This window comes from Hyperolius riggenbachi, chromosome 2 (genome assembly GCF_040937935.1).
Source record: "Hyperolius riggenbachi isolate aHypRig1 chromosome 2, aHypRig1.pri, whole genome shotgun sequence".
In the NCBI taxonomy this organism is placed as follows: domain Eukaryota; kingdom Metazoa; phylum Chordata; class Amphibia; order Anura; family Hyperoliidae; genus Hyperolius; species Hyperolius riggenbachi.
In genome coordinates this window covers 425371473-425443561 of record NC_090647.1, presented here as the reverse complement: position 1 = coordinate 425443561, position 72089 = coordinate 425371473, and positions in this window count along the sequence as shown.

The window sequence follows — 72089 nt, the reverse complement described above, 5'->3', positions numbered from 1 at the left end:
AATTATTTAAAAAAAAAATTGTACCCTCCTTCCTTTTTTTTGGTTTATAAATTGGTGCTAGCATTTTTTACTTCTTTTAGCTTTTGAGTTATGAGCTTTTTTCAGTGTTTTGTTTCTAGACAGTGTTATTTTCAAACTATCTTTAAGTATTTTTTCCTGTAACTATGTGTCACGTACCAGGTGAGCAAGAATCCTCTGTGTGGCCAGATGGCACAGCCCTGGAGACTAGATGGGTGCATCCAGGGGCGACCGCTGACTGCAGTTGGATAATTTGATTTAAGGTACAGGTACAACAGACAAAACGTCAGGGATAAGCCAGATGTTCGCTATTAGGAAATCATTATTAGTCAGGCAAGGTACAGGAACAAAGAACAAACAGATGACCAGCGTAATGACAAGATCAAAATCAGGACATCAGTTCATAAAGGTTTAAGTCTCTCTGGAAACAAAATAAGCATGTTGCTCAGGCAGTGAGCAACAGCAAGTGAAGCACTTTTAAAAAAAATAATCCAGGAAGTGACCTCACTGGTGCAAAGAGGGATGCATAACACATTCAGAACACTAGATTGCAAGGGAACATCTAAAGATCCTAAAAAGGAAAACTGTAGGAAAAGTCCTGGGCTGGTGGGTTGCTGTGGGCATGACACTATGTGTCACTAGTAAGGAAAAAGCTCCTTACCTTTTAAACTGTTCTCAAGTGTTTTATATTTTTTGGAGTGCCTCTTCCCTCCTTAGTGCTTTTATAACCTCCTTAGTGGGTATTTCTATTTTGGCTAGTTTCTGACTCCTCTTTAACCACTTCCCCTCCCCTGGGACGAGTATTTACATCCCTGCAAAACACCACTTTACCTTGCAGGGTCATAGATACTTCTCCCTTGCGGCCACGCACCTCCACGTGCGCTCCCCATGCTCGTTCTTGCCACCTATAATTAGAGGGGAGATGAATGAATGGGAACACACTTAATAATGGCAGTATTTGTATAGCGCCTTTCTCCTGTCGGACTCAAAGCGCTTGCGAGGCAGCCACTAGAGCGCACTCAGTAGGCAGTAGCAGTGTTAGGGAGTCTTGCCCAATGAACTCCTTACTGAATTACTGGCTTACTGAACAGGCAGAGCCGAGATTCGAACCCAGGTCTCCCATGTCAGAGGCAGAGCCCTTAACCAGTACACCATCCAGCCACTTCCCATTAATTAATCTACGTTCCCGTGTCAATGATCACTGGCATCAATGACATGCCTGCGTTCGTTGTAACTATTGAAGTAACACAGCCACACATTACTTCCTATTTGGGTACTTTTAGTATGCCAATAGGAAATAATGCACGAGGACATCTTTCTGCCAAATAGTAAAATTACACCTACATACATTTATTTTAATAGAAAGACCCACACTTACATTTAAAATTAACTCTTCCCTCCCGCACTCTTTTGTAGCACCCAAATAATTGTTTTTGCTTAAAAAAAATGACAATGAAAAAAATATATAAATAGTTATCCTAGGTACTGAACTTTAATATGTATGTCAAAAGGGTATAGTACTATCATATTTTTTTAAACTTATGGGCTTGTAATTAGTGATGGAAACAAAACTGAAAAAGCACCTTTATTTCCAAATAAAATATTGCCATCATACATTGTACTAGGTAAGTATTTTAAATGTTGCAATAACCTGGACAAATGTGCAAAATAAATGTGTGGATTTTACCCATAGTAGAATGTTTTATTTTAAAACTATTATGGATGAAAACTGAGAAGAAATAATAATAATTATTATTATTAATCATTTTTTTCTTATTATTCACATTAAAATGCAATTAGAATAAAATAATTCTTAGCAAAAAGTACCACCCAAAGAAAGCCTAACTGGAGGAGATAAAACCTGATATAGATTGTTTTGTTGTGATAAGTAGTAATAAAGTTATAGGCAAGTGAATAGAAGGAGCACTGAAAGGTAAAAATTGCTCTGGTTTTTAAAGATAAAGCCCCTTGGAGGTGAAGTGAAATTAAAGGGAACCTCCTCGTCCTCACTATTTGTTGGTGAGTGACCAAGCCAGTAGGAGATTCCCATACTTCATAGGATGGCTGGGTCCGCTGCACCCAAAGCCTGTCTGCTGTTCCACAACCCGGATTTGTGAGTACCATATTAACTACTTTAGCCTTTTGGTTGTATCTGCAAAGTCCAAAAGGCTGCTGCCGCGCGCTCTTGCACATGACTGCGCATGCACCTGCGCACTCTCGCTGCCAGTTAGCCCGGAGATCAATGAATAGGAACGCAGTTCCCATTCATTGAACTAAGTCCCATTAGAAAGACCGACGGCTTCTATTAGAAGCCGCAGTCTTTCTAAAGAAAGAAAAAGTTTCACGTCCTCCTTATGCTTCCTGGAAGCGAGAATGCTCGCTTACAGGAAGAAAAAAAAATTGACTGAGGCCATTTTGTGGCCAAATACAAAAACCAAATCTACATACATTTTTTTTTTTTTTTTAGATAAAATCCCCATCAGTTATATTTAAAATTAACTGTTGACCCCCCACACTACAAAAAAATACCCAAATAATATGTTTAGCTAAAAAAAAAAAAAAAATTACCATTAAAAAAAAAACAAAAACATAAATACCGGTAGTTACCGAAAGGTCTGAAAACTTTTTTTTAATATGCATGTCAAGAGGGTATACTACTAATATTTTTTTAAAATTATAAGCTTGTAAATAGTGATGGACGCAAAACTGACATAATACATCTTTATTTCCAAATAAAATATTGGCGCCACACATTGTGATAGGGACATAGTTGAAATGGTGTAATAACTGGGACAAATGGGCAAATATGGCAGCATGTATTATTTTAAAGCTATACTGGCCAAAAACTGAAAATTAATGAATTGTTTCCATTTTTTTCTTAATATTCCTGTTTAAAATGCATTTTGAACAAAATAATTCTTAGCAAAATGTAGCACCTAAAGAAAGCCTAATTGGTGGGGGAAAAAACAAGATATAGATCAATTCAATGCGATAAGTAGTGATAAAGTTATTGGCAAATGAATGGGAGGTGAAAATTGCTCGGATGTATAAGGTATAAAACGACTGATGGCTGAACTGGTTACTTATATTCATATTCACATTATACTGATAATACTACACCATAAAGGCCTGTTCTCTTCTGTGTTTATTTTCCCTAACCTGGAGGATCTGAGGGATTTCCAGACTCAAACATTCTAAAACCTGAGACTGGAATCGATGGAAAAGTATTATTATTATTGATATGTTGTAGAGTATTTTTGTATGGTAGAGCATTTCATTCTGCTCCTATCCAATGGCTGAAAGTAGGGGTATCAGAGCACTGTCACCATAGTAATCCTTTAAAAATGATTGATGTCACACAAACCTAATCTTAAAGGGAAGGTTCAGGGAGTAGCAAAAAAAATAAAAATCCAAATCCACTTACCTGGGGCTTCCTCCAGCCTGTGGCAGGCAGGACGTGCCTTCGGCGCCACTCCGTAGGCTCCCGGTGGTCTCCAGTGGCGCACCCGACCTGGCCAAGCCGGCTGCCAGGTCGGGCTTTTTCTGTGCTCCAATCTGCGTCTCACTGGTGCGCACTGACATCATCGGACGTCCTCCGGGCTGTATTGCGCAGGCTCAGTAGTTCTGAGCCGCGAGCAGTACAGCCCGGAGGACGTCCGATGACGTCAGTGCGCACCAGTGAGACGCAGATTGGAGCGCAGAAGAAGCCCGACCTGGAAGCCTGCCTGGCCAGGTCGGGCGCGCCCTCGGAGACCACCGGGAGCCTGGAGAAAGCCCCAGGTAAGTGGATTTGGATTTTTATTTTATTTTTTTGCTACTCCTTGAACCTTCCCTTTAAAGAAAACCCAAGGTGAAAATAAACCGATGTGGTAAACAATTGTATCTATCCTCCTACCACAGTCTTTCAGTGTCTCAAAAGCTAAAATATATGAACTTTTGACCATTTTTATCTCCACCCTGCACTTAGAAGCTATTCACTGCCAGGAAATGATTTTATGGCTTTAAATCCCTATCAGTGAGGATTAGCTATAGTCCAACTAGGTCACTACTGGAAAGATACTGTCACTACCTGATGTTTAACTCTTTCAGACAAAAAAAGAAGAAAAGGGACACCGCATAGTTATTTGTGAGCTTGGCACTCTACATACACATGTCTATCTCATCATGTACCCTTTAATGAGGAACTTAAAGGAGTTGTCAGGCAATTAATGTTGCACCCCCCCCCCCACACACTCCCTTGCAGCTGACACGTCCCATGCCGCAGCTCCGCTCCCAGCCCCCAGCTCGGGGTCCCTGCCAGTGCAGAGGCCGACCTCGAGAGCGCCCTCTACTGCGCCTGCGCGAGCGCCGCTATCAATCAAGTCCATGTTGCCCACAGTGTACTGCACAGGTGCAGAAGTACTGCCCCTGCAGACAACATGGACTTGATTGACAGCGGTGCCCGCGCATGCGAAGTAGAAGGGGTCGATATCTGCACCGACGGGAACCCCGGGCCGGTGGCTGCGAGCGAAGATGCTGCAAGGGACATGTTGGCTGCAAGGGGCTGGAGAAAGCCCTGGCTAAGTAGAGCGGGAGGAAACAGCTTTTGCCAACTGCTTAAAGGGGCACTATGGCGAAAAAATTGTGCAAAAATAAACAAAAAAAGAAGTACATTTTTTCCAAAGTAAAATGAGCCATAAATTACTTTTCTCCTATGTTGCTGTCACTTACAATAGGAAGTAGAAATCTGACAGAAGTGACAGGTTTTGGACTACTCAATCTCTTCATAGGGGATTCTCAGCAAGGCTTTTATCCTTTATAAAGATATTCCCTAAAAATGATTTAAAGAGACACTGTAACATCAAAAATATCCCCTGGGGGGTACTCACCTTGGGTGGGGGAAGCCTCAGGATCCTAATGAGGCTTCCCACGCCGTCCTCTGTCCCAGGGGGGTCTCACTGCAGCCCTCCAAACAGCCGCCGATAGACCTGACTTTCAATTCAATATTTACCTTCCCTGGCTCCAGCTGGGGCGCTGTGGCTGCTTTCGGCTCCAAAGTAGATGGAAAAACCCGATCTCAGTCGGGTCCGCTCTACTGCGCAGGCGCCGGAGACTTGTGCCTGCGCCGTAGAGCAAACCCGACGGCGATCGGGTATTTCCGCCTACTTCTGAGCCTAAAGCCGTCAAAGCGCCTGCGCAGGAGCCGGGAAGGTAAATATTGACGTCACCACTGTACGGAGGGCTGCAGCGAGACCCCCGAGGGACGGAGGATGGCATGGGAAGCCTCTTTAGGATCTTGAGGCTTCCCCCGCCCGAGGTGAGTATCCCCAGGGGACATTTTGATGTTACAGATTCTCTTTAAACAATGATGCTGGCCAGCTTCCCTGCTCGTTACACAGTTTTTTGGCAGTTGGACAGAGCAACTGCCATTCACTAAGTGCTTTTAAAAATAAATAAATCCCTGAGAATCCCCCCATGAAGAGACGGACTAGTCCAAAACCTGTCGCTTCTGTCAGATTTCTACTACCTACCATAAGTTACAGCAACATAGGAGAAAAGTGATTTATGGCTCATTTTACTCTGGGGAAAAAACGTACTTCTTATTTGCTTATGTTTGCACAATTTTACAATTTTTCACCATAGTGCCCCTTTAATAAGCAGTATATCTCCCTCTGCACACATCATAAACCTTTTAACCTGTCACATTGTTATAGATAAGGGCAGTTGGTGCAGTTCATGTTTTGTTGTTGTTTACATGCCTGCCAGAAGTAAAGATGCTGATCTGCAGGTTCATGGAGAATCAAACAATATGAACTAATTAAATAGCAAATATCAATTATTTATTGGGGTATCTTCTATTTTTTTTAATTTCACACTTGATGTGTTGATTCATTTTCCCCCCTACTACTATCTTTTGGTAAAGTTCCTTATTAAGGTTGTCTGACAATGATCTAATCCCATACCTTGATTCAATGATTTATGTGGGCAGTGATCAGGCTTTGCAGGATTCCATCACATGCACATTCATGGTTGCTGGTTATCATCAGAAAAACACTATTTTGTACATGCATTTCCCTTTTCTCGTTGACATGTTTGCTGTAAATAACTACTGAATACTGTATATTACTTTACATTTTTGCACATTGCTAGATTGATTTCTTAATTAATGAGTGATTCTAGATACAAGGGTTTAACCTCTTGAGGACCATAGGTTTATACCCCCTAGTGACCAGGCAATTTTTGACAATTGAGCACTTCTCCACTTTCATGATTTATTGCTCTTTCATACACCTTAGCACCCAAATGAATGATACCCTTCTTTTCTTGCCACTAATAGAGCTTTCTTTTGGTTGTCTCTGATTGTTGCTGCATTTTTTTTATTAATAAAAATTGATTATTTTTGTAATAAAAATCCCTATTTCTTTTAATTAACCCCCCTCCCCACAAATTGGCCCTAGACTGTTATCCATACACTATATTACACATACATAGGCATCAGCCTATGTAGGTGATGGGAGCTGTTGGGAGGGACAGTTAAGTGACTAGGCTGTCCCCTGTATGTTCGATTGCAGCGCTGTACAAATGTTAATTGCTTTTTTTTCCCTCTCTCTCTATTTCAGCTTGCCAGCTCTGATCGCGGCTGGCAGGCTGTTGACTGGTCCCCAATGTGTTTATCCGCGAGCGCAAGTTCCCTGCTAATCTCACTGACTGCACTTTAAAGAGTAACTGTCAGGCTGCAGAAGCTAATTTAAACCTCTATTCTCCTGTGTTAAACAGTTTAGAAGGAAGCCAAAAAGGCATTAGTGAAGATAAAAATCTCTCTTACCTTTGATGTGTGCTTATCAGCAAAGCTGTTAGACCCAAGCAGGTTGCAAGCCGCATACTATACTGCAAAGCATTCTGGGGCCCTCCCCTCGGCTGCTAATGAGACGTTACAGCAGCTTGTTATTAGTCCAGTGCGTAGCACTGATAAATCTCCGGGCAGAGTACACTGCAGGAGTCAGGGCTCTTTCACATCAGAGCTTGCGTTGGAGAACGCTCAAAGCATACGTTTTGTTGTATGCCTTTTACTGCGTTTTGATATGCGTTGCACTGCAGTGAGTGTGCGTTTTTAATCCGTTTTCAATGCGTTACTGCACATAGAAAAACGCAGGTAATTTTTTTTTCTTTTAGTTGTCAACTTTCTACAGTGTTCCTCTGTTGCATTCTGGGACTGATTGCCTGCGTTAACGGATTAAAAACGCGCATAGTGTGCGTTTTACATTGACTAACATTGTAACGCATAAAGCTAGCGTTGGCCAAAAAACTGCGCCTGGGTGCAGTGGAACGCAACGCACAAAAAGGCTGCGTTATATGTGAAAGCTAAAATGAAAGTCTATGGACTTTCATTTCACCTTGGGTAACGCAAACTTTATCCTTTGCGTTGAAACGCAGAAAATCTGCCCTAATGTGAAAGAGCCCTCAGCTATTGTTCCTAGCCACATGGCTAATTAATATTGACTGCACACTGTGTTATTCAGTACGAGCTTTTCTGTGATCAGGAAGCAGGCAGGACATGACGACACAATTGGCTTCATAGAAGACAGAAAAACATGGAACCTGCCATGAGCTGTCAGGAGCATCAATCTCTGCATATACTATATAAAAATTCTGTGAAGTACAAACGTGGACAGTGAAATGCATATGTAATGTAAGTACAGCCAATCTTTAGCTACTGATATATGTGTTTATTTTCTCTGAGACCTTATACCTAACAGCTCCTCTTTAATGCCAATTGTCGTTAGACAGTCCCCAGAGAGCCACGCTCCCACCACCGATCAGCATTAGGCGGTTGGGAGCTGGTTAAAGACTGCAAAATAGGCATATTAAAACAGCTCTGGGGACATTGCAGGTGATGCAGTTCTGGTGCTTCGGGTATCAACAAGTGGGTTCTACTAAGTGATTCATTTTATTGCTATGGTGCAAGGAGGAAGGGACAAGTGAGGAAGTGACATATACGGTAATCTTGAAAGAGGAAATCCAAATTGGTCCATCACTTTTTCATGGTAAAACTATGTGCAACTAAGACATCAGAGGTTACCTTCAAAGCCAGGTAGTTACCCAAATTATCCATAAATGATAAGATTTGGCAAGTATCCTCTGATATTTATAGCTATCATAAATGTCATAGGAGCCTCTAAAACACCAATGGAAGGTCAATGGATAATTTAGATGCTGGAAATTTCTTTAATTTAACAGTGTTTTAATTGAAAACAGGTTCATCAGGCTAGAATACAAATTATCACATCTTGGTCCCAATGCTACAGCAAAGCAGCAAGCCAAAAAATGGAACATTTTAATTAATCAACATACATATTTTACACATAATTTTTTGCTGTATTTATAGCACATGCATCATGATATCTTGTGTTATATCTTTATTTTGATTTTTTTTTTTACCCTTGATCTGAGCTCCACTCCAAGAAGAAAGTCTAAATCCTAATTAATTTCTGTTAATTTCTCCTCATTAGGCAACACAATAGAATTCAAGTAACTTTATCTAAAAGATTAAAATGAGATATTTTCCCTGAATATATTTTTATTTGCCTTGTTGAGTGGGAAAGTGTGAACAGCTGTAATTGTCATGTAAACACATAACGTGGGCTCGAGGCATTGTTAAATTAATAATCTAACATAATACAAAAAAGTTGCAGTTCCTTAACAAAATGCTTATGATAAGCTCAGCGTGGCATTTGTAAGTAAGAACAAGAGAATATGATTATATGGTTTAAAGAAGAAGACACCAATATGTAGATGTAGGTAATGGTCGCAATATTAATTAACTTGTTCTTCAGCGGTAGGAGGCCAGTTCAAACCACAACTAATTAATTTTGCATTATCATGTACGAAGAGTGTGGGGTTAGATGAAGGGACGACACATAAAATATATTTTTTTCAAGTAGATATATTATTGCATGAAGGCTAGAGCACTATGAATTTAATAATATAACAAAGGATTGCAATGGAGAGGATAGGTTTAAAGCTAAGAGAGAGGAAGTTGAACAGAATAATATGATATTACACTTATGTGTTAGGCAGGCAGGTGTGAAAAAATGCAGTAAAGTAACAGTTCTTTCACAAATATACATTTTAATTGTTTATTCTTATCAATTCACAAAAGTCTATATCAAAACAGTATTTGTTTAAATAAAGAAAAATGCGAACTGATGCCGCTATCAAAATGGGCAGAGGTGCAAAACTGGACAGGCCTGGGGGTAAAACTATCTACTACCTACATTAAATATTTGGGGATTAAGATTCCAAGAGACCCCACCCAACTCTATGCCCTAAACTACACCCCTCTTTTCGGCCAGATCATAGCTCAGTTAGACAGATGGAGCACACTGCCCTTGGGAATAGCAGGTAGAGTAACACTTATAAAAATGTCCACTATGGGGAGACTCTTGTACCCCCTGCAGACAATCCCACTCCTACTACGTCATAAAGACGTCAAACTTATTGAAACAGCGTTCACAAAATTCATTTGGAAAGGAAAAAAGCCCAGGATAGTACTAACAAAATTACAACTCCCTAAAGACATGGGAGGTCTGAACCTACCAAACCTGCGGAGGTATAACCTGTCAGCCTTATTGAGACACGTACAAGACTGGGTTAAGGGAACGAGTAGGTTCTCAAACACAGCGCTAGAGACAGAGATTGCCAAACCCTGGTCCCTACTCGGCCTATTGCATTCAAAGCAAGCTGAGCTACCCATGCGTTTAAAACAAAATGTAATTTTTCGTGATACAATGTTAACTTGGAAGAGTGTGCGTACATTATTAAGGCTCCCCTATCGCATATCCAAGTATATGCCAATTTGGGGAAACCCTCATTACCCAGCTAGTATCTCTCAAAAGCAATTTTCAGATTGGGATCAGAAAGCGGTGACCAAGTTAGGAAATTTACTAAACCTAGCCACCGGAAAATGGATTACATTCAATGAGCTCAGAGCTAAATATGGTATCACTAAAAGTGACTTTCTCCCATATGCAAATCAAATCCTTGGTCCGGTCTCATATAACAAATATAGAAAACATAGCCCTTCCAGATGCATTTGATAGTTTAATTAACCCAGGGGGTCCCATACGTTCTTTAACGGAGCTAAATATAGGTCTAAGTAGAAAAGACGAGAGCAGGGACATTAAAAACACTTACAAGGCATGGAGAAAAGATTTCAATGAAGATTCTATTGAGGAACATATTATCCAGGGGTTCAATACGTTCAGAAACTACATAAAAAACGAAATACACAGAACTTCGCAAGTATTGTTCCTACACAGAGCAAAATATGCTTTCAATATTAAATATCGTAATCCCCCTAGCTACTATGTTCCCGCCTGTCCAAAGTGCAACTTTCCAGATGCAGGTTTGATCCATTGTATGTGGGAGTGCTTTGCCATAGATCATTTCTGTAGACAACAAACAGCTGCGCAAACCCAATAGTACACAATTTCTTATAAAGTCCTTCTTTTCACTCAGCTTCTACCATATGCCAAAAAGTCACTTCCAGGGGGCTTATTAGAATCCCACTTTAGTCAACATGGATCATTTGCAAAATAATCAGAAGATGCACTCACCAGACGTGCTAACTCTTATTACAGGAGTCAGCAATGGCAATGAAGGGTCTCAGCCCCCCTCCTGGCTCTCCGATCTCACCACCTTCCTATGCGACCCAGCAGCTGAATCACTGTCCGCAGGCCCCCACTACAGAGGTTTAATCCTCTCATGTGTTATGATCATGTCTGCAGCGTTTACTGCTGGCTGCAGTGGTATTGTAACCCAAGCAGTTCTGATGTTATTACATGCATTTTCTTGCATAGTTTGGTTTGCACTTAAACTAGTTGCTGATTCCATCTGCAGTCACTCTGAAATTAATGACAGTTTAACATGCTCTTTTGTAAACAAACATTGTCTGCTGCAGTGGAGGGGCAGTCCCTTTCCTGCAGGCTGCATATCATTGTCTGCCTTTTCCTGCTATCAGCCTGTGATTAATTACCATTCACTTGTGTGGGAATCTGCAGGTCTGCTCCCATTGGATGACCTCAGTATAAAGAACTGCTTCCTGCAATGTCTCATGGGCTACCATAGTCTCAGATTCTATCTGTTACTCTGCTCGTGCCCCACCTCGTTCCTGGTCCGTGTGGACTGCGCTGACTCCTGCGAAGGGGTCAGCGAGTCCTCCTAGTTCTGCTCTTGTTCTAGAAGTTGTTACTTTGCTTGTCTTGTGTCATATATTGGTTCATCGCCAATATATACGCATACTTGCACGTTTATTATTTTCCTTGTATTCGTGTTACGTTGATACATCAGTGTCGCTGATATATACGTACACGAACTGTTTTTATCCTGTGTTCCGTTAGTCAGCGTTCCAGCACGCTGAGCTAGTTATCCTGTTCCTGGTCCTGTTTGTGGATTGCGTTCATCTCTGCGAAGAGATAGCGAATCCTTCTGAGTCCTGTTCCCTGTATTACTCCAGTCTTAGTCAGAGTTCCTGCTTATGTCATATATCGGTTCATTGCCGATATATACATATGTTAGTCAGACGTTACAAATAGTTTCATTGATAGCTGTAATTGTAATACGCTAGGAAGTCATACTTATTGTATATTTATCTGTGTTACGTTCATCTATCTTGATCCTGCTATTTTCTGACTATCCTGTCCTGTCTTTGTGAGGCACGCCATTGCTGCAAACGCATTGGCTGCCTCATTCCAGTCTGTGTTATTGTGGGCGCTTGCTGTCACTAAGTAGTGGCTAGTTTAGCAAGCGTTCATTCTGTTTACCTGTCCTGATCTCCTCAGTTCTGGTTTGTGCGCTCAGCGCTACTTTGCGCTGAGACGTTATAGCGAAAGCATTGTTTGTGGCTGTCAGATCTGCACCGGCTCTGTGCGCCACCATCTCCTGTTGGAGTCAGTCCTCCCCTCCACTAAACTGGGGATATCCTGATTCCTTGTGCTGGTGTGTGTACCTCCTTCACGTCAGCTTATGCATCACGAGCTGACCGTGGAGAATACACCTCCAAGCGTAACACATGCAAGCCCCCATTACAGAGGTTCTTGTCACTCAAACAAACTCTAGTCCTCACACGACAATGCACTTCTCCAAGCTCTTATCCTCAAAACACAAGCATATACAAATGTGCGTCAGTAATTCACAGCATCGAGTTTTTGGACGGGCTCTCCCCCGTGCGCCACTCCGGATTGGCGCAGTTGGCAGCCGGACCCTCCACGCTGGATTCCTAATACGCTCAGTAGTGTAGTTCCTTCCTGGCACACGCGACCCCGCCCTACGCGTTTCGAACGTCAGTTCTCATCAGGGGCGTGGGGACGCGTGTACGTAGTGCCAATATATACTCTGTAACAGAAAGCTCCTCCCGTCCTTCCTGCTTGCGTTCCACATACAACCACTTGGAGGATATACTCACCAGCACCATCTTGTGGCCTATTTGCTAACTACATGCATTAATGTAATTTAATTATTTCTCAGTTCCATAAACTGGTTAAAAGGTGATTAAAATCCATAGTAATATCCCACCTATATCTTTTTCTTTTCCAGCAGCCCAGGGGGAAAGCCACATCCTCACAAATAAAATACTTCAATATAAATACACCATCTTCAACCACATTATCACTACTAAAATTGTAATACTATATACAAAACTTCATTGTCATATCCATAATTTTCATATCAATACAGCATTTTAGTATGACATTATTTTAAGACCCTCAAATAAAATTAATATTCAGTCATCACTAATAAAGCAGTTAATATCAGTTTCAATATTCAGTCCTTTAGGGGCCAGGCAGTCCATTTTATACATCCATTCCATTTCTCTTTGCGACATCTGTCTCACCTTATTAACTCCTCTCCATGAATATTTCATTTTTTCAAGGATACAGAACCTAAGGTCCTTTGGATTTTTTCCATGCTTCTCCTTAAAATGGGCTGACACACTATGTCCCTCATATCCCCTTAATATTTTCCCTATATGTTCGGACAAGCGCTTTTGAAATTTCCTGCCTGTTCTTCCCACGTACTGCAGCCCGCACGTACACCATACCATATATATGACGTGCGGCGTGCAGCACGTGGCAAAGTCTTTCAACTTAAAACTCCTGCCATTGATAAATGAAATGACTTCTCTACACCGATTTGGAACAGCCTCATTACATCCCCTGCAACTCCTGCAGGGATAAAAACCTTCCAGTTGCCACAGGTTAGAAGGGTTCCTAGATGGAGGATCAACACAACTTGGTGCCAAAAGCTGTTTTAAATTTGGTGCCCTACTGTAAATGAATTTAGGGCATTGGGGCAGATGGGGACCTAATACAGTATCTTCCTGCAGTACTGGCCAATATTTCTGCATAATCTTCTGTACTCCCTTGTGTTGAACATTGAATTGTGTGAGAAAGGCAAATTGCATATGTGGATCTGCTCGTGCAGCCTCCTCCCTCCTCTCCCCCCAAAAGCTATTTCTATCCATATTTCCCACTACTTCAATAGTCTCGTTGATCTTAGTTCTATCATAGCCTTTTTCAAAGAAGCGCTCACCCACCATCTTAGCCTGTATCTGATAATCTTCCACTAAGGTGCAATTCCTTCTTAGTCGCATCATCTGGCCTTTTGGCACCGCCCCTATCCAGCTTGGGTGATGGCAACTTGTTACCGGTATAAACCCATTTCTGTCTGTTGTTTTAAAATATGTTTTAGTTTGTATGACATTATGAACCTTGTATATTTCTAAATCTAAAAAGTGTATACACTTCTCATCACTTTCAGCACTCAACTCGATATTCAACTGATTATGGTTCAGAAATTGAATGAAACTGCTAAAATCATCCTTATTTCCTCTCCAAAATATCAACAAGTCATCTATATACCTCCGCCACAGGATGACTCCAGCACTCTCATTCTGCCCCAATACCTGTTCTTCCCACCTTGACATGAACAGGTTTGCCAGACTGGGGGCAAACCCCGCCCCCATAGCACATCCCTTTACCTGGACATAATATTTCCCCTGATACCAAAAATAATTGCGTGTTATCGCAAACTCAAGCAATCTCATAATAAAATCGACTTGTTCATTACGTAAGGATCCATTCGCATTAAAATAGTACCTGACTGCATCCAGCCCCTCTTTATGTGGTATATTTGAGTAAAGTGCCGCTACATCAGCAGTTGCCATTAAGTATTCATCTTCTCTGTTAAAATTATTTAAAACCTCAATTGTATGCTTGGTATCTTTTAATAGGTAAGGCAATTCTCCCACTAACTTCTGTAGAAAAAAATCTAAATATTTGCCCACTCGGTGCGTAAGTGACCCAATTCCACTTATGATTGGTCTACCCGGGGGGGGGGCTTCTTTATCTTTATGTACCTTCGGTGTTTGGTAGATGATCGGTATACGTGGAGCCGATGGCACTAAAAATCTAAATTCCCTGTCACTAATGATTCCCACCTCAAGACCATCTTTCAAAATCCTTCCCAATTCTTTCGTATATATTTTGGTAGGGTCTTCTTTTAGTTGTCGATATGTGGACTCATCACTGACTATTCTCGACAATTCTCCATGATATTGCTCTTTGTTCAAAATTACCACCCCTCCCCCTTTGTCAGCAGGACGCACAACCAGCTTCTTTTCTTCCAAGATACTTCTAGCAATCTTATCAAATCTTGGAACCCTCTTAGGGGCTATATTTTGTACTTCATTCTGAACCAGTGCCCTGAAGGTTTCCACTGTATTAGTTCCATTATTAACCTGTGGGTTAAAAAGCGATCGATTTCTAAAATTAGAGTGCATATACTCGTTACTCGGATTTGCTCGTGTGGTTGGGCCCTCCTGGCTCAGGAAATATCTTTTCATATTTAGTTTCCTGGTATATTTATGCAGATCTATGTATGTCTGAAATTTATTAAGTGGCCGGGGTGGGGCAAATTTCAAGCCTTTATCTAAGGCTAGTAACTCATCCTGTTCTAAAGCTACACCACTGATGTTAAAAATCCCCTCCCCGATTACTTTCTTCTTCTTTTGTACTCTCCTTCCTCCTCGTCCTCCTCTTCTATGCCTCTTTTTCTTGCACCCATTGGAGATACCAATTCCTCCTCCCATTCTGCATAGGTCCTCCTGCTTCCTCCTCCCAGTTCCCCCACCCTGGGATGGACTAAAAAATCCGACCTATTTGGTGATTGTGGTGCATTAATCAATGGGTCATACCTGTTATAAAAAACTGGACGTGCAGGTGAGTACGGTCTCTTCGGTCTATCGTATCTTCTAGGGGATCGTGGACGGGGTCTGGGTCCTTTAGGTCCTTCACCCTCCCACCTTCGCGGTCGTGGTATATAGTGGGGAGACCTTGTCTGTGGTCTAAAAGGTCTTTCATCCCATCTTTGTCTAAATTGCCGTTTGGGTGTTCTAGGTTTCCTATAGTCCCCACGTGTTTCTCCTCCATAGTATCCTCCATTAACTATTATCTCCGGTCTATTACCTCTTGGATATATTTCATCATTGCGCTTTTTAACCTGCCACCTATAAGTGCTTTTTGAACGTTGTGTATAGACATCTCTGTTAAACCTCTTTCTTTTTTCCACAATGAGCTCTTTCTCATTGTTCTTTAGGAACCCACTGAGAGCCTTTGATTTATGCTTAAACTCATCATCATCTTTATATCTTTCCATCTGAGCTTTCAATGTTTGTATCTCCCCTTCTAATCGTATTAATCTTTTCTTCTTTCTTTTTATCATAATTTCAACTGCTGCTAGTCCACATTTATTTGCAAATTCCTCCCATTCCAGATCATTTTCAGGGCTATCCTCCCCATCATTTGGTGTTAATTCCCACCGTAATCTTTGCGGTACTACACCCTTTGTTTTATATCTTTCTAACGTGACCTTTTCCCACCATGTATTCTGCTCTTTGTGCATGGTAGTTTTTACATTCCTAAATAAATCATCTAAGGCATAGTTGGCTGGTTGTTCATCATCATCAAATATACCGTATATACTCGCAAGCAAGCCGAATTTTTGACCCCCCAAAAGTGGGCCAAAAGTTGGGGGGTCGGCTTGCTTGCGAGTCATGTGTGGGTGGGTGGGTGGATAGGTGCTGTCCCTCCCCGCTCCCCCCGCGGCCACCGCTGCTATTACCTTAGGCGGCGCCGCTGCCTCTATCCCCGTCCTCCTCCGGTAACTCATTCACAGCAGCGCGCCCCCCGCTGCTGTGATGACGCAGGAAACCATAGAGAGCGGTTCCCATAGTAACGGCATCACGCTACAGGAAGCCGCTCTCTATGGTTTCCTCGTCATCACAGCAGCGAGAGGCGCGCTGCTGTGAATGAGTTACTACCGGAGGAGGACGGGGATAGAGGAAGCGGCGCCGCCTGAGGTAATAGCAGCAGCGGCGGCCGCAGGGGGAGCGGGGAGGGACAGCACCTACCCACCCATACTGGGGCATTATGCTAGCTATATGGGGCACTATACTAGCTATAATGGGGCACTATACTAGCTATACTGGGGGCACTATACTAGCTATACTGGGGGCACTATACTAGCTATACTGGGGGCACTATACTAGCTATACTGGGGGCACTATACTAGCTATACTGGGGGCACTATACTAGCTATACTGGGGGCACTATACTAGCTATAATGGGGCACTATACTAGCTATACTGGTGGCACTATACTAGCTATACTGGGGGCACTATACTAGCTATACTGGGGGCACTATACTAGCTATACTGGGGGCACTATACTAACTATACTGAGCACTATACTAGCTAAACTGGGGCACTTCACTAGCTATACTGAGCACTATACTAGCTATACTGAGCACTATACTAGCTATACTGGGGCATTTTACTAGCTATACTGAGTACTACCTACCTATACTGAGCACTATACTAGCTAAACTGGGGCACTTCACTAGCTATAATGAGCACTATACTAGCTATACTGAGCACTATACTAGCTATAATGAGCACTATACTAGCTATACTGGGGCATTTTACTTGCTATACTGAGCACTACCTACCTATACTGGGCACTATACTAGCTATACTGGGACATACTGGGGGGGATCACGCGGCCAGCGTTTCCTACCCCCGGCTTACATGAGGGTCAATCATTTTTTCCTGTTTTTTGGGGTAAAAGTGGGGGGGTCGGCTTACATGCGGGTCGGCTTGCTTGCGAGTATATACGGTAGATTCAATATTGCTCCTATTAGCACTTCTTGTCTCAAAGACTTCCATTTCACCGGCTGCAATGTTGTTGTAGTGACTCACAATTAAATACAAAAAGAATAAAACACTGCGCCAGCTGATGTTCCAATCGACAAATAGGTGGGAATTAACACCAAATGATGGGGAGGATAGCCCTGAAAATGATCTGGAATGGGAGGAATTTGCAAATAAATGTGGACTAGCAGCAGTTGAAATTATGATAAAAAGAAAGAAGAAAAGATTAATACGATTAGAAGGGGAGATACAAACATTGAAAGCTCAGATGGAAAGATATAAGGATGATGATGAGTTTAAGCATAAATCAAAGGCTCTCAGTGGGTTCCTAAAGAACAATGAGAAAGAGCTCATTGTGGAAAAAAGAAAGAGGTTTAACAGAGATGTCTATACACAACGTTCAAAAAGCACTTATAGGTGGCAGGTTAAAAAGCGCAATGATGAAATATATCCAAGAGGTAATAGACCGGAGATAATAGTTAATGGAGGATACTATGGAGGAGAAACACGTGGGGACTATAGGAAACCTAGAACACCCAAACGGCAATTTAGACAAAGATGGGATGAAAGACCTTTTAGACCACAGACAAGGTCTCCCCACTATATACCACGGCCGTGAAGGTGGGAGGGTGAAGGACCTAAAGGACCCAGACCCCGTCCACGATCCCCTAGAAGATACGATAGACCGAAGAGACCGTACTCACCTGCACGTCCAGTTTTTTATAACAGGTATGACCCATTGATTAATGCACCACAATCACCAAATAGGTCAGATTTTTTAGTCCATCCCAGGGTGGGGGAACTGGGAGGAGGAAGCAGGAGGACCTATGCAGAATGGGAGGAGGAATTGGTATCTCCAATGGGTGCAAGAAAAAGAGGCATAGAAGAGGAGGACGAGGAGGAAGGAGAGTACAAAAGAAGAAGAAAGTAATCGGGGAGGGGATTTTTAACATCAGTGGTGTAGCTTTAGAACAGGATGAGTTACTAGCCTTAGATAAAGGCTTGAAATTTGCCCCACCCCGGCCACTTAATAAATTTCAGACATACATAGATCTGCATAAATATACCAGGAAACTAAATATGAAAAGATATTTCCTGAGCCAGGAGGGCCCAACCACACGAGCAAATCCGAGTAACGAGTATATGCACTCTAATTTTAGAAATCGATCGCTTTTTAACCCACAGGTTAATAATGGAACTAATACAGTGGAAACCTTCAGGGCACTGGTTCAGAATGAAGTACAAAATATAGCCCCTAAGAAGGTTACAAGATTTGATAGGATTGCTAGAAGTATCTTGGAAGAAAAGAAGCTGGTTGTGCGTCCTGCTGACAAAGGGGGAGGGGTGGTAATTTTGAACAAAGAGCAATATCATGGAGAATTGTCGAGAATAGTCAGTGATGAGTCCACATATCGACAACTAAAAGAAGACCCTACCAAAATATATACGAAAGAATTGGGAAGTATTTTGAAAGATGGTCTTGAGGTGGGAATCATTAGTGACAGGGAATTTAGATTTTTAGTGATATCGGCTCCACGTATACCGATCATCTACCAAACACCGAAGGTACATAAAGATAAAGAAGCCCCCCCGGGTAGACCAATCATAAGTGGAATTGGGTCACTTACGCACCGAGTGGGCAAATATTTAGATTTTTTTCTACAGAAGTTAGTGGGAGAATTGCCTTACCTATTAAAAGATACCAAGCATACAATTGAGGTTTTAAATAATTTTAACGGAGAAGATGAATACTTAATGGCAACTGCTGATGTAGCGGCACTTTACTCAAATATACCACATAAAGAGGGGCTGGATGCAGTCAGGTACTATTTTAATGCGAATGGATCCTTACGTAATGAACAAGTCGATTTTATTATGAGATTGCTTGAGTTTGCGATAACACGCAATTATTTTTGGTATCAGGGGAAATATTATGTCCAGGTAAAGGGATGTGCTATGGGGGCGGGGTTTGCCCCCAGTCTGGCAAACCTGTTCATGTCAAGGTGGGAAGAACAGGTATTGGGGCAGAATGAGAGTGCTGGAGTCATCCTGTGGCGGAGGTATATAGATGACTTGTTGATATTTTGGAGAGGAAATAAGGATGATTTTAGCAGTTTCATTCAATTTCTGAACCATAATCAGTTGAATATCGAGTTGAGTGCTGAAAGTGATGAGAAGTGTATACACTTTTTAGATTTAGAAATATACAAGGTTCATAATGTCATACAAACTAAAACATATTTTAAAACAACAGACAGAAATGGGTTTATACCGGTAACAAGTTGCCATCACCCAAGCTGGATAGGGGCGGTGCCAAAAAGCCAGATGATGCGACTAAGAAGGAATTGCACCTTAGTGGAAGATTATCAGATACAGGCTAAGATGGTGGGTGAGCGCTTCTTTGAAAAAGGCTATGATAGAACTAAGATCAACGAGACTATTGAAGTAGTGGGAAATATGGATAGAAATAGCTTTTGGGGGGAGAGGAGGGAGGAGGCTGCACGAGCAGATCCACATATGCAATTTGCCTTTCTCACACAATTCAATGTTCAACACAAGGGAGTACAGAAGATTATGCAGAAATATTGGCCAGTACTGCAGGAAGATACTGTATTAGGTCCCCATCTGCCCCAATGCCCTAAATTCATTTACAGTAGGGCACCAAATTTAAAACAGCTTTTGGCACCAAGTTGTGTTGATCCTCCATCTAGGAACCCTTCTAACCCGTGGCAACTGGAAGGTTTTTATCCCTGCAGGAGTTGCAGGGGATGTAATGAGGCTGTTCCAAATCGGTGTAGAGAAGTCATTTCATTTAGCAATGGCAGGAGTTTTAAGTTGAAAGACTTTGCCACGTGCTGCACGCCGCATGTCATATATATGGTATGGTGTACGTGCGGGCTGCAGTACGTGGGAAGAACAGGCAGGAAATTTCAAAAGCGCTTGTCCGAACATATAGGGAATATATTAAGGGGATATGAGGGACATAGTGTGTCAGCCCATTTTAAGGAGAAGCATGGAAAAAATCCAAAGGACCTTAGGTTCTGTATCCTTGAAAAAATGAAATATTCATGGAGAGGAGTTAATAAGGTGAGACAGATGTCGCAAAGAGAAATGGAATGGATGTATAAAATGGACTGCCTGGCCCCTAAAGGACTGAATATTGAAACTGATATTAACTGCTTTATTAGTGATGACTGAATATTAATTTTATTTGAGGGTCTTAAAATAATGTCATACTAAAATGCTGTATTGATATGAAAATTATGGATATGACAATGAAGTTTTGTATATAGTATTACAATTTTAGTAGTGATAATGTGGTTGAAGATGGTGTATTTATATTGAAGTATTTTATTTGTGAGGATGTGGCTTTCCCCCTGGGCTGCTGGAAAAGAAAAAGATATAGGTGGGATATTACTATGGATTTTATCACCTTTTAACCAGTTTATGGAACTGAGAAATAATTAAATTACATTAATGCATGTAGTTAGCAAATAGGCCACAAGATGGTGCTGGTGAGTATATCCTCCAAGTGGTTGTATGTGGAACGCAAGCAGGAAGGACGGGAGGAGCTTTCTGTTACAGAGTATATATTGGCACTACGTACACGCGTCCCCACGCCCCTGATGAGAACTGACGTTCGAAACGCGTAGGGCGGGGTCGCGTGTGCCAGGAAGGAACTACACTACTGAGCGTATTAGGAATCCAGCGTGGAGGGTCCGGCTGCCAACTGCGCCAATCCAGAGTGGCGCACGGGGGAGAGCCCGTCCAAAAACTCGATGCTGTGAATTACTGACGCACATTTGTATATGCTTGTGTTTTGAGGATAAGAGCTTGGAGAAGTGCATTGTCGTGTGAGGACTAGAGTTTGTTTGAGTGACAAGAACCTCTGTAATGGGGGCTTGCATGAGAGGATAAAACCTCTGTAGTGGGGGCCTGCGGACAGTGATTCAGCTGCTGGGTCGCATAGGAAGGTGGTGAGATCGGAGAGCCAGGAGGGGGGCTGAGACCCTTCATTGCCATTGCTGACTCCTGTAATAAGAGTTAGCACGTCTGGTGAGTGCATCTTCTGATTATTTTGCAAATGATCCATGTTGACTAAAGTGGGATTCTAATAAGCCCCCTGGAAGTGACTTTTTGGCATATGGTAGAAGCTGAGTGAAAAGAAGGACTTTATAAGAAATTGTGTACTATTGGGTTTGCGCAGCTGTTTGTTGTCTATAGGTTGTGGAGGGGATGTGGTGATCCTTTACAGCTGTCGCAACCCACAGGAAGATTGTAGTATATTGGTATAGTTCTACTGTATATCTCCTATTTGTCGATTGGAACATCAGCTGGCGCAGTGTTTTATTCTTTTTGTATTCATAGATCATTTCTGGACTAAAGTAATCTCATACGCGAATGGTATCTGCGATAAGACCATACTCAAGGAGGTAAAACTATGTCTGTTTAACTACCACAGCGGCGAAGGGGACAAAAACAACACCAAACCATCTGCATTGTACCATATTATCCTAGCAGCAGCTAGAAGGGTTATTTTCCAAGTTTGGATAACCCCACAACACCCCTCCATTTCACTACTAAAGAAGGTACTAGCACAACTTTTCCTGCTCAAAAAACTATACACGTTGCAAGCGGTGGATAAACGGACTAAGGGTTTTTTTAAAATCTGGAAAAGATATATCTTGGGAACTTTCACACAGCCTGAAATCAATCTGCTAATGGGATCTTTCATCTGGACCAAGTGGTATCTGTTGGAACAGATAGAAGGAACTTTAGGAAACCTGTAATATAGGTCAGGAGAGGAAAACCGCACCCCTTCGCTGCCAACATAAAAACTATTGAGCTAGCAAACCCGCATGGGACTCCTTTCTTCCCTCAACTCTGGAGAATCTGGAGAAATGGCAAAAGCTCACAGAACAGCCCAACACGCAGATCTTATGGTTTCCATGTAGACCCTTTCTTTCTTTCTTTATGTCCTATGAAGGTTATGAAAACACAGCAGCCTGAAAAATCACACTGAGAGAGAAGGAGATGGGGGGGATGGGGTGTTGGCTTATTGGGGTTTCGGGAAGGGGGGAGGGAGTGGGATAGTTCTTCTTTTCTATGTGTACTTATAACTGCAAATGGTCATACAGAAGTTGACTCTATGTATCCAAAATATGCTTATAAGTAGTTCTCTGTGTGGAGCTATTATTTCTTTGAGAGCCAATCTGCTGTAATTTATGTGAAAAGAAAAACGCTGAAATCTTTGAAATAAAATATGTTTGAAAAAAAAAAAAACAGTATTTGTTGTTTCTATACTTTGCCTACAAAACAGCAGTGCTTCTTATAGGTATACTTGCTCATAATCAGCAATTCTGCAGGAATATAAGGGTCTTACATATGGTGAGTAGAGCATAATTCATCATTAATGAGGTTTAACGCACATTATGCATGTGTAAATTAAGTGTAACAGGCACAAGCACAGGTATTAGAGACATAAGTTATGTTACAGTTTGTGTGTTAGTTATATGCATTATGTATTGCCACATGTTGTTAACTATGCATTCCATACCAGGGGATAATGACAAAAATAAGGATTTGAAGATTCTCTCACATCACTTCACCTGTGTCCTTTCCTCCCCTAACTTTCAAGTGACATTTAGTGACATTGGGCCATATTCAATGAATATCAGTAAAGTTGGGAGCACACATATTACCCTAGAAGCGGTTGTATTACCTCAGTAACTTGGGTTGCACTAAATGACAAGCTACATTAAACTACCAACCAATAAGATGCCTGTACTGTCCTATCAGGTATCATAGTCACTAGTTGCAGAAGCACATAGGCCAGTCCATAAGCACATCTTAGAAAGCGTTGGTAGCAAAATCTTATGCTCAAAACACAAGTTACTCAAAGACAAAAACAAGTTATTCAAATACAGGGTAGTTAATTAACACTAAAGGTCTATACAGAACAACAGCCTACAACTCAGGGCCATATACACAGATCTGTAAAGGTCTGGCCTGTAAGCAGGGCACAGAGTACTCTCCTTAGGGCTTGTTTCCACTACACGCAGAATGGATGCAGTAAAACTGACTCCAATGAATGCCTATGGGCCTGTTTCCACTAAACGCAATTTTTCTGATGCAGATTTTCCCATAGGCATTCATTGGAGTCAGTTTTTGTGCATCCATTCTGCATCCAATCTGCGTGTAGTGGAAACAAGCCCTTAAGAGCTCAGAAGAATGGTAAAATACAATACTGGCTCAAGACAGATTGCACAAGTGTGACATCCAAAGAGATGCACTGTTCTTACTGTGGTTCTGTATATGTTTGAATCCCTTCAGCCAGATATTAACATGGTCTTGATATGGATGGTAAAGATGGCTCGAACCTCCGATTTTCGGTTCGCGAACCTCTGCAAAAAGTTCGGTTTGCACGAACTTTCGCGAACCGCAATAGACTTCAATGGGGAGGCGAACTTCGAAAACTAGAAACTTTATGCTGGCCACAAAAGTGATGGAAAAGATGTTTCAAGGGGTTTAACATCTGAGTTTTTGCATGGATGAGTGGGATACATGCCAAAAGTCCCTGGGGGAAAAACTAGATTTGACGCACAGCAGCGTTTTAACCACTTGCCGACGGCACGCTTATACTGTGCGTCGGCAAAGTGGCAGCTGTAGGACCAGCAACGCAGTTCTGCGTCGCCGGCTGCAGGCTAATTAATCAGGAAGCAGCCGCTCGCGCGAGCGGCTGCTTCCTGTCAATTCACGGCGGGGGGCTCCGTGAATAGCCTGCGAGCCGCCGATCGCGGCTCGCAGGCTAAATGTAAACACAAGCGGAAATAATCCGCTTTGTTTACATTGTACGGCGCTGCTGCGCAGCAGCGCCGTAAGGCAGATCGGCGATCCCCGGCCAATCAGCGGCCGGGATCGCCGCCATGTGACAGGGGACAGCCTGTCACTGGCTGCACAGGACGGATAGCGTCCTGTGCAGCCCGGATCACCAGGGGGGCCAGGTAGGAGAGGGAGGGGGTTGGGATTTCGCCGCGGAGGGGGGCTTTGAAGTGCCCCCCCCCGCAACACCCGGCAGGCAGGAGCGATCAGACTCCCCCAGCACATCATCCCCCTAGTGGGGAAAAAAGGGGGGCGATCTGGTCGCTCTGCCTGCACCCTGATCTGTGCTGGGGGCTGCAGAGCCCACCCAGCACAGATCAGCTAAAACAGCGCTGGTCCTTAACCACTTAAGGACTGCAGTCATAAAACCCCTTAAGGACCAGAGCCTTTTTTCCATTCAGACCACTGCAGCTTTCACGGTTTATTGCTCGCTCATACAACCTACCACCTAAATGAATTTTACCTCCTTTTCTTCTCTCTAATACAGCTTTCTTTTGGTGCTATTTGATTGCTCCTGCGATTTTTACTTTTTATTATATTCATCAAAAAAGACATGAATTTTGGCAAAAAAATGATTTTTTTAACTTTCTGTGCTGACATTTTTCAAATAAAGTAAAATTTCTGTATACATGCAGCGCGAAAAATGTGGACAAACATGTTTTTGATACAAAAACCCCATTCAGTGTATATTTATTGGTTTGGGTAAAAGTTATAGCGTTTACAAACTATGGTGCAAAAAGTGAATTTTCCTATTTTGAAGCATCTCAGACTTTTCTGAGCACCTGTCATGTTTCATGAGGTGCTAAAATTCCAGGATAGTATAAATATCCCCCAAATGACCCCATTTTGGAAAGAAGACATCCCAAAGTATTCACTGAGAGGCATGGTGAGTTCATAGAAGATTTTATTTTTTGTCACAAGTTAGCGGAAAATGACATTTTGTGACAAAAAAAAATGAAAAAAAAAATTTCCATTTCTTCTAACTTGCGACAAAAAAAAAATGAAATCTGCCACGGACTCACTATGCTCCTCTCTGAATACCTTGAAGTGTCTACTTTCCAAAATGGGGTCATTTATGGGGTGTGTTTACTGTCCTGGCATTTTGGGGGGTGCTAAATTGTAAGCACCCCTGTAAAGCCTAAAGGTGCTCATTGCACTTAGGGCCCCTTAGCGCAGTTAGGCTGCAAAAAAGTGCCACACATGTGGTATCGCCGTACTCAGGAGAAGTAGTATAATGTGTTTTGGGGTGTATTTTTACACATACCCATGCTGGGTGGGAGAAATATCTCTGTAAATCACAATTTTTTGATTTTTTTTACACACAATTGTCCATTTACAGAGATATTTCTCCCACTCAGCATGGGTATGTGTAAAAATACACCCCGAAACACATCATACTACTTCTCCTGAGTACGGCGATACCACATGTGTGGCACTTTTTGCACCCCAACTGCGCTAAGGGGCCCAAAGTCCAATGAGTACCTTTAGGATTTCACAGGTCATTTCACGACATTTGTTTTCAAGACTACTCCTCACGGTTTAGGGCCCCTAAAATCCCAGGGCAGTATAGGAACCCCACAAGTGACCCCATTTTAGAATGAAGACACCCCAAGGTATTCCGTTAGGAGTATGGTGAGTTCATAGAAGATTTTATTTTTTTGTCACAAGTTAGCGGAAATTGATTTTAATTGTTTTTTTTCACAAAGTGTCATTTTCCGCTAACTTGTGACAAAAAATAAAATCTTCTATGAACTCACCATACTCCTAACTGAATACCTTGGGGTGCAAAAAAGTGCCACACATGTGGTATCGCCGTACTCACCCAGCATGGGTATGTGTAAAAATACACCCCAAAACACATTATACTACTTCTCCTGAGTACAGCGATACCACATGTGTGGCACTTTTTTAGCAGCCTAGTTGCGCAAAGGGGCCCAAAGTCCAATGAGCACCTTCAGGCTTTACAGGGGTGCTCACAATTTAGCAACCCCCCCACATGCCAGGACCGTGAACAAACCCCACAAATGACCCCATTTTGGAAAGAAGACACCCCAAGGTATTCCGAGAGGGGCATGGTGAGTTCATAGAAAAAAAAAATTGTCATAAGTGAGCGGAAAATGACATTTTGTGAAAAAAACATACAACAATTTCTGCTAACTTGTGACAAAAAATAAAATATTCTATGAACTCACCATGCACCTCACGGAATACTTTGGGGTGTCCTCTTTCCAAAATGGCATCATTCGTGGGGTCTGTCCTGGCATTTTAGGGTCTCTGCAATCATTACATGTATGGCCAGTATTAGGAGTACTCCTTATTTTGGGCAGACAGGTAATGCACTCTGGGCTGAAAGGAAAAATGACAATCAATCAATCAATCAATGTGGATGAAAAAATATCTGCCAAAAAAATGTGAAAAAAAAAAGAGGGGAAGGCGTCTGCCAGGACATAGAAGCTGCCACCCAAAAACGTCCACCCACTCAGCTCGTATGCCCTGGCAAAGCCGATTTATCCATTCACACCGATCGATGTGGATGAACAAATCATTGCCAGAGTTCTTTTTTGATACAAAGTGCTTGCCAAAGCATAGGAGCTCCAACACCACCCCTCAGTTCATATGCCTCGGCAAACGTATCTTTTTTACTGCAGAGGAGAAATCTCGTCCTGCAGCGCTGCATGCACCGACTTGTGTGTAATCTGACAGACACACAATGCTTCTGTCAGGATGCACCATCAGTGCTTCAGCTGGTTGGTCGGTCGGTCGGTCCACCTGGAAGGGTAAAGGATGGAAAAAAGAGAGAAAAACACACACAAAAAAAACCAAGCAAGCAGCAAAGCAATAACTTCATTAACATCAACTTTTATAAACTTTAATGAACATTTTTAACCCAAACATTAACATTGGGAACCAAACATTAACTTTTTTGCTTACCTGTTTTTTTTATTTGTTTTTTTTTTCTTACCTTTCTGAGGACAAACCTCTCGTCCCCCATGGGACAATATGCAAAGTGCAAATCGCACAGAGATGTGGCGAAGTACATTATGCACTTTGTCCCAAGTGAAAGGAGAGGTTTCTGGCAGCACTGTGTATTAGGGTCTCTGGAAACCTGATGTCTGGGTTCACACTGCATATTGGCATATCCGGTGGGTCGCGCGCACCGCATCGCCCCAAACAGACCTTCAGAGAATACCGCTAGAGTAGCATTCGACAGTAATCGCATTCGGCCTAGTAAGTAACTGCGTCGCCGTAGACTAACATGACTTCCGGGCCGACCCAAATTGCCACAGAAGCCACCCAGTAACGTAGGCATGCACTAGCGTTAAGTCAAGCACTTCCGGCGTAGGGGGGGGGGACCACAAAGTGTGACTTTCGCTAGGCAATTTTCCCTAACGCATCACGCCAGTGTGAAATAGCACAGAGACCCTTGTGTGTCTACTGCTATGTTTGGAGTTCCCTACTCTCTAAAAGTGTATCTGCTCATGATACCTCTGGAAACACTCCCCTAGGCATAGACCAGGCTGGTCAGGACACATGGGACAGTAAACAGAGGTGTCACGCCTTGTTTCAGCCCTGCTGCAGACACGACAACGTTTTCTTGGGGTGCGTTGATTTGGGCCACTCGGAATGGGAAAGGCGTAGTGCCTTTAATGCTGCCGGCTAACTGCATTTTGGGGTTGGGCCACGGCACCTCCTGGATACAGGAGTTCCATAACGATGTCTTCCTGGAATTTAAGGAACGCTCCAGTTCTCCCAGCCTTACTCTAGAGAACAAAGCTGTTGTAAATACCCAATTGAATTAGATAAACAGACACTTTTTTATACCAGCGTCTGGTTTTGCGGGAAACTAAATAGGGCCCTAACATCTGGTCATTGAAGTCCACCCCTCCCATGTAAGCATTATAGTCGTGGACGGCGAGGGGTTTTTCAGTGACCTCAGTTGCCCGTTGAATTTGGACTGTCGTGTCTGTGTGAATGGTGGACAGAAGGTAAACGTCCCTCTTGTCCTTCCATTTCACCGCGAGCAGGTCATCTGTACACAAGGCAGCCCTCTCCCCTCGTGCAAGCCGGGTACTAACGAGCCGTTGGGGGAAGCCCCGGCGACTAGGCCGCACGGTGCCACAGCAGCGGATCCCTTCTATCTTTAAATGCTGATAGAGGGCCACACTTGTGTAGAAGTTGTCCACATAAAGATGGTACCCCTCCTGGAACAAAGGTGACACCAAGTCCCACACAGGTAGTCAGGGCATCCGACCGGCTCCAATTTTGAGTCTTTTCCCTCATAGACCCTAAAACCATAAGTATAGCCTGTGGCCCTTTCACAGAGCTTATACAGTTTCACCCCATACCGGGCGCGCTTGCTTGGGATGTACTGTTTGATGCCAAGGCGCCCGGTAAAATGTATGAGGGACTCGTCTACACAAATGTGCTGTTCAGGGGTATAAGCATCTGCAAATTTTGATGACATGTGGTCTATGAGGGGCCGAATTTTGTGGAGCCGGTCATAAGCAGGGTGGTCACTCCGATGACAGGTTGTGTTGTCATTGAAGTGCAGGAAGCGCAGGATCATCTCAAACCGTGTCCTGGACATGACAGCAGAGAACATGGGCAGGTGATATATTGGGCGCGTAGACCAATAAGACCGCAATACATTCAATTTGACTAGACCCATGTTAAGGAGAAGGCCCAAAAAAGTTTTAAGTTCGGAAACTTGGAGTGGTTTCCACCGGTAAGCTTGGGAATAGTACTTATCCGGGTTGTCGGTGATGTATTGTGTGGCATAACGGTTGGTCTCAGCCACAATTAAGTCGTAGAGATCCTCGGTGAAGAACAGATGAAAAAAGTCTAGGGCCGTTACTAGATTATCTGTCTCCACCTGGACTCCAGACTGGGCGGTGAAAAGGGGCAGTACGGGTGCGGCGGAACCAGGGGATTGCCAATTGGGATTTGCCAGCACCTCTGGAAGACTATGGGTAGTACGGGCCCGTTTTCTTGGTGGCTGCGACTCGGGTCTTAATGCACGTGCCACCGAACCAGTTTCAACTTCCCTTTTGGTGCTCACCACTTCACCAGGGTCTACGGAAGTACTGGTGCCAGGTCCAGGAGATGCTGTGCTGCTGGTGTATGCCTCACCATGAAACCTCAGACCAGCGCTAGTACCACTCTGCTGCCCTTGAGGCAGATCCTGCGCCACCTGCGGTCCAGTGACATGGGGTGTGGTACGCCTGGCTCTAGCCAGGACCTCAACCTCGTTATCGCTATCGGTCAGCGAGCCACTGCTGTCCACAGGTTCGTACTCTGACCCAGAAGATTCGTCGGATGAGATGCCCCAATCGTCCTCATCCGACTGGGCCATGTACCTGAGAGCCTCATCATCGGAATACCCCTTTCTTGCCATGGTGGGCTGCTAAATTTAGGGGGTATTCCTCTGAGACTACCCAGGAAAAAGAGCACCTACCTAGCAAAAGGGAGTACTTGCGGAGCAGAAAGCTGTGGTCACTGAGTTTTGAAAAAAAAAAAATCAAAACTGATCTTTACAGTGCCTTAGCTATTGTACAGTGTTTTTTGCAGTGATCAGAAAAAAAATTCTGTCACTGCGGTGGGGCGGGCTGAACGCAAGTGCAGGCGAACGATCAGGCCTGATCGGCAAACACTGCGTTTTTAGTGGATCCTACTGACCCCAATATAGATCTGTGTGCGATCAGTAATGATCACTTACATATACTATATAGTACCAATGCTGATTAGCGACAGTGATGACGCTAATCAGCGACTAATTAGTGACTGTGGTGCGGTGGGCTGAGCGCTAACTGACACTAACACAGGGGCCTAGCTAACTGGCCTAACTGTTAACACTAGTGATACTAAAAACACTGTTTTTAGATCACTAGGATAGTGACCGGGGGGGGGGGGGGGGGCAGGGGGCAATCAGACAGCAATGGGGGCAATCAGAAACAATCACAGACAATCAGAGGGCAATCAAGGCAATTACAACACAATTAGAGCCAATAAGAGTGATTAGAGGGCAATCACAGCCAGTCAGCGCAATCAAAGCCAATCGCGGGGCAATCGAAGCCAATCACAATACAATCGAAAACCAATCACGGGACAATCGAAAACCAATCACGGGACAATCGAAGCCAATCACGGGACAATCGAAGCCAATCACAGCACAATCGAAGCCAATCACGGGACAATCGAAGCCAATCACGGGACAATCGAAGCCAATCACGGGACAATCGAAGCCAATCACGGGACAATCGAAGCCAATTACAGGACAATCAAAAACCAGTCACGGGACAATCTAAGTCAGTCACAGGGCAATTGAGACAATTGGAGCCAATCAAAGCACAATCAAGCGTTACATACAGGAGATTAGATATACACAATGGCAGGGGGGTGATCTAGGGCAGGGTGGAGTGATCAGAAGGAGATCTAAGGGCAGGGGAGAGGGTGATCAAGAGCCCACAGTGACAGGTGGTGACGGGGTGATTGATAGGTGATCGGTAGGTAATTACAGAGGAGAAAATAAGCAAGCAATGCACTGGCGGGGGGTCTGTGGGCGATCTGAGGGTTCGGGTGGGTGATTGGGTGCCCGCAAGGGGCAGATTAGGGTCTAATCTGATGGGTAGCAGTGACAGGGGGTGACGGGGTGATTGATAGGTGATCAGAAGGTAATTACAGGGTAGAATATATGCAAGCAATGCACTGGCAAGTTGATCAGAGGGGGTCGCAGGGCAATCTGAGGGGGTGGGCGGGTGATTGGGTGCCCAAAAGGGGCAGATTAGGGACTGATCTGATGGGTAGCAGTGACAGGTAGTGACAGGGGGTGATTGATGGGTGATTGATGGGTGATCAGTAGGTGTTTAGAGGAGAGAAAAGATGTAAACAATGCACTTGGTAGGTGTTATGAGGGTGGGCCTGTGGGCGATCTGAGCGTGTGGGTGGGTGATCAGATGCCCGCAAAGGGCAGGTTAGGGTCTAATCTGATGGGTGGCAGTGACAGGTGATGACAGGGGGTGATCGATGGGTGATTGACAGGTGATTGACAGGTGATTACAGAGAATAGCTGTATACAGTACACGGGGGGGGGGAGGTCTGGGGAGGATCTGAGGGTGTGGGGGGGGGTGATCAGGCGCCCCCAGGGGGAAGTTTAGGACCTGATCTAAAAGATAGCGTTGACAGTTAGTGACAGGGGGTGATTGATAGGTGATTAGGGGGGTGATTGGGTGCAAACAGTGCTGTCAGGGGGTGGGCAGGGGGGGGGTCTGATGGGTGCTGTGGGCGATTAGTGTGCAGGGGGGCAGGATCAGTGTGTGTGTGTTCCAACTCACAGTGCTGCCTTCCTCTCTGGTGGTCGATCGAGCGCTGTGACCACCAGGGAGGAGGCAGCGTGTATAATACGCTTTGTTTACCTAACAAAGCGTATTATACACTTTCAATTGGCCATTTCAAAAAGTTGCAACCCGCCGGCGCTGCTGATTGGCCGGCGGGTTGACGTCACATGTGGGCGGAGCCTAATGCCGGCGATGCGCGCGCAGTCCGCGCGCGCGATCGCCCGCAATCCCCTCCCCCAGGACCCGACGCCATTCTGCGTTACGTGGTCCTGGGGCTGCCACTTTGCCGCCGCCAATATGAAGTAGGCGGTCGGCAAGTGGTTAAGGGGGGGTAAAGGGTGGGTCCTCAAGTGGTTAAAGGCAGAAATCACATTGCATGCTAAATTAGAGGCCTAAAGTGCTTTAAAACATCTTGCATGTGTATACATCAATCAGGTAGTGTAATTAGTGTACTGCTTCACACTGACACACCAAACTCACTGTGTAACACGCCACAAACAGCTGTTTGTGTAGTGACGGCTGTGCTGGACTACTGCGCACCATGGCGAGATTGCTCTTCCTCACTCAGTGATGTCAGGTAATGTCTGACTGCCTTATCAACTTTCGATGGTTCTTTCTCTACTTGTTCTGCTTGCTGTTTCATACCTTTAATGAGAATCTATTATGGAGGGCAAGTCTCTGCCATTCATTCAACTGTGTGACTGATAAACAAGTTTCCATATTACTTTCTCAGTACCATGGTGACCACGGGTAATGGGTGGGAGCCTGAGAAATGGCTACCACAACAATAAATCCAAGGGAGGCAGCAGGCATGGCATGCAAGTCCCGACTCAGGGAGGTATTGATGAAAAATAACAATACAGGAGGACTTTTGAGGCCCTGCTGTATATGAGATGAATCAACTATAAATCCTTTAACGAGAATCTGTTATGGAGGGCAACTCTGCCATCCATTCAAGTGAAAGGTATGCACTGACTGCCAGGCATAATACAATGTGCAGTCACAGATGCAGTGAAAGGTATGCAGTGACTGCAAACAGCTTTTTGTGTAGTGACAGCCGTGCTGGACTGGTGCGCACCATGACGAGAGTGCAGGTGATGGCGGCTTTCCAGCCCATATGGTCACCGGGCTGAGGTAGCTCAATGACAGAACAGTGACTGTGCAGCTGATCGAATTTGATCTGTCCACAATGAAGCAACGACCTTATTATCTTGGGTGTGATCACGAAGGGGAATTGACACATGTACATGCCTTTTGTTTTGTTGTTGCAGCTGCAGTGCAGCCAGAAAAATTAGGCAGGCATGTACACACACACCGAAAAAATTATTATAGCGGCCTCTGCTAGCAGCGACCTTAAAAATTCAGGAATCCGCCTGGAGTCCTGGACCCTGTTGGTGGTGGTGAAGAAAGCAGTCAAGCGGCCTGCAGGCAGAGATGCTGTGTGGGGAGCATCTTAGTCTTGGGACAGGCAGTCACACGGTGTGCAGGCAGAGATGCTGTGTGTGGGGACTGACTTAGTCTTCAGGCAGGCCTGACGGTGCTTTGCAGACCACGTGGTCAGATGGACCCTTGACCCAATGCTGTGTGCCAGAGATGACACCACTTGCCTTTTAACATCACGGTACAGTTTGGGTATTACCTTTTTTGAGAAATAATTACGGCCTGGTATCTTCCACTGCGGTGTGTGGCTTTGCTTTTGTGTGCCTTCGTAAGAAAGTTGTCCCTACGCGGGTCTTGGTCTTTCCACGGATCAATTTTTGGTGGCAGAGAGTACAGATGGCATTGCTCTCATCTGAGGCAGACACACACAAAAAATTCCACACCGCTGAGCCCTGGGGTTAATGGTACTTTGGTGGGGGTGGCCGACTGAGTGTTAAGTGGGGTGCCAGAATCAGTGCAGGAGGAGGAAGATATGTCAGGGTTCCGTGCGGAAGCTGAAGATGATGAGGTTTTCTGTGTTAAATAGTCAACTACATCCTGAAAATCTTGGGGGTTGATGGCACGCGCCTTCTGAACACTGTACTTTGGTCGAGGGCCGCACAAAATCACGACAGCACGACCTCGAACAGACCTGCTGGATGGCCTGACTCTGCCTGTTTTGCCCATATTGGGGGGATAAAGTGAAAGGTATGCACTGACTTGACTAATTCAATGTGCAGTCACACAGGTGCAGTGAACAGGTATGCAGTGACTGACTGGTATATAACACTGCGTTGCGCTCACGTGGTTAGGTAGGTGCACTGAACAGGTGGGTATGCAGTGATTGGTATTACAAATGTGCAGCTGTCACACTCACAGGTAGTCACTGAATGTGCTGGGCCTAGCAGTGGCACAGTGGGAATTACCAAGAGGCCAAGGTCCAGCAGCTGCGACTGACTGAGGGCTGTACATGCAACACAAGTGTCTGTGGGACATACACACACATACACACACACAAAAAAGATCCCAAGAACAACATTAGCTCTTAAAAGAGTTGTAGAGGATGAGGAATGCTTTTTAGCAATACGTATCAGCAAGAAGGAGCATCCTAACAAGCCTAACACAAGAGCCTAACTAAGCTTTCCCTATGTCAGTAGGTTCTCTACCTTCTCCAATTACTGCAGCCACACGAGTGAGTGAAATGGCTGACACTGCCTGCATTTTATAAAGGGAGGGGGGGGGGGGGGCTCCAGGAGGGAGTGTAGCCTGATTGGCTACCCTGTGCCTGCTGACTGTGATGTAGAGGGTGATGATGTAGTATAGAGGATGGGATGAACTCGCAACCACCGAATTTTGCGTGAATAAGTTTACATGCGAACCGTTCGGGCCATCTCTAATAGATGGATGCAAGTCCAAGTGTGGAACTTCCATCAACCACCTCTAATACCTTGGTAACATCAGGTTATATGTTACAAGAAAACAAGACATGAACTCACTGATTTACTTAACAGATTTACAGTTAGGAATCTGGGATGTCACTTGGTCTGGAGAAGTAGAACCAGGTGGCAGAACAAAGAGGGGAGGTAGTTACGATTGATGGGATGAACCGGCAAGATTTAAATAAGAGAAGCAGGTACACCATCCAATGTTTAAAAAAACATATTTAGCCCAGGACTGAACGTCATCCTAATTAGTAGCAGATTTTCCCTTTTCCCACAAGAAATCTTTACCTTTCGTATAATAGTTCACCAGAGGCATTTGTGTGGCTGATATTGAGGTGACACACTCAATAGGTTTGACATCACAGTGCAATGTTTTAGCTATGGCAGTTTCCTGGCTGCTAACCCTGCTGCATTATGGGAGATAATGTGCTGTTGCCAAGCAAGCAGTGTATATCAATGTGTATATCATCCCCTATGTGTATATCAAAAATAATTCTAGCCTATCATATTGTAAGTGGTCATGTTAACACATAAGGGCAGTTTGTGCTGCTGAATTTTTCTCCATACCTGCCAGGAATAAAGATGCTGACCTACAGACTTACAGAGGATCAAACAACATGAACAAATTACACAGCAATTATCAATCATTTGTTGATCTATCTTCTACTTTTTAACTTTTCATTATGTTATGTTGTGATTCAACCCCCACAATCTAACTATCTAACTGTAAAGTTGCTCTTTAAAGGACCACTATCGCGAAAAAAGTAGGCAGTTAAAAAATGTGACAGATGACAGGTTTTGGGCCAGTGCATCTTTTTAAAGGGGCACTATTGCTAATCTGCTTAAAATAAGTCTCTTTAACATAAATATTTGTTAGTAAAGCAATGTTAGTGAGGAGTATGAACACTGATCAAAGGGTATTTCCACACTGCCAATACCCACTGATAGCCAGATAATCACGACGGCAGATTTACCTTTCTGACGCCGACTGGGCTAATCCATTATGTAGTAGGGGGCTCCTGTAACTGCTGCTTGAGCTGCCGTTGGTTTTCATCTGGTCAGCTCAGCTATGCGCTTTCAAACTTCTAACTGCACTATCGTGCAGTTACTGTGCTCCCAGTGCAGCCGCCGTACAGCGCAGGACAGCGCCGTATGGCTCTATGTTTATGTGCTGCCCGGAAAGGACCCCTTATGGGAAGCTGGCAAAGACACGGACACCTATTGTTGTCCGTCGCCCTGGTAACCAGACTTCGGCTTTTGCCAGCTTCCCATAAGGGGTCCTTTCCGGGCAGCGCATAAACATAACAAACGTCTGAAAGGTAAATCTGCCGTCGTGACTACCTGGCTATCAGTGGGTATTGGCAGTGTGGAAATACCCTTTGATCAATGTTCATACTCCTCACTAACATTGCTTTACTAACAAATATTTATGTTAAAGAGACTTATTTTAAGCAGATTAGCAATAGTGCCCCTTTTTCGGGGATTCTCAGGGCTTTCTTTGTTTTCAACAGCATTTCCTGAACAGCAGTTTAACTGCCAAAATAGTAAGATAACAGCCGGCCTCCCTAATCACTTGCACACTATTATGTCAGTTAGATTTTGCAACTGTTGTTCAGGAAATGCTGTTGAAAACAAAGAAAGCCCTGAGAATCCCAGTTAAAAAGATGCACTGGCCCAAAACCTGTCATCTGTCACATTTTTTAACTGCCTACTTTTTTCGCAATAGTGGTCCTTTAAGTCTCTATTTTTGTTAAAGGACAACTGAAGTGAGAGTTATATGGAGGCTGCTATATTTATTTCCTTTTAAACAATACCAGTTGCCTGGCAGTCCTGTTGATCCTCTGCCTCCAATCCTTTTAGCCATAGACCCTGGACAAGCATGCAGCAGATCAAGTGTTTCTGACATTATTGTCAGATCTGGCAAGATTAGCTGCATGCTGGTTTTTGGTGTTATTCAGACACTACATCAGTCAAATAGATCAGCAGGGCTGCCATGCAATTGCTATTGTTTAAAACGAAATACATATGGCAGCCTCCATAGTCTTCTCACTTCCGTTCTCCTGTACAGAGGAAAAGGACACTCTAGGTTATATTAATTGTGTGGTCCCTTCCAAACATGGGAATATCAGTTTGGCTTGACTAAACTTTGGCAGGACATATTAACATAAAATGATAATTTTCAGATAGGATTTTTTTATATAATCATATTGTCTAATGTCAAATACCACTACCGGCGGACCTGGGAATATGTCCGCCGGTAGTGGTATTTGACATTAGACAATCTGATTATATAAAAGTAATCATAGCAATCAGCCAGTGCAGTAGATTACGTTTTTGGCTTTTTTACTGTTATATTTTCCAGCAGAAGATGGTCTCTGTTTATCACCACCTCCACACCCACCCTAGGCATATTATGTTTCTAATAGGATCACTTGATACAGGGGTTTCAGGACCACTGAAACTATTGTTGAGGATTCTTTCCTACAGGTATAAAAATTAGAGTAGTCTTTTTTTTCCTAGGGGCTCCCTGCAGACCACTGCTAAGACCTTGTTAGGAATGATGTACTACTATTTCCTGCCTGCTGGTAGTAGTATGGAGTTGGACTATCCAGGACTTTCACCATCCACCAGCAGGTGGCCTTTCACTGTACTCAAGGACTTGCTGTTTTCGTTTTGGCCGGTTGGTGATTCAAAAGCACTGTCTGCAGATTCACACTGCATCCTGTTGTTATCATGCATGGAACAGAACTGCCAGAACTGTGTTGCTCCCAGGCCTGAGTATTCTTGACACTCCTGTAAACCTGATTCTGATCCTGTATAGGGATGTCGAACGGTTCGTGAACCGTTCGCTAGCGAACCCCTAACCCTGTACTACTTCCATGTCACTATGACCCACAGTAGTACGGCTGTGCTGGGCCGGCAGTGCGCATCCTTGATCGCGCGCCTATTGCTGGGCACTTTCTGCCCATGTGCGTGACGTCATGAGTGACATCACGCTAATGCGCAGAGAGTGCCCAGCAACAGGGGCGTGATCAAAGACGCGCACTGCCGGCCCAGCGCAGCCATACAACTACGGGTCATAGCGACCCAGAAGTAGTACAGGCACATAGAGATTCGCTGGCGAACTGTTCGCTTGCATCTCTAATCCTGTATTTGTACCCGCTGACTTGTTGCTGAGCTTATTAGCTTGTCTAGACTCTGCCTCTTGGCTGTTCCTTTGTACTGTGCCTTGATCTGCTAGACTGTTGCTAACTTTAATTTCCTGTTTGACTCTGATACTGCCTGCTCTTTTGATACAGCGCATGTTTGGATATAGATCTATATGTTGTATATATTTTTATATATATCACCTCTACTGTATATTGCCTTGTTAATACCTTGATTTATACATGCTCCCTCTGTCTCCCTGCCATCTGATCCGGCTGCCTTGCGCTGTAACTGGCTTCTCCCGCCCCCTCTCCGGGGCTGGCGTGCGGGGGGTGGGATGCGCCGGGCTTGCTATTGGTAGGCTTGACCATCGTGTCTGCCTGCCCCGCCCCCCTGCTTGCTGTTGCCCTGGTGTGGGGGCGGGAGAGACCGTGCGATGCGGCCGGATTGGTCGGCGGTTGTTACATAGGGAGCATGTCAGAAGGGTTAGGAAACGCCTCCTGAAGAAGCCGGTAGTTGCCGGCAAAATCAGTCGCTCTGCCCGGGCTTCCCTTCACCTCAGTGACCCTCCACCTCCTTCAGCCATCAGGACAGTAAGAGCCCAATGTGGCACGCTCTCTTGCATTATCACAGCACTGTACATCTATTGCCAGCAGCAGCCTAGTGCATGTGTTTCCACAATGGGTTGTTGATCTGCAGCATGGCTGATATCTACTTACAGCGGACTTGCTGATTGATGTGCTTTTGCCTGCTATAGCCAGCCGCATGTATGAACTTTGTTCTGAGCTAACCTATACTAACACAATACGTGTTTGCTGCTTGCATGAACTGTTCCTGCAATCATTTACATTCATACAGTGAAGCTGACCAAACTGGTAGTTGTTGAGTCCGCCTTTGGGCGATGATCTGAACGACAACAGCGCACCACCTGTGTCACAGCATATTTCTTCCACTGGATGTTTGTTTATAGGCCTCATTGCTGGATATCTAGACCTGATCTGCATGTCGGTTGTGGCTTGGATTGGAGGACACATGACATCTGATTTCCCCATGGTTTATCTTTGAAATCAAGTGCAACGATGTGGATATCCTTCTTTTTGTCTCCATACCTATCTAGGTTGGATGATTATATATATATTTTTTTTTTGAGCTACACAGCTTACTAAGATCCATGTGCACATGTGATGATTCTGCATAAACTTTGTGGGTGGTGTTTGGTGGGTATGGGGTTCTGAGGGCGGTGGAGGTTCAGGATATTCGTTGTAATGCATAATTTTATATGAAGTTCCTTGTTTGCAAGTATTCAATAAAGTTTTGTATTTTTATAAATATATTTGTATTCAATCAGGCCATACCTATCTCAAAAGGTTATTTATATCTTCCTTGCCTTGTTAATAGTTCAGTGAGGGTATTGATATTGGTCATATGAGTGCATATAGCGTGCTCTGCATAAAGTTGCATTTAATTTGCATTTGTTATTGGTTTTATAATAAACACTTTATTGCGCCTTATTCTTGGTCTCTGTGTCAGTATTCCTGCAAACATTGGTCAACCCCTTATTCCTCTGTTCAGGTCTGTAACAGATCTGCATATTACAGTATAACTTTAAGCGTTTGTGGTGTCCTTTCAAACTGTGATAGGCAATGATGTGTCCTTTATTCCTCTCTAAACCCTCTCCCTTTTTGCCATTTGTGATATACTTTTAGTAGCTTTGCATTTGGCCCTTTTGGGATGGTTACATATAAATAGTTGGTTGCGTCAAAGACTGCAAATTCCAAACTTTTTCTTGAAATTATATTTATATCTGTTCTCACTGTTTCACCGTAATTCATTGTAATTTGACTCTGCAATTACTATTATCCCTCTAATAAGTGCTGATAACTGTAACAATAGAGTCTGGTGATGACCCATTTGAAGTCACTGACTTGAATCTTAACACAGAGGTTAAATTAGTAATGTAAACACACTGCATTATTGATCACAGCCTCATTTTAAACTCAATTTAGTAGAAATATACGGAGATTATAAATACTTTTGAGGCTAAACAAGCAAAGCTATACTTAAGTACCAGAAAGCAAAGACTGTGTATGGGTTTCCAATATCATTTTCAAAACATTTACTGAAGGTATTTAAGCTCTAAACATAGAAATACAGCATTGTATGTAAATACAAACACAAATCTTTTTATCTTTAATTCAGCTTTCCTCTTTTGTTGGCATGCCATAAATGTAATTTCCCTAAGGCTTGTATCTAATGAAGTACTGTGTGCTGGTTCCCTTTTTCTGCTTTTAGGTACTCTTTAAGCTGTTTATAATTTGCTTTTGCAGTTTTAAATATTTATATGTATTTCATTCTTTCTGTCTCTATAATATTTTTGCAGTATTCAGCAGCTTAAGTCCAATGAGACTATAAGATCCAACAGAGAATGTGAAAACTATATTCCACAGCACAGTTATCTATTATTTATCACAAGTTTATTGAATTTCATTTTTATTACCTTTATTCTCGACACATCATTTTGTTGTTGCTTGCTGCCTGATGGTTAAAATCTTCTCTTTCTAGTACAAATGACCTGCTAGTTATTTTGTATAGGTAGACCTAGTAACAAAAATGCCACTTATCCTGTAATTTACTCCTGTCTGGTAGCTATTAACGAAGAGAAAAACACACCATGATTCAGATCAAAACTATTTTCTGGTTACTACTTACTAAATCCATCTAGATAAAAGTCATTCTCTGTTACTTTCAAAATGATACAATGAAAGGTTGTGTACATCTCTGCATGTAACATGGAGGTATATGGAAATTGTAACAGCAAGAACAATGAACATAGATATGCTGATCTCCGCCACGGTAGGACATAGTTTCAAATATAACACAAAAATGTAAATATGTCAACTAAGATGAAAGATAACAAGATGGTATTAACTACTAGTGTTGTTGTTCAAACTATTTATGCTATAAACCATAGTCTGTGTTGATCAATCAATACCAAACAGTTGGTGTTTCATTTGGTGCACACATTTTTCATCTAAAAATAATAATCAAAAAACTGTGTTTAAAAAATAATAATAAATAATTGCATAACTGAAATAAATTTACTGATTATATCCAATTGTGAAATATTGCTTCCTGACCCCCCCCCCCCCCCCTCCCAAAAAAAAACCTCCAAAAAAACTATTATTTGTTCTCCCAAATCCGTACTACAGATTAATTACCAGTATGGAAGAACTGCAAACTTGGAGAAAGCGAGGTATGGAGAATATTAGAAATAATTGATCAGAACAGCTGTCACTAAAAAGAAGACACAAGAAGACAACCTGGGCCATTTGCAATTCACATTTTCTCCTATCCTAAGCTTTCACACCTTATCAATAAAACACCTTTTATGCCACCAGCAAGCAATAAAATATTCAGAATAATTTTTTACAGTACTTTTTTTACCTACTTTATAGTACTTTTTTCAATTGCAGTGTGCTAAAATGTTATTTTAAAAAGACAACAAAAAAATGACCTCCTAGGAGAAAACTTGGGAGAAAAAAGGAAACTGAATAAGGGTCTCTATCTTATCTGCTATACTAATGGTGTCATATAGTCACTAACATGAAATAAAATAAACTATAGTTAATAAACCTAAATTGCAATTCCGGAACTATCTTTAAAGCTTATATATTATGAACTTACATGTATTATAGCAACTTTTTCAGGCATTAACTCTAATGCTGGGTACACCTGGTACGATTTTCCGTGTGATTTTCCGACATGATAATTTTTTCCGCTCGATTCTGCACTTGATTCTGCGCTCGATTCTCTTATCTTCGCTCATTTTTCTTATCTTTTTCCATTCACTTCTATGATAAATCGAGCGCAGAATCGGATGCATCTGTCACACGGAAAATCGTACTGTGTGTACCAAGCATAAGTTGCATCAATGCAGGTGACAATGAGTAGTTTATCCCTTTGATATGTAGTGCAGAATTCAATGTTAGTAAACAAATGGTGGCATGAACCTGGTGGACAGCAATTATACATAGGCTGCTGTTATTGATGTATATTGATCAAATATTTTTTTTCTTATAACTTGCTCTACCTTGTTTTCCCAAGTTACTGCAATTCTCCTCTCCTTCAACGAGTTTACAACATGTGTTGCTGCAGCACGGCAGTTTTGTCTTATTTATCCAGGTCATGATATACATCATATCCCTGTGGTCTTCAAACCCAGCATAATACTGAATCAGATTGTTCATCTTGGCAATCTAACAACACCAAACCTGAGCAAAACAGCTAGCAGGAAGTTCAGTGTACTGAAAAGTGCAAATATCTGCACAGCGCACACTAGGGAAACCAAGTTACCCCTACACCTTAAAGAGAAACTTCAACCAAGAATTTAACTTTATCCCAATCAGTAGCTGATATCCCCTTTTACATGAGAAATCTATTGCTTTTCACAAACATACCATCAGGGGGCGCTGTATGACTGATTTTGTGCTGAAACCCCTCCCATAAGAAGCTCTGAGGACCGCAGTACTTTTGACAGTTTGCCACAATGTAACAAGTTTCACAGACAGGAAATAGCGGTTTACAGCTGTCTCTAAGGGCCCGTTTCCACTAGCGCGAATTCGCATGCAGACAACGCATGCGGATTCGCATAGGCAATAGAAGTGGATGGGACTGTTTCCACTTGTCAGTTTTCATTTGCGTTTTTATGTGCAGGATTTTTCTGCATGGTAGACTCTGCAGAATTCGCCTGCATGTGGAATGCAGGCGAATCGCAGGCAATGTATTTAATACGGAAATCGCATGCGTTTTTTGCATGCGTTTTTTCCCGCGATTTCGCGTGCAATTTCGCATTGAAAGTAATGTAAATTGACACAGTGACATGGTTAAAATCGCATATACCCTGCCTATGCAAAATCGCATGCGAAATCGCTGCAAAAAAACGCATGCGGAATCGCATCCGCATGCGATTTTGTCAGCGGTGATATGCGGCGATTCCGCACCGCACTAGTGGAAACGGGCCCTAACAGCCAAAACAGCTAGCAGCAGCTACATAACCTGCCCACAGTAAAAATGTCACCATGTAATAAATGTCAGAATGTAAATCGGGGGAGAGGAAATATTTTACAATGAGCAAACACTGACTAAATCATTTATACATAATTATTGTAAAAATGAAGCACTTTTTTATTACACTATTTTCACTGGAGTTCCTCTTAAAGAGAAAGGGACTGTCCTTGGCCCATATGCAATTCACTTTTTCTCCTAAGCTAGCTCCTAGAAGATTTTTCATATTTTCATATTCTCTTTAAAAAAATTTAAGCATTTTGCAATTGAAAAAATACCTAAAAGTTGGTGAAAAAGTACTATCAAATTTATTTTGAGTATTTTCTTGCTTGCTTGTGGTTTAAAATGCATTTTATGGATACATATGAAAATATCACCTAGGTGAAAACTCAGAGAAAACGTGAATTGCATATTGGCCCTTGTGTAGTGAAGATTAGTCTTTGTGTAGTAAAGTGTAGTGTTGTGAAGATTCATTTTGCTCCAATTTAAAAAATCCACAGATACAGAAAGATTAAACACACAGATGTTTGGATGTCTGAAATAATGTGAAATCCAAACACTCTTTAGTCTGAGTGGAACTCTTGTTGCTTTCACCTAAAAGGTGATCTTCTAGGTGAAAGCAACAAGAGTTCCACTCAGACTGTGGTTCAGGAATGCTCATCACCCAACACATTTTTGTTCTCTTTTAGGCCTCTTTTCCATGGACGACTGAACTGCTCATTTGTCGAGTAGTGTAGTCGGCCAGCTGTTAATTGCAAGCACCATTCAGCTGGCTGCAATTACAGACATAAAACTGGTATTCTTTTCAAAAGCATTTCCTGAATGCTAGTTGCTAAATCTAACTACCAAAATATTAAAGAGAATCTGTACTCTAATATTCTTACAATAAAAAGCATACCATTCTATTCCTTATTTTCTCCTGTGCCCCTCTGTGCTGTTTCTGCCACTCCCTGCTGCAATCCTGGTTTGTAATGAACAGTTTTAGGCAGTGTTTACAAACAAAAGCCTGGCTTCTAACCAGAGTATCATAGGCTGAGAACTAGCTTAGTGTGTGACTCATGCAGAGCTTGGAGGGTGTGTGTAAAGCTTCTGCCAATGACAAGCAGTGCTGCACATTCCACACATTCCAGCCTCTGCCCGACAGACACGACAGAGGAAAAGAGATACGATTTATTACAGAGACAGTGCAAGTAGGAAAGGCTGCAGTAAGACAGGCCACATTAGAACAGGTTTAGGAACTTATAGGATAGAAGAAATAAGGCTTAAAATTTTGTTACAGAGTCTCTTTAAGATACCAGCCAGCCTCCCTACTTAGCAACTGCTGTTCAGGAAATGCTTCCTACTTAGCAACTGCTGTTCAGCGAATGCTTTTGAACATAAAGAGAACCCTGAGAATCCCCCATGAAGAGATGACTTTTCCAAAACCTGTCAGTTCTTCCCAATTTTAACTGCTAACTTTTTTTTTCCGCTGTAAAAGGAAAGCTGAACTAAGTGGGATATGCAATATTTATTTTCTTTTAAACAACCCAGTTGCATGGCAGGCCGGCTGATCTCTTTGGCTGCAGTAGTGTTTCAATCACACATATTGCCACAGGAAGTAGTTATGGCAAATTCTATATCTGCGTGTAAGTAGGGCTTAGAAGCTTTCCTTGCTTTGAAAGGCATCCATGGCTACAATTACTAGGTCATTCCCAGTCCTGTTGATCAAGGGGTTTTATTTGATTTCCATATGAAGTCAGGAAGGATTTTTTTTTTCTTTTGGGGCCAGTTGCTCCATACCTTGTAAGGGTTTTTTACCCGTCCTCTGGATCAACAGGGATATGTGAGGATGTGAGCTAGTGTTGCATTTGTCAGTCTTGTTAGGTGTTTGAGCTGATCAAAACACTCTTCAGAGATCAGAGGGCAGATGGCACAGTGTCTGTATAACTGAGAGAGTTGATAGAGGTGTGTGAACAATATACATAATGCACACAGATAAGTACAACTGTACAACATGTACAGGTAGAATATTATCAGTACCGCATATTGCTAAAGCAGAATCTTATCTGGATCGTGCTCTTGTCAGCCTGATCCACGCTGTGTCTGTGTTACTCTATCCACTGCAACATGGTTAGCAGAGTGCACTGGTCAAGTCACAGCCTCTGACCTGTATCCCGAGTTGTGGAGCAGAGGATGCAGCAGTGTTTCAGGGCTTGTTCGGGAATCCCCACTGTGTTGCAATCACTGTCTCATATCTATGACACCATCTAGTAGTGTCTTGGCACACAACAAATGTGACACAGGTGGAGTTGCGAAACCGGGTTGCGGGGGATGGAGAAACATGGACACAGTGGAAGCCAGCTGGCAAAAGCATGATCTGAGCAAGAGCTTTGACTTGAACAGGACACTCTGTTCACTAAGTTGTGGGTATGGGGGAACGTGGACACAGGGGGAGTCTGCTCCACTGAAGACTGCCCAATCTGTTTTACTGCACTTGCATAAAGCCAAGGGGGTAACATTTCAGCACATTTTTGTGCACAAAATGTGGCTTATATGTGAGTATATATGATACTTCATTTGCTGGATAGTGTACTGGTTAAGGGCTCTGCCACTGGCACAGGAGACCTGGGTTTTAATCCAGGGTAAGTTGGTTTAATTAAAAATAAATGATTGCAGTGGCATGCAACTGCAATAACAAAAGCATGCATTTACTAACTTGTCAGCAACACCATTATGTTCTTATATGACCCAAATGAAAGATGCAAATGTTTGACATGTAATTAAAAACTATTTGGGGGGAAAAAAGCTTTTGTATTACTCACGTCCCAGAGTATTCTCCATTGCTCTACAACACCAGAGTTATCAATCCATGTACTATTGCTTTTTGAGCTTGGGGCACATTTGTTTTGCAACAAATCAAATGAGAGGACCTTATTATCTTGACTAATATTCTTAACCCTGTGTAATCCTTCAGGGATCCAAGAGTCTAATTTAATTTTGACCAGAAGAAAATTCAATAGTATTGAAGAAAGTCATATATGAGGATGTATCCACCCCCTTAGGTTGTATTTCATAACTGGCTTTATACCTCAAGAGAATTTCTCATATATTTCATTTATTAGGAAGTGAAAAGTGGGGAGTTTATACCTTTTTTTTGGCCTTATACATGGAAATATACATGGAAGTTCTCATTCATAAAGAAGTCTAATCTAGTCCCTAATAAATATGAATTAAATTCTGCCATTCAGCGCTATAGAAAAATATGAGCAAAACTGGCTATTACTTACTACAGGGACTTCCATTTTTTCCAGATATATTTATGGATGAGGCCCTCTTTGTTGGAGAGCAATCAGTCAGCCGTTGTCTTTCATGTTCACATTTGCAGTAGCTGTATTCAGGTTAGAAGCCAGTTGCTTTCTATGGGGTAATGCACAGACTGTATCTTTCAAATATTTGAACATGTAAGGTCCACTAAGTTGTCTCACATGTACGGTAAGATAAACCTACAATTAGGCTCATGCTGAGATATATAGGGCCATTGCTGCCATAGGGGCAACCTGGCCAACCTTGTGCTGGTTGGGGCCCCTGCAAAGATGTTGCCACCAGAACAACTCACCTGTCCCAGTTGACGTGCTGCTCAATTAGTTCATGCTCTTGGTCTTCTTCCCTGCTGGCTGCAGGTTCTCAGTGAACTGGAACATGTCATTACATAATAACATGCACTAGGTCACTGAGAGTCAGCGGGAGGAAGATGAGGAACATGAACCAATGGAGCAGCATGTGCTGGTTAGTGCAGGCGAATTATTATGCCAGCAAAAACTGCATAAGTGGAGAATTCACACACGCCATGGGATGGGTTAAAGAAGAAGGCTGCTGGGTAAGTTTAACCACTCCCCACACACACCCACTCAGCAGCACTAATTAGGAGGATGAAATCCAAATGAAACTCATTCGGATTTCATCCAGAGCTCATCCCTGGATGTAAGTCACAAATATACTGCTGCATTGCAATCAGTGGGTTTTGTCCAGTTCAATTGATGTTGTACGGCGGAGAAAAGTCAGGTCAGTTGGCTGGTTCTGGTGTTTGGCTGTTCGGGACCATCCAAATCAATGTAAGAACACAGTCAGAAATCTATAGGCAGACACAATTTTGAATACAATATGTTTAAATTTAGCCTTTAGCTGATTAGAGAAGTTTAGATGTAATGAAAATCTGAAGCTGACCATTTTAGAAACCTTCTGCGAAATCTAAGTTGGTATATGTGCTAAGATGTGAACACACTGAAACATTTTATGTTATTGCAGCAAATGGTCTAATCACAGTGGGCATACATGATTAAAGACATATCTCACATTGACCTGCAGCCACTAAGGACCACATTTAGGCTTTGCCAGTTTTTTCACTTTGCACTTACAGTGCTGAGGATAGCTGTGATGAAGGCAAGCACAAATCAGGGGGGCCTTGGTGGCAGCTAGCTTGGGCCCCCCAGAGTTGGGGGGTGCATTTGTTGTGGGGAGGTTGTCTCAGAGGAGCCCTTTGGCTTTTTTAGCCCTTTGGTCATACTGTAGCTACAACCAGCTCTGGATATTCACAGGAGAAACACTGTCCTTGAGCATAGTAAAAATCCAGGTGATTGGGGAGCTGCATTTCTATTACCAAGTGGAAAAAAAGTATTCACAAGTAGGTAAGAAAAGGAATAACAGATTAAGGTAAATTTCAGACACTTTACTATTAGTAATTTCTGCTTGCTGGCTGGAGTTGAAAAGTATTTTGCTGATAAGGAGAGCACACATCTCTGAAAATTGTCAGGAAACTACACATGTGTTGCTATGGTAACACATTTTAGTGTCATGGCACTAATAGGGTAACGGGAAGTGCTCTCCTGGCACTAGGTCCGTTAAAATTGCTACATTCAGGATGGCAAATCTTAAAGGACAACTGAAGTGATCGTTATATGGAGGCTGCCATATTTATTTAATTTTAGCATTGCCAGTTACCTGGCAACTCTGCTGGTCTATTTTTCTGCACTAGTGTCTGAATCACACCAGAAACAAGCATGCAGCTAATCTTGTCAGATCTGACAAAAACATCAGAAACACCTGATCTCCATTCTTGTTCAGGGTCTATGGCTAAAATTATTAGAGACAGCGGATAAGCAGGATTTCCAGGCAACTGGCATTGCTTAAAAGGAAATAAATATGGCAGTTTCCATATACATCTACTTCAGTTTCTCTTTAAAGTCATTCTGTAATGTTATTATAAATGCCTTGGTCCTGCCATGGACTCTCAGCAAATGCATATTTCCATTAGCACATGTGACAATATGACTCCAATGACTAGACTCTGCGCTCTGGGTGAGCCTTTGCTAGCCACGAACGACCAAGTTAACAGTAGCTCAAGCATAATAGTAACTAACAACCCAGAGCTGGAGATCAATCACTCATGGACTTGTTCCACAAAGTAAGCTCTAAAGTTAAAAACTCTGTCCAGGATGTTTAGCCATGACATGAGTCTGTCCAGCTACTCCTCCTGTGGTCACTGTACCTGCACCAACACTTTAGCTTAAACTTCCATTACCTGAAAGACTCAATGAAACTCTAAGTGCCCTTTCACATGGAAGCTGAACTGCATGCTCAGTGAGCAGTTACCAAGCAGCAGCGAGCATTTACCAGGCCGCAGCAAACAGTTGTGAGAGTATGACAGTCTTTTTACTGCCTATTAACTGTTCATGTTAAAGGGCCCTAAGTCATCTCACAGTACTCACATGGGCATGCCTGTTATTGTTTTTCCTGCAATAAAGTGACAAAAGACCGCTGCCTGAAATATTGTGCCAGCCTGTATGTTGTTCTGCTGTATACCACACAATAAAAGGGCATAAGCCTGTGTAATGGTTGAGCCCTGGTCATTTGTATTTTTACCTTGAAGACAATGTTCCCCAAACACTATTTCTTCTAATCATAGACATAAAGATAATTCTTCTAATCATAATTTTACTATGCTAAAATACAGTTACAAACATTAACAAAAATTAGGGTTAGAGAAACTTGTGTCAAAGTTGGGGTTATGGTTATGAAAATAGGGGGCCAGCAAGGTGTAGAGAGTTAGGAGAATTTTGGGCCAATCAAAATTGTGTGTGTGTGTGTGTGTGTGCGTGTGTATGTATGCACCCCAAGTGCAATTACTTCTGTTAGAACCTTTATTTGTTAATGATGAGCTACTGCTGAATGAAGATGCTTGGCAGATCTTCCTGTGCAAAAATGTGTAGGCTTGAGAAGAATATTGTTATGTGCCAAAATTATCTTGTCTTGTAACAATGTGGATACGAGTATGTGCGACTGCTTTGCATCATGCGGCTGTAATGACTAGGAGCAAATAGAGTAGGTAATCTCTCATACTACATGGGAGATGTAATATTGAAAGATAATTGGCCAATCCAAATTGAATGTGTATATACACCCTACATTATCTTTTCTTTAGTACAGTAGATCAACAGTAAAATAAACGGTAATTCATTAAGAAAATCGGGATTGCATAAAAGTACAACAAGGCTTTTAAAGAGACACTGAAGCGAAAAAAAAATATGATATTATGATTTGTATGTGTAGTACAGCTAAGAAATAAAACATTAAGATCAGATACATCAGTCTAATTGTTTCCAGTACAGGAAGAGTTAAGAAACTCCAGTTGTTATCTCTATGCAAAAAAGCCATTAAGCTCTACGACTTTCAAAAGTCGTGAGAGGGCTGTCTTCTGACTTTTATTATCTCAACTGTTTACTTTTTCTCTGCCAGAGGAGAGGTCATTAGTTCACAGACTGCTCTGAAAGAATCATTTTGAATGCTGAGTATTGTGTAATCTGCACATATTAGAGAATTATGCAATGTTAGAAAAAACACCATATACCTGAAAATAAAAATATGAGAATATTTTCTTTGCTGCTAATCTTCTAGTAATTATTAATAGTACACAACACAACCCTCCCTGGACCCAGATGCAATGACCAGCTACAGACCTGTCTCTAACCTCCCCTTTCTGGGCAAGCTAATTGAAAAATAGAGTTGGGCCGAACCTCCGATTTTAGGTTCGCGAACCGGGTTCGCGAACTTTCGCGGAACGTTCGGTTCGCGTTAAAGTTCGCGAACCGCAATAGACTTCAATGGGGATGCGAACTTTGAAAAAAAAAAAATAATTATGCTGGCCACAAAAGTGATGGAAAAGATGTTTCAAGGGGTCTAACACCTGGAGGGGGGCATGGCGGAGTGGGATACACGCCAAAAGTCCCCGGGAAAAATCTGGATTTGACGCAAAGCAGCGTTTTAAGGGCAGAAATCACATTGAATGCTAAATGACAGGCCTAAAGTGCTTTAAAACATCTTGCATGTGTATACATCAATCAGGTAGTGTAATTAAGGTACTGCTTCACACTGACACACCAAACTCACCGTGTAACGCACCGCAAACAGCTGTTTGTACTAGTGACGGCCGTGCTGGACTGGTGCGCACCATGGCGAGAGTGCAGGTTTTGGTGGCTTTACAGCCCATATGGTCGGCCTGGCTGATGTAGCTGAATGACAGACCAGTGACTGTCCAGCTGATCAAATTTGGTCTGACCACAATGAAGCAACGACCTTATTATCTTTTGTGTGCCCCCCGAGACACTCATCTAGGCGCCGGTCATTGCTTCATTGTGATACGCAAGCCCCTTCACCACGGCAAGGTAATGATCACGAAGGGGAATGGGCGCATGTACATGCCTTTTCTTTTGTTGTTGCAGCTGCCCTCAGTGCAGCCAGAAAAATTAGGCAGTCATGTACACGCACCATAAAAATTATTACAGCGGCCGCTGCTAGCAGCGGCCTAAAAAATTCAGCAATCCGCCTGGAGTCCCGGACCCTGTTGGTGGTGGCGGAGAAGGTAGTGAAGCGGCCTGCAGGCAGACATGCTGTGTGGAGGGACTGGGAGCGACTTAGTCTTTTTGGGGCAGGCCAGGCAGCCAGTCACACGGCGTGCAGGCAGAGATGCTGTGTGTGCGGGGACTGACTTAGTCTTGGGGCGGGCAGCAGCCCTCCGGGATCCATGCCTCATTCATTTTGATAAAGGTGAGGTACTTAACACTTTTGTGACTTAGGCGACTTCTCTTCTCTGTGACAATGCCTCCAGCTGCGCTGAAGGTCCTTTCTGAGAGGACGCTTGCGGCAGGGCAGGAGAGAAGTTGGATGGCAAATTGGGACAGCTCTGGCCACAGGTCAAGCCTGCGCACCCAGTAGTTCAAGGGTTCCTTATCGCTGTTCACAGCAGTGTCTACATCCACACTTAAGGCCAGGTAGTCGGCTACCTGCCGGTCGAGGCGTTGGTGGAGGGTGGATCCGGAAGGGCTACGGCGAGGCATTGGACTAAAGAACGTCCGCATGTCCGACATCACCATGAGATCGCTGGAGCGTCCTGTCTTTGACTGCGTGGACACGGGAGGAGGATTAGTGGCAGTGGTACCTTGCTGGCGTTGTGCCGTCACATCACCCTTAAAGGCATTGTAAAGCATAGTTGACAGCTGGTTCTGCATGTGCTGCATCCTTTCCACCTTCCGGTGAGTTGGTAACAGGTCCGCCACTTTGTGCCTGTACCGAGGGTCTAGTAGTGTGGCCACCCAGTACAGCTCATTCCCCTTGAGGTTTTTTATACGGGGGTCCCTCAACAGGCAGGACAGCATAAAAGACGACATCTGCACAAAGTCGGATCCAGTACCCTCCATCTCCTCTTGCTCTTCCTCAGTGACGTCAGGTAAGTCAACCTCCTCCCCCCAGCCGCGAACCATACCACGGGAAGGTTGAGCAGCACAAGCCCCCTGCGACGCCTGCTGCGGTTGTTCTCCTGCCGCTGTCCCCTCCTCCTCCTCCTCCTCCTCCCCCAAAGAAACACCTTGCTCATCATCCGCTGAGTCTGACTCGTCTTCTGCACACGACCTCTCTTCTTCCTCCTCCTCCCCCCTCTGTGCTGCCGCAGGTGTTGAGGAAACAGCTGGGTCTGATGAAAATTGGTCCCATGCCTGTTCCTGCCGTAACGGTTCCTGGTCACGCTCATTTGCAGCTTCATCCGCCACTCTACGCACAGCACGCTCCAAGAAGTACGCATAGGGAATTAAGTCGCTGATGGTGCCCTCGCTGCGGCTCACCAGGTTGGTCACCTCCTCAAACGGCCGCATGAGCCTGCATGCATTTTTCATCAGTGTCCAGTTGTCGGGCCAGAACATCCCCATCTTCCCAGACTGTTTCGTTCTACTCCAGTTGTAGAGGTACTGGGTGACGGCTTTCTTCTGTTCTAGCAGGCGGGAGAACATGAGCAGGGTCGAGTTCCAGCGAGTGGGGCTATCGCAAATGAGGCGTCTCACCGGCATGTTGTTTTTACGCTGAATTTCTGCAAATCGTGCCATGGCTGTGTAAGAGCGCCTCAAATGCCCACAGAACTTCCTGGCCTGCTTCAGGACATCCGCTAAGCCAGGGTACTTTGCCACAAATCTTTGAACCACTAGATTCATGACATGTGCCATGCAGGGTATGTGTGTCAGCTTCCCCATATGCAAAGCGGCAAGCAGATTGCTGCCGTTGTCGCACACCACGTTGCCTATCTCCAGGTGGTGCGGGGTCAGCCACTCATCCACCTGTTTCTTAAGAGCAGCCAGGAGAGCTGCTCCAGTGTGACTCTCCGCTTTGAGACAAGCCATGTCTAAGATGGCGTGACACCGTCGTACCTGGCATGCAGCATAGGCCCTGCGGAGCTGGGGCTGTGTAGCTGGAGAGGAGAACTGCCACTCAGCCAAGGAGGAGGAGGAGGACAGCGAAGAGCATGTAGCAGGAGGAGAGGAGGTGGCAGGAGGCCTGCCTGCAAGCCGTGGAGGTGTCACAATTTGGTCCGCCGCTTTCTGCTTGCCATCGTTCACCACCAGGTTCACCCAATGGGCTGTGTAGGTAATGTAGCGGCCCTGCCCGTGCTTGGCAGACCAGCCATCCGTGGTCAGGTGTACCCTTGACCCAACGCTCTTCGCAAGAGATGACACCACTTGCCTCTCAACTTCACGGTGCAGTTGGGGTATGGCCTTTCTCGAAAAATAAGTGCGGCCTGGCATCTTCCACTGCGGTGTTCCGATGGCCACAAATTTACGGAAGGCCTCAGAGTCCACCAGCCGGTATGGTAACAGCTGGCGAGCTAACAGTTCCGCCACGCCAGCTGTCAGACGCCGGGCAAGGGGGTGACTGGCCAAAAGTGGCTTCTTCCGCTCAAACATTTCCTTCACGGACACCTGACTGCTGCTGTGGGCAGAGGAGCAGGAACCGCTCAAGGGCAGAGGCGGAGTGGAGGAGGGTGCCTGTGAAGGTGCAAGGGAGAAAGCGGCAGAAGCAGATGATGCACCTGAAGGAGGAAGAGGAGAAGGAGGGTGACTTTTCTTTTGTGTGCTGCTGCTGCTTTTGCTCAGGTGGCCATCCCATTGCTGTTTGTGCCTTTTCTCCAGGTGCCTTCGTAAGGCACTTGTCCCTACGTGAGTGTTGGCCTTTCCACGGCTCAATTTTTGTTGGCAGAGCGAACAGATGGCTTTGGTCCGATCTGAGGCACACACATTAAAAAATTTCCACACCGCTGAGCCACCCTGGGATGTGGGCACTATGGGGACCTCAGCAGCTGATGCTGAAGGGCAAGTTGGCTGGCTGTACATAGGTGGCGATACATGGTGCCGGACTCTGCCACCAGCTGTTTCTGACGAAGAGCTGCCCCAGCTTCTTTCAGCAACTTCTCTCCTCCTACTACTCTCTGACTTCCCCTCTGAACTGTCCCCCTCTTCATCTCCTCTATTGGGAACATACAGAGGATCCCTATTACCGTCATCATCGTAGTCATCCTGCCCAGCTTCGCTTGCCTCAGACAAATCCAAACTTGCACCATCAGTAGGTCCTTCATCCTCCTGACACGTTACATCCATAGTGTTGCCGCGTAACTCAGACATATTAGCTGGTGAAAATTCATCTGGCTGTAACAACAATGGCTGTGCATCAGTGATTTCAACACTAAATAATTCTTGCGAAGTGTCAAATGCAGCGGAAGTGGTGCTAGTAGTAGCGCTGGTGGCTGAGCAAGATGAGGTGTTCTGTGTCGCTAAATACTCAACCACGTCCTGACAATCTTGGGAGGTGATGGGACGTGCCTTCTTCTGAGCACTGTACTGTGGGCCAGGTCCACACGAAATTACATTTACACGACCTCGCGCAGACCTGCCGGGTGGCCTTCCTCTGCCTCTGCCACTACCTCTTCCTCTTCCTCTACCTGTTTTGTCCATATTGGGTATGCACGGAGTGGTATATCACACTGCGTGCACTCACGTAGGTAGGTGGGTTCACTTAACTGCACAGGTATGCGCACTGATGCGGTGGGTTCACTGAACAGAACAGGTATACAGTGGCGGGTCCACTGAACAGAACAGGTATACAGTGGCGGGTCCACTGAACAGAACAGGTATACAGTGGCGGGTCCACTGAACAGAACAGGTATACAGTGGCGGGTCCACTGAACAGAACAGGTATACAGTGGCGGGTCCACTGAACAGAACAGGTATACAGTGGCGGGTCCACTGAACAGAACAGGTATACAGTGGCGGGTTCACAGAACAGGTATACAGTGGCGGGTCCACTGAACAGAACAGGTATACAGTGGCGGGTTCACAGAACAGGTATGCAGTGGCAGGATCACTGAACACAATAGGTATGCAGTGGCGTGTTCACTAAACAGGTATACAGTGGCGGGTCCACTAAACAGAACAGGTATACAGTGGCGGGTTCACTGAACAGGTATACAGTGCGGGTCCACTGAACAGAACAGGTATACAGTGGCGGGTTCACAGAACAGGTATGCAGTGGCAGGTTCACTGAACACAACAGGTATGCAGTGGCAGGTTCACTGAACACAACAGGTATGCAGTGGCGGGTTCACTGAACAGGTATACAGTGGCGGGTCCACTGAACAGAACAGGTATACAGTGGCGGGTCCACTGAACAGAACAGGTATACAGTGGCGGGTCCACTGAACAGAACAGGTATACAGTGGCGGGTTCACAGAACAGGTATACAGTGGCGGGTCCACTGAACAGAACAGGTATACAGTGGCGGGTCCACTGAACAGAACAGGTATACAGTGGCGGGTCCACTGAACAGAACAGGTATACAGTGGCGGGTTCACAGAACAGGTATACAGTGGCGGGTCCACTGAACAGAACAGGTATACAGTGGCGGGTTCACAGAACAGGTATGCAGTGGCAGGATCACTGAACACAATAGGTATGCAGTGGCGTGTTCACTAAACAGGTATACAGTGGCGGGTCCACTGAACAGAACAGGTATACAGTGGCGGGTTCACTGAACAGGTATACAGTGGCGGGTCCACTGAACAGAACAGGTATACAGTGGCGGGTCCACTGAACAGAACAGGTATACAGTGGCGGGTCCACTGAACAGAACAGGTATACAGTGGCGGGTTCACAGAACAGGTATACAGTGGCGGGTCCACTGAACAGAACAGGTATACAGTGGCGGGTTCACAGAACAGGTATGCGGTGGCAGGATCACTGAACAGGTATGGAGTGGCAGGATCACAGTACAGGTATGCAGTGGGCTGAGGGCTCACTGAACAGAACAGGTATGCAGTGGCAGGATCACTGAACAGGTATGGAGTGGCAGGATCACAGTACAGGTATGCAGTGGGCTGAGGGCTCACTGAACAGAACAGGTATGCAGTGGCAGGATCACTGAACAGGTATGCAGTGGCAGGATCACTGAACAGGTATGCAGTGGCAGGATCAATGAACAGGTATGCAGTGGCAGGATCACAGTACAGGTATGCAGTGGGCTGAGGGCTCACTGAACAGAACAGGTATGCAGTGGCAGGATCACTGAACAGGTATGGAGTGGCAGGATCACAGTACAGGTATGCAGTGGGCTGAGGGCTCACTGAACAGAACAGGTATGCAGTGGCAGGATCACTGAACAGGTATGCAGTGGCAGGATCACTGAACAGGTATGCAGTGGCAGGATCACAGTACAGGTATGCAGTGGGCTGAGGGCTCACTGAACAGAACAGGTATGCAGCCAGGAAGAAGTTAAGCCTAACTAATCTTTCCCTATATGAGAGACTGCAGCAGCTCGCCCTACTCTCACTAATGCAGGCACACGAGTGGCCGTAATGGCCGCCGCTGCCTGCCTTATATAAGGGGGGGTGGGGCTCCAGGGGCTAGTGTAGCCTAATTGGCTACACTGGGCCTGCTGACTGTGATGTAGAGGGTCAAAGTTGACCCTCAGTGCATTATGGGGCGAACCGAACTTCTTCCGCAAAAGGTTCGCGTGCGGTACCCGCACGCGAACCACCTACGTTTGCGCGAACCACGTTCGCCGGCGAACCGTTCGGCCCAACTCTATTGAAAAAGCTGTATACCTCCAGCTAGAAGCCAGAATCCTACAAAATAACAGTTATGACCCATTCCAGTCTGGCTTCAGGAAACACCACAGCACTGAAACTGCCCTCATCCAAATATGCAACCACCTGCTCATGGCAAGAGACAGAGGAGAGTGCTCGATCCTCATACTGCTAGACCTTTCTGCAGCCTTTGACACAGTTGACCATGACATCTTGATAAACAGGCTACAGGAATACTGCGGCATTGATGGCATAGTACTTCAGTGGTTCCAATCCTTCTTGAGTGGCAGAACCCACAAAGTGTCTATGGGGCCCTTCCTGTCCACCCCTGTAACACTTAAGTATGGGGTGCCCCAGGGCTCAATCCTCTCTCCCCTGCTTTTCACGATTTACATGCTACCGTTGGGAAAACTAATCCAAAAACATGGCCTGACATACCACTGCTATGCAGATGACACCCAACTATATCTTTCCTTCAAGCCTGGTGTGACAGACCCAACTCTAACTATAAACGCCTGCTTATGCGAACTACAGCAATAGATGAATGACAACTGGCTGAAACTAAATGCAGACAAAACTGAAGTCCTTCTGATTGGAGGGCAGAGCATGATAACAAAACAACTTAACTTGCAGTCTTCACCACTGGGAATAGGAGGCACGGATCTACGCAGCTCTGATCATGTGCGTAGCCTGGGAGTTCTAATTGATGGGGATTTAAACTTCAGAACTCAAATCTCTGCTGTGGTGAAATCATCCTATTTTCACCTGAAGAACATTGCAAAAATCAAGCACCTCATCCCCCCAGAAGATCTACCAACTTTAGTTCATGCCTTCATTACCTCCCGACTGGACTACTGCAATGCTCTCTACACTGGCCTTCCAAAAAAGGCCTTGTACCGCCTACAGCTGATACAGAATACTGCTGCCAGACTGCTAACCAACCAACCCCGTCACTGCCACATAACGCCAGTCCTGCATTCCCTTCACTGGCTACCTATAGAATGGAGGGTCCTATTCAAGATCGGCCTACTGACATTTAAATCCCTGAATAATCTAGGCCCTGGATACATGAAAGATATGTTACAGCTGCGTAGCAATCCCCGCACTCTCAGATCCACAGGTTCTAATAATCTAGTCATACCCAGAGTCCACTTGGAAACTTTTGGTCCCAGAGCCTTCTGTCATGCTGCCCCTACGTTTTGGAACTCCTTACCTCAACAGATCAGGACAGCCCCATCCCTGGACGTGTTTAAATCCAGACTGAAAACCCACCTGTTCAGTCTGGCATTTGCAGAAATATAACTTTTGTTGTGTGAATACTTCATCCTACTAATTACTGAATCTGAGAGAGCCTAAGCGCTTTAAGTCCTATGGGAGAAAAGCGCTATAGAAATGTTATTGTATTGTATAATTCATTATATCATATTTTTTTTTTCGCTTCAGTGTCTCTTTAAGCAGGCAGAACAAATACACTTTATATGCACACCTACTCAGGACTTATCAATCAAAATCAAAGTTAACTGGAGCAGATTTATCACAACCAAAAGAAAATAAAAAAAATACAGCACACACCTCAAATGTCCCTCCATTTTGCATGCACTTGTGTTGATAACTCTGCCCCATTGTCTTGCTTCTGTATGATAATAAAATCCTGTATTTAATTATTCTTGTCATATGCAGCAAACACATACCTGTGTGTGCTAGATGGCTGTGGATGCAGCTACACTGTGTCAGCAGATCTTGGCACATGTGGCATGTGATTCTCTGCCTGCCATGCGCTGCTCTGCCTCCTCCCTCCAGCTTTAGAGAACATGCCAGAACAGTCTCTAGCTCTTGTCCTTTCAAATATCCCCAGTCACTAACAGACAGAGCTTTCCTATGACACCTTTTCCTCTTTCACACTGGCATGTTCCCAGTTATATGCACTAGTATGGGGGGGAGGGGAGGTGTCAGCTTGAGAGGAGGAATGAGTCTGCTATAATTAAAGATGAGAAACAGTAAACAAGCCAGCAAGAAAGTATTCTGGTGTCAGCATTCATCACAGATTTTGGGAAGGCAAAAGATACAGAATTATCTTATGCTGGTTTTGACTACCCGCGACCCGACCTGCATCCGCAGAACCGCTATCCGCACCAGACCCGCAACTCGCTACCCGCGACTCGACCCGCACCCGCAGTACCCGCAATTCGGGTACCCGCAGGCCTCTAATGTAAGGGGCTACAATGGTCCTTGATAAAATGTTATGGAAAACAAAAGTTAGCTTTATTTTTTGTTCTCTTCTGTGTCTGTATGGATTTTCTCTGTGCACTTCAGTTTTCTTCCACATTCCAAACATATAAGATAAGTTAATTGGCTCCCTCCCATATGACTATGGTAGGGTTTAGATTGTGTTCCCCTCTCATGCTGGTAATACGCAATGAGATTTTTCAGCAGATTTACTGTTCGATCATTTATCTGATCAATTTTCAGATTTTTTTTCTTATCAATTTCCATTCACTTCTATGAGAAATTGATCAGAAAAACGATAGAAGATAAGATCGGACCTGTTGGAAATGATCTATTGAACCATCTCTCTGCCAAAATATCTCATGGTTTATTCCCAGCATAAGGGACAGCCAGTGACTGTATGTACTCTGTCAAGCCCTGAAAAGATGATAGTATATAAAATACTGAATAATAACACTAGATAGATAAACAACATATTTCTGCAGTACAGTAGTGGTCCAGATTTATCATCTGCTATTTTCCATTGCATTTTCTTGGACCATACTTTTTCATGGTTTTTTTTGGTTTTTTTTTTAACTGTTATATTGCCATTTGTGTTCCATTTGAAAGTCAACTCATTGTTTCTACATAGATTATTATACAAGCTGTATGTATTGTGCATGAAGTGTAAAATCCCTGGAGTAGTGTTTACTTTTGCCTGTAGATAAACTGAAGTACAAGCATGATTGGAAACTCAACTGAACACTGAATATACACAATACTAAAAAGATTATGTAATCACATAATAGAGGGGGAAGTTTTTCAAATATTGAATTTCTTGGGTAGGCCATTGATTATTTCTACTTTCTGTCCAAAGACCTCAAGCATACTAATATCTATTTATATCATATACTTAATACATTACATTGATTTTTTTCTTTGACAAATGTTTGTTATATAGTTTGTACTGTATCTAATCCTATTAAAGTGATGGCTTTTAATAATACATATTTAATGCATTGTTTTTCCTTTACAACCAGTTGAAAAATCAATAATGTTTAAGTTATAATAAAAAAGCGGACTATTGATTAGTAAGTGTCTCAAGTGAATGGCCTCATCTAACTTTACAGCAATTGAGAAGGAAATCCTGAAATTACCATATCGAAATGTGACAACTGTATTCTACTCTGCTTTTGAACAATGGCTTAAAATGACTTAATATAGATTGTTTCTCAATCTGCTAACTTAAAGCCCTTCACACATGAATACAATTGTTTAACCATCATAAGGTAAGTAGAGCACACAATGTAGCAGATATATATATATATATATATATATATATATATATATATATATATTGGTTGCCCTTAATAACTGTAAGCTTATAAATGGGCTATATGGTATGGCCCTGAACCACCACTCAACTGATGTGTTTTCACTTATTCTATTGGGAGGGTCAATATTTAAACTCTCCACTTTCTACCTGAAGCCTGCTAATTAAAGTGACTTCGAAGTGAAGAAAAAAAAAACTTATGATATAATTAATTTTATGAGTAGTACTGATAATTCATAGAACATTGGTAACAAATAAAATGGTCTAATATTTTATTTTTAGATATGTAGCTTTTTTTTATAACTTTGCGTAATTCTGTCGTATTTGCAATTGCCACATTCTGTATTTGTTTTTATAAAACAAGTAGAGCTAATGACCCTTTCAACTTACCTGCAGTAAAAATCTTATCTAACTCTTTCCCTGACTGTTTCTTTGAGGTATACAAGCCAGTCCCACTCTTTGCTTTCTGGACCTGGAGCTGTAGGTTGAGGATAGGTGTATACGTAGCAGGGGTCATCGTAAGGACACTGCCACGAATTCTGTGCTCCTCCAGTCTAGCTTTCATCCTCCGCACACGATACAATCTATCCCATATGGACAGTTTGTTCGGCTCAAACGCAACAACTTCAAAAGGGAGGACTTTATCCTTCAAAGCAAAGAGCTGGCCATCAGGCTGTCCATTAGGGGATATGATATGAGTAATTTGAACCAGGCGTTTTATAGGGCAGATGCCCTCGAAAGGTCATCCCTAATGTTGAATAGGAAAATGGCCAAAAAGGGTCAGAGAAACGGTGGACAACCGTTCACATGTGTTTTTGACTATTCACCAATGTCGGAGAGAATTAAGGCCATAATTCAGAAACATTGGTGCGAGTTCCAAACCAGTATGGGGTCATGTGATGTTGCGAGTCATAAACCACTTATATCCTTTAGGAGAGCTAGGACAATTGGTGACACTGTCACCAACAGTGAGTTTAGATCAATGCCTGAGCAGAATTGGTTGCAGAGACACATCCCAGTTGGTAATTTTAGATGCGGAAATTGCAACCATTGTATACAGTTCTTAACTGGTAAGAGCGCCCGTTTGGGAGCTAAGACGATCAGATTTAACCAATTCTTGCATTGCCGATCTAAAAACACTGTCTATGCGATAGTCTGCTCATGCAATCGTTTTTACATAGGACAAACCACTCGCATGATCTGTTCTCGTTTTCAGGAGCATGTCCATTCCGTTGCGACTGGCGTGGGCGCAGGAAAATTTATTAAGCATATGCGTGAATGTCATGGTGGAAACACTGATTCCCTACAGCTTTTTGGCTTGAGACAGGTCCCTGTACCCCATAGGGGTGGCAATCAGGAATAGCTATTACTTCAATGTGAAGCCAAGCTGATCTCTGAAACCGGAGCTTGTGGCCCCTTGGGGTTGAATGAACGGAATGAGCTCCATTGCTTTTTGTCAAAGTACTAGCATTTCTGCCTTGCCTTTCTTATGTGATTATGTTGCGGCTATCTACCTTTTATTCTTAAGATTTGATGCTCTATGAATGTACATTGCTTCTTGTCTATAGACATTTGTGTCCCCTTGTGTGTTAATGGCCTCTAGTTTATGATCACCATGACAACATGAAGCCCCGCATAGCGGCCAGCAAACAGGCAGGCTGTGACACCGTATTCAGGATCTGACATCACGCACGGGGCGGGGAGACCTGCTGCTCACCATTTGGTTAGAGCAGCGTGTGCGCAACTTCCGGTGGGCGGAGCCTATACGCCGGGACGCCAGGACTGCTGGATGGGGGCGTTGTCACTGCCTGGATGGCGGTAAGTGAAACTATTTATGGCCAGACACTACTCGGGTTTTGTTGTTCCCAAATTTTGCCTCTGAGGAAGCTTTTTTAGCGAAACAGCTGTCAGGCATCCCCTCACCCCCACTGTAACCCCGCGTGTCAGCAACACCGTGGATTAAAGGTATCTCAATTTGCTTTAACTGTGCCTCCGCCTTCCTCCCTTGTCAAGTTGCAATAGTGTATGCTCTGGGGAGCACGTTGAGCATGAAGTACGCAATCCGGTGAACCCAGTATCCATCCATCCACATCTAGTGCCAGTCTACTTTCTTTCCACATAGATTATCTGCTGATTCTTCTGTGCACAGATGCAAGAGGTGGAAGATCAGCCTACCGAGGCATCTGGCACGTCTGTGGACACTATTACCAGAACCAAGCGCCTCCAAGCCGGTAGGTCGGACTGGGAGACGTTCTTCACTGACACAGCCAGCGGGTCTATTTCAAGTTCCAGCAAAACAGTGGGGGTGAAGGTTATCGAGCAAGACCTTAACCGACTATCAGACAAAGAGGTCAAACTCTTTTGGACCGTAGCAACTCTCAAACGCTACGAGTCTAAGGAGATAGCATCCAGAGGCTTTCGTAATTATAGGGAGGCAAGCGAGTACAGAAATGACGTGGAGTTCATGAAAGAATGGGATGAAGAACACTTACAGCATGCCCTGCGATTACAATCCATTGTCTTAAAGCGAACGGAGCGTGAATACATAAGCACGGTGGCCCAGATTGCCCAATGCAAACAAGAGCTCCTGAAATTAACTTCAACTGACCAAGTAACAAAAGTTGAAGAAAAAATCGAGAATCGATTGGTACCAATACAGGACGATATCAAGCAGAGGAAACTTGGAAAGTTCAGACGGAGTCGTCAGGACTTTAAGGAAGGAAAAGTTTTTGATTGGGGACAGCCCATCAGACGTCCAAGGAACAGAAAGAGAAGACCAGCATCTGAAAGCAAAGGTTACTGGACCACAGAATCGAGTAGCGATTCAAGCACAGAGGAGGCTTCAGCTAAACCTAAGCCCAAAACTAGACCCCAACCGAAAGCCAAACCGAAACCTGCTCTCAAAACCCCCCCTAAGAAAAGATGTGTCGAGGTCCCTTTAGAAGAGCTATCAGACGAGGACGAGGAGGAAGGACCAGGCCCCTCCAAAACCCCAAACAAAAGAGTTACTTGGGGGAGGGGGACCTATGGGAGGGGAAAACGCAAGAGGAGATAGTTGAGCTTTAAAAGATTGAGGTAGACAAGAATCTCCAGATGATCAACATTTCGGGGGTCCAGTTACCGACTGGTAGTGAGTCTCTCCTCAAAAAAGGCCTTAACTACTCCCTTACTTGTAGTTTTAATAGGTTCAACTTTGAAGTCTACTGGTATAAAACAATACGTAGACTCAACATTGCTCTGTGGCAGGAGAAGAAAGATGATACCCCTGAGGAAGGGATTCGCCTTAATAGCCACACTACTATAAGCAGACTGGGCTTTTTTGCCCAGGAACTGAACACCAGTCGGGATCTAGAGGCCCTGCATGATCTTGAACAATTATGGGTTGAAAGCAATACGGAAACGGAAATGCAAGTAGAGACATTGGTGTCATCTAACGATGAGTTTCGTCCCTGTAGGTCTACGAATGAATTAAGAACTACTCCCGGATCACCTGTGGACATTTTAAACCGGAAAGTTCTCCAGGACATGCAAGCTTTGATTTACCCGGAAGTTGATTCCAATATTACTAGGGAAGAGAGAACTGCCCTTGATTAGTTCAAAGACAATGAACAGTTGGTCTTGAAAAAGGCCGACAAAGGGGGAAACCTCGTTATAATGTCCAAGGAATACTATGTTAAAGAGGCCCTTAGACAGCTAGAAGGACCTGATAGGTTTTATGAAAAATTAAGATCCAACCCAATACCACAACATAAAACCTTACTACAAAGTCTATTAAGACAGGGAGTGGAAAAGGGGCTAATTGCCAAGCGAATGGGGGAGGGACTCCTACCCGAATACCCAAGGAAACCAGTCTGGTATTTTCTCCCCAAGGTCCACAAGGACCCGGTCTCTCCTCCGGGGCGCCCAATTGTGTCAGCCAGGGGCTCTCTTACTGAACCCTTGTCCAAATTCTTGGACCACCATCTTAGACCCTTTCTCAGGGTGGTTCATACCCACCTGGCTGACACCTTGGACGCCTTGGGGAACATTGGGGGTGTGGAACTTGGGGAGAATGAGATCCTAGCATCTATTGATGTGGTTAATTTGTATACACGCATCCCCCAATCCCAGGGGATTCAGGCGATAGCTGCGTTATTGCTTGAATGCGGCGAAGATACTTTGTGGGTAGAGTTTTTGATGCAGTGTCTTGATTTTGTTCTGTCCCATAATGTGTTCCTATTCGATGATAGGTGGTACCATCAACGATCTGGAGTAGCGATGGGAACGCCGGTAGCACCCACCTTTTCTAGTCTTTTCCTTTGGATCTGTGAGAAAAAAATATATCCTGAACATCACCAACCCTTTTAAGGAGAAAATTGGCCATTGGTATCGTTATGTGGATGATGTGGTTTTGACATGGAGGGGCACGGTAAGTGAGTTCGGTGACTTCCTTGTGTACATCAACCATAACAACCTCAACATGCAGTTCACCGGGGTGGTGGCCAATCCCACTCTTTGCTTTCTTGACCTGGAGCTGTATGTTGAGGATAGGTGTATACGTAGCAGGGGTCATCGTAAGGACACTGCCACAAATTCCGTGCTCCTCCAGTCTAGCTTTCATCCTCCGCACACGATACAATCTATCCCATATGGACAGTTTGTTCGGCTCAAACGCAACAATTTCAAAAGGGAGGACTTTATCCTTCAAAGCAAAGAGCTGGCCATCAGGCTGTCCATTAGGGGATATGATATGAGTAATTTGAACCAGGCGTTTCGTAGGGCAGATGCCCTCGAAAGGTCATCCCTAATGTTGAATAGGAAAATGGCCAAAAAGGGTCAGAGAAACGGTGGACAACCGTTCACATGTGTTTTTGACTATTCACCAATGTCGGAGAGAATTAAGGCCATAATTCAGAAACATTGGTGCGAGTTCCAAACCAGTATGGGGTCATGTGATGTTGCGAGTCATAAACCACTTATATTCTTTAGGAGAGCTAGGACAATTGGTGACACTGTCACCAACAGTGAGTTTAGATCAATGCCTGAGCAGAATTGGTTGCAGAGACACATCCCAGTTGGTAATTTTAGATGCGGAAATTGCAACCATTGTATACAGTTCTTAACTGGTAAGAGCGCCCGTTTGGGAGCTAAGACGATCAGATTTAACCAATTCTTGCATTGCCGATCTAAAAACACTGTCTGTGCGATAGTCTGCTCATGCAATCGTTTTTACATAGGACAAACCACTCGCATGATCTGTTCTCGTTTTCAGGAGCATGTCCATTCCGTTGCGACTGGCGTGGGCGCAGGAAAATTTATTAAGCATATGCGTGAATGTCATGGTGGAAACACTGATTCCCTACAGCTTTTTGGCTTGAGACAGGTCCCTGTACCCCATAGGGGTGGCAATCAGGAATAGCTATTACTTCAATGTGAAGCCAAGCTGATCTCTGAAACCGGAGCTTGTGGCCCCTTGGGGTTGAATGAACGGAATGAGCTCCATTGCTTTTTGTCAAAGTACTAGCATTTCTGCCTTGCCTTTCTTATGTGATTATGTTGCGGCTATCTACCTTTTATTCTTAAGATTTGATGCTCTATGAATGTACATTGCTTCTTGTCTATAGACATTTGTGTCCCCTTGTGTGTTAATGGCCTCTAGTTTATGATCACCATGACAACATGAAGCCCCGCATAGCGGCCAGCAAACAGGCAGGCTGTGACGCCGTATTCAGGATCTGACATCACGCACGGGGCGGGAGACCTGCCGCTCACCATTTGGTTAGAGAAGCGTGTGCGCAACTTCCAGTGGGCGGAGCCTATACGCCGGGACGCCAGGACTGCTGGATGGGGGCGTTGTCACTGCCTGGATGGCGGTAAGTGAAACTATTTATGGCCAGACACTACTCGGGTTTTGTTGTTCCCAAATTTTGCCTCTGAGGAAGCTTTTTTAGCGAAACAGCTGTCAGGCATCCCCTCACCCCCACTGTAACCCCGCGTGTCAGCAACACCGTGGATTAAAGGTATCTCAATTTGCTTTAACTATGCCTCCGCCTTCCTCCCTTGTCAAAGTGAATCGATGTTCATTGAGACTAAAAAGTAAATAAATAAATTTACAGCATAACCACACACGCAGACCTACTGTGTATGATTCACACTAATGATTGCTTCACATGCCCCATGTCAACAAAAATGAATGAAATATTACAAAAGAAGAATTGACTCTTGGGTGCATGTGAAAGAATAGAAAAACCTTTAATAAATCTAATGTAATGAATACAAAATTTCTAAAAACCAATACAGAAATGCCTAATGATCACATACAGATATCCCAACTGACTCCAGAAAGACACCAGGACAGAAGGGGCTGCAGTCCCCTATGTCCAGATCATGGCTACCTCCTAGTTTGAGGTGGCTTACCACAATAAAGACACATTCTTATAAAAATGAACTTTAATAGCACTGGCAACACCTGTTCACTTCCTCAGGTCAAATCAAGTGCCTCACTTTGGTGCTCAAACCTTGGCTCTTAACACAGTGAGTGTTATGATCGCTTCTGCAGCGTTTACTGCTGACTGCAGTGGTATTGCAAACCAAGCAGTTCTAATGTCATTACATGCATTTGCTTGCATAGTTTGGTTTGCACTTAAACTAGTTGCTGATTCCATCTGCAGTCGCTCTGAAGTTAATGACAGTTTAATATGCTTTTGTGTAAACAAACATTGTCTGCTGCAGTGGAGGGGCGGTCCCTTTCCTGCAGGCTGCATATCATTGTCTGCCTTTTCCTGCTATCAGCCTGTGATTAATTACCATTCACTTGTGTGGGAATCTGCAGGTCTGCTCCCATTGGATGACCTCAGTATAAAGAACTGCTTCCTGCAATGCCTCATGGGCTACCATAGTCTCAGATTCTATCTGTTACTCTGCTCGTGCCCCACGTCGTTCCTGGTCCGTGTGGACTGCGCTGACTCCTGCGAAGGGGTCAGCGAGTCCTCCTAGTTCTGCTCTTGTTCTAGAAGTTGTTACTTGCTTGTCTTGTGTCATATATTGGTTCATCGCCAATATATACGCATACTTGCGCATTTTGTTATTTTCCTTGTATTCGTGTTACGTTGATACATCAGTGTCGCTGATATATACGTACACGAACTGTTTAAATCCTGTGTTCCGTTAGTCAGCGTTCCAGCACGCTGAGCTAGTTATCCTGTTCCTGGTCCTGTTTGTGGATTGCGTTCATCTCTGCGAAGGGATAGCGAATCCTTCTGAGTCCTGTTCCCTGTATTACTCCAGTCTTAGTCAGAGTTTCTGCTTATGTCATATATCGGTTCATTGCCGATATATACATATGTTAGTCAGACGTTACGAATAGTTTCATTGATAGCTGTAATTGTAATACGCTAGGAAATCATACTTATTGTATATTTATCTGTGTTACGTTCATCTATCTTGATCCTGCTATTTTCTGACTATCCTGTCCTGTCTTTGTGAGGCACGCCATCGCCGCAACGCATTGGCTGCCTCATTCCAGTCTGTCTGGTTTTGGACGCTTGCTGTCGCTAAGTAGCCGCTAGCTAGCAAGCGTTCATTCTGTCTACTTGTTCTGATCTCTTCAGTCCTGGTTTATGCGTTCAGCGCTACTTTGCGCTGAGACGTTATTACGAAAGTGTTGTTTGTGGCTGTTCGGATCTGCACCGGCTCTGTGCACCACAATCTCCTATTGGAGTCAGTCATCTCCTCCACTAAACTGGGGATATCCTGATCCCTTGTGCTGGTGTGTGTACCTCCTTCACGTCAGCTTATGTGTTGTATGCTGACTGTGGAGATTACACCTCCAAGCTTAACATTATGGTAGCCCCATTACCAATTCCCATTGTGGGGGGGGGGGTTCCCAGCAAAAATTACACTGTTTGTTATGGTTCCTGTTCCTTTAAGAAATTTGAAAAACTCAATTCTGAAACAGAAAATGAGTTTTTTTCTGAATGTACCAGGTTCCTGGCCAATCCCGAGCTCCAGGCTACTCCTGTTTCAACGTGGGCCCCCCAGCTAGTTTATGTTTTATTTAAGGGAAGATTGTTTCAGTGGGCCTACGATGTCTTGGATCATACCAATTTAAAAGAGAGACCACTGGAATTTCTAGCGTTTGTGATCCATAACTGGCTGCGCAAAACCGATTTGCCTAGCCCTTTTGATAAGCTCCTGGCAGCTTGTCAGTCAGCTGCTCCTTCTACTGCCTACAAAAATAATCAGCAAGCAGATAATTGTTCTGATAACTTTTCTTCTGCTAAGGCAGTAGGGTCTAAAGCCAAACGTAAACGCTCCAAAAGAAAAGCGTTACAATCAGCGGAGTCGTTGCCCTTGGCGACTGCGCATCAGATCTGTAATGAGACTCCGCCAGTAGCAGATAATGAAATTCAGTCACCATTCAGGGGAGTCAAATGGACCTATGAAACTACTAATGAACTTTCATTGCTAGCCAGGGAAAATAAAAGTTCTTGTTTAAATGAATTATCTGAATATGATTATGAAGATATATTACAGAGTATTGAACAGATCAATTTATTCGTGCAGCAAGGGAAATTTGCATACACTACAGTTCAACACTTGCTACAGGTACTGGAGATCCTTAGGAATAAGAAATTGGCCAATCACCTGCTAAATAACCCAATGTATGTTTCTGCCACTAACACATTTGCAAACTATGATCAGCCGGAATGCTCAGCTGTTAAATATGCATGGGATCCTCCATTTGAGAAAGGAGAGATGGAAGCCCTGGTCTATGAATGGAAGAAAGATGCAAGTTCATTTTGTCAGTTTTACAGTGCAAAAAGTGAATTAGTATTAAATGCATGCATTAAGTCTGCCTATAACCTAATAAAAACTGGTGTGTGTGGGTATGACTTTGTGGCTCCATTGATCGATGTGTGGAGAATGATTTTGGATGATTTTTATACGATTCAATCAGTTGATACCAGGGAAGACACACTGTCAAGTGGAGATTGTTCCACTTCCTCAGTTCCTGAGGACTCGCCTGCTTCAGCACCTTTGGCTGATTCAGCGAGTGATTCAGAGCTCCTTTTGTGTGAAATTGAAGTTCCTGTAATTCCACCCTGTACCATGGATAACTCAGTGTTACTTCCCAGTAAGACAGAAATTACTAATACTTCCTTAATCTTGCCCTGCACAAATTTCTCAGCAGAGGACCCAGAGGTCCTGCTGACTTCTGAGTCCAGCCTAGCCAGTACTCATGAGTCTTTGTTCAGTGAAACAGACACCAGAAAAATCTTGCCTGTCTCTGCAAACACTTCTGCAGAAATTACCTGTGTTAATAAAGTTCAACTCCTGTCTGATCCAGCACATGCCAATAGATGCACTACATCAGTTTCTGAGTCCCAGCAATCCTGTCCAGAAATCTCAGAACCCCAGCATCTGAATTTTCCAATTTCACAATTGAATGGTGATTTAGATGCGCAAACATTGTGTTTTGATCTTCCTGTTTCTACACCTCACTCTAGTTTCATGAATAACTCAGAGCGTCTGCTATGTGAGCCCGAAATCGCAGAATTATTACCGTGTTCAGAAAATGTTCCAGTGAACTTGCCCTGTACCATGAATTGTGCAGTAGATCTCTCCAATGAAACTCAGGTCACAGAATCATTATGCTGTCCAGCAGGTGCTTCCATGGTTTTGCCCTGCAGTGTGGACTGTTCGGTGATCCTGTCCAGTGAAGCTGTGGTCACAGAGTCTTATGCTTCACCCAGTACTTTGGATACTTCAAACCCTCTAGCAGAGCAGTCTGAGGCACTGCTTACCTCAGTTGGTGTTGCAGTAATATTCACTTGTCTAGCAGCTGTTTTGGAATTACAGTCTGCTCTAATAAAACTTGATGAATTTCTGCCCAGCGAAGCAGAAGCCATTGAAATATTGTCCTCGTCAGCAAGTGTGTTAGATACCTTGCCCTGTACACAGTCTGATTTAACCAATGTTGTTGAGTCCCTCTCCAGTGTTGTAACAGCCGAGGAACTCCAGCCCTGTCCTCTGAATGTTTCAAAAGTCTTGCCCTGTAACATGGATAATTCTGACTCGCTGGAAAAAATAATAGAAATCTCAGAATTTCAGTCCGGGTTAATGAGTGTTTCTGAGACCCAGCCCTGTATCCTGGAAAATTCTGGTTTTCTGCCCGGTGTGGCAGTAGTTCCAGAGTCCCCTTCCTGTCCAGTGAGTTTCTCAGTTTTGCCTAGTTCAGTGGGGATTTCTGCAATATTGACTTGTTTTGCAGCCCTTCATGAGCTCCAGTCCAGTGTATTTGATGAGTCTCTGTCTAGTCCAGAAGAAGCTATGGGAACCCTGTCTAGTTCAGTGCATACATCAGAAGATTTGCCCTGTCTTGTAAATGCCCCTGAACATGATTTGTTAATAACCCTGCTGGAATCAGCGACATCTAAGTCTGATCCTGCAGTTTTTAGTGAGAATCCAGTAACTGTGAAGTCTAGTCATGATGAATTTTTTTTGCCCAGTTCTGGTTTCGGTCCTGTCTTGACTGACTTTGAGGTTCGCAGTTCCTTGACATGCCCAGAGGTTTCTCTTGTGCCGGTGTGCCCAGATGTGCTTCGTATGCCAGAGTGCCCAGATGTGTCTGTGTTAGCGTGCTCACGTGCTTCCCTAGTGGAGACATGTTCTGATGTTGCCGGTTGGCCTGCATGCCCGGAGATGGTTCTGGTCCCTAAAAGCCCTGATCTTGATGTTTGTCCTTGTGACCCTGACTCTGGAGTTGCCCTGGGTTCCATAGGGGTTCTTGATAGTTCTCCATGTGAGCCTAAGGGGCGTTCTGATCTGTGGGGATCTCTTTGGAGCTTCCAAGTGTTCTGGGAGATCTCTGAGGAAACTTGTCCTGGTACCTTGGACTGGTTCAACAGTGGGTTTTGTGTTGGTAAGGACAGTTCCGGTGGGCATTGCAAAGGCTTTGGCGTTTTTGGACAGTCCTTGGAAGGCGGTGGGTATCGCGCAGAGAGTTTCTTGGGGTTGTTTTCTGGAAGTCGTGGTTCTGATGGGTGTCACACTGAGGCTTGTAGTGCTGACGGGCATGGTTCGGTAGGTTCTGGTTCCAATTGGTCTAGTTTTGGTGAGACTGATTCGGGAATTTGGTTTTGTCGGACAACTCCGACCTTCATGAATTTTCAGTCAGATCAGTTTGCTGGATTTCCCACTTCTGATTTTTTGGTTTGGGTGGTTCAGGAGAAATATGTCAGTTTTCATAGGCGTCCAGAGGCCGCGTTTAAGGGAGGGGGTACTGTTATGATCGCTTCTGCAGCGTTTACTGCTGACTGCAGTGGTATTGCAAACCAAGCAGTTCTAATGTCATTACATGCATTTGCTTGCATAGTTTGGTTTGCACTTAAACTACTTGCTGATTCCATCTGCAGTCGCTCTGAAGTTAATGACAGTTTAATATGCTTTTGTGTAAACAAACATTGTCTGCTGCAGTGGAGGGGCGGTCCCTTTCCTGCAGGCTGCATATCATTGTCTGCCTTTTCCTGCTATCAGCCTGTGATTAATTACCATTCACTTGTGTGGGAATCTGCAGGTCTGCTCCCATTGGATGACCTCAGTATAAAGAACTGCTTCCTGCAATGCCTCATGGGCTACCATAGTCTCAGATTCTATCTGTTACTCTGCTCGTGCCCCACGTCGTTCCTGGTCCGTGTGGACTGCGCTGACTCCTGCAAAGGGGTCAGCGAGTCCTCCTAGTTCTGCTCTTGTTCTAGAAGTTGTTACTTGCTTGTCTTGTGTCATATATTGGTTCATCGCCAATATATACGCATACTTGCGCATTTTGTTATTTTCCTTGTATTCGTGTTACGTTGATACATCAGTGTCGCTGATATATACGTACACGAACTGTTTATATCCTGTGTTCCGTTAGTCAGCGTTCCAGCACGCTGAGCTAGTTATCCTGTTCCTGGTCCTGTTTGTGGATTGCGTTCATCTCTGCGAAGGGATAGCGAATCCTTCTGAGTCCTGTTCCCTGTATTACTCCAGTCTTAGTCAGAGTTTCTGCTTATGTCATATATCGGTTCATTGCCGATATATACATATGTTAGTCAGACGTTACGAATAGTTTCATTGATAGCTGTAATTGTAATACGCTAGGAAATCATACTTATTGTATATTTATCTGTGTTACGTTCATCTATCTTGATCCTGCTATTTTCTGACTATCCTGTCCTGTCTTTGTGAGGCACGCCATCGCCGCAACGCATTGGCTGCCTCATTCCAGTCTGTCTGGTTTTGGACGCTTGCTGTCGCTAAGTAGCCGCTAGCTAGCAAGCGTTCATTCTGTCTACTTGTTCTGATCTCTTCAGTCCTGGTTTATGCGCTCAGCGCTACTTTGCGCTGAGACGTTATTACGAAAGTGTTGTTTGTGGCTGTTCGGATCTGCACCGGCTCTGTGCACCACAATCTCCTATTGGAGTCAGTCCTCTCCTCCACTAAACTGGGGATATCCTGATCCCTTGTGCTGGTGTGTGTACCTCCTTCACGTCAGCTTATGTGTTGTATGCTGACTGTGGAGATTACACCTCCAAGCTTAACAGTGAGG